At 41.6% G+C, this 71,458-nt stretch overlaps 2 protein-coding genes across 3 annotated transcripts; both read left to right on the top strand.

The window, feature by feature from the left end:
• Positions 1-12,472: 12,472 nt before the first annotated feature.
• NAP1L1 (nucleosome assembly protein 1 like 1) lies at positions 12,473-39,388 on the top strand. 2 transcript variants are annotated; one of them, XM_059473368.1, is made up of 15 exons: positions 12,473-12,490; positions 26,615-26,649; positions 27,330-27,418; positions 28,511-28,613; positions 29,681-29,822; positions 30,282-30,362; positions 30,566-30,694; positions 31,200-31,271; positions 31,893-32,032; positions 33,761-33,906; positions 34,008-34,027; positions 35,170-35,292; positions 36,422-36,454; positions 36,880-36,930; positions 38,671-39,388. In XM_059473368.1, the coding sequence occupies exons 2-15, from the start codon at positions 26,633-26,635 to the stop codon at positions 38,704-38,706; spliced, it is 1,182 nt and encodes a 393-aa protein (XP_059329351.1). In that variant the 5' UTR covers positions 12,473-12,490; positions 26,615-26,632; the 3' UTR covers positions 38,707-39,388. The 2 variants fall into 2 exon arrangements, with proteins under 2 accessions (XP_059329351.1, XP_059329350.1); XM_059473367.1 differs by lacking the exon at positions 12,473-12,490 and adding an exon at positions 12,689-12,831.
• Positions 39,389-46,261: 6,873 nt separating this feature from the next.
• Positions 46,262-50,735, top strand: PHLDA1 (pleckstrin homology like domain family A member 1). Its single transcript, XM_059472708.1, has 2 exons — positions 46,262-46,906; positions 47,004-50,735. The coding sequence occupies exon 1, from the start codon at positions 46,452-46,454 to the stop codon at positions 46,899-46,901; it is 450 nt and encodes a 149-aa protein (XP_059328691.1). The 5' UTR covers positions 46,262-46,451; the 3' UTR covers positions 46,902-46,906; positions 47,004-50,735.
• Positions 50,736-71,458: the final 20,723 nt, after the last annotated feature.

Here is a 71,458-nt window from a genome sequence, read left to right as displayed (position 1 = left end):
AATTTAGGGACCCGAGATTATCTTTGTTCTGTGAATTACTTTATCTGTTAAATATGCAGGCCATCAAAGAGGGGTGGTGACTACACATTCCCTGTACATTTCTGTCTTTACCATTTAGGATGAGCAATCCTACCTGGTTAGGCCCTTTACAGTGCTTGCATGGCCTCTAGTAAGATCCACCAGAAAGAGAGGAAAATCTTAATCTCTAAATTCATCTGCCAACTTTGATGTAAAATCAGCTTGAGCTGTAATCCAGGAAATCCTTGCTAGATGCTCAGGCTGATGCTCTTAATGGTTTTGCTCTGCTGAAAGCTCTGGGCTGGATGGTGTCTCAATGAAATGACTGTGCTGCATAGGGGAGCTGCTGCCTCTCAGATTGACTCTGTGGGGAACAGAAAAGACCTGCCCTTGGGGTCACCTCTTGTTGGTTAACTGCGGGATAAGGAATGATAGGGCAAAGGAGAAGCAAGAACAAGTAAGTAGTCTCATTTTCATAGCTGCCTCATCTCTTCCCTTTGCAAAATCATTTCAAAATTACATTCTTCCTACATAAAATGTCTTGGGGGCTTTATCAGGGATAATTTAAATTAGAATTTGCATTTTTTTTTGTTATTGCAACTCTACGTTTCATTTATGGCACCTGAACAATGCCACCTGTGCTTGCCAGGGATTATTCTGAATGCATCACATAGATCAAATGGAACCTCTAGAGCCCTGAAAAGTGTTCTAAACATATGCCATAACCATGAAGTTAAGAAAGGGATATGCAGCCTGCAAACCTAAAATTACACAGTGGCCATTAGCAGCCATGTGCCTGCTGGAGGAACCTGAAGTGCTCTGGGCTCCTGTGAAGGGATGAGGGAACAGAAAGAGGAGCATCAAGCTGCAGTTTGTGGGGCTGCACGCAGAAATTTCTGTTTCCAGGAGGAAGAAACTAATTTGAAGAGATAAGAAACAGTACAGAATAATGTCTCTCTGTTCTCAGGAGCACTGGAACAGAGTAGTAAGTGCTCTGTCATACCCACGAGGGCAAAGGCAGCAAAGCAGCATGTGGGAGGGAGCTGGGAAGGACTGTGTGTGGTTGATGGCATGCCATCCAGCTCCAAGTGACCCACTTAATGGCTGCACATTCCCAGCAAACATGACTAATGCAGATGAGGCAGATGGAATGCACACGCTCATACTAAGGAAGAAAAGAAATTTAATTATACTGTTCCAGTGCAATAATTCCATTAAACAAAAGTTGCACACCAAGAGGATGAGAAATCAAAGCAAGGAGCAATTGTAGGTATGGCTGAAAGATGCTGAGCTGTTCAGGTTGGGATCTATGAGGAGTTCTCTTAAGGACCAAGCAAAGATGTGTAGCTCTCTCCTTTGCTGATGCATGCCCTGCCTGCTGCTTAATCCTGGGGGACTTTTAATTCTTTTCCAATGGCTATGCAGGACTTTCAATACTTGCTTTTTTCCACAGATTTCCTGCAGTGTACAGACTCTTATCCAAACACTTCAACCAGTCTTGACAATATCCATCTAAGTCCAAAGCAACAAGTGAGTATTTTACAGACTATAAACCAACTTCATTATAATTTTCTGCTGAGTAATGCATGAAGAAGATTAGGCCTGCAATCACCTATTGCTGCATCTGCTTCAATTCTTTTTCCAGAACATTCTGACAGCAAAAAAAAAAAACAAAAAACCAAACCCCACAACAAAAACGACAAACAAAAACCCAAAAGTGGTAAGTAAATTAGTGAGAGCAAAGATCATATTTTTACATACAGACAGTGCAAATAGTTAATTAGCTGAAGCAAATGAATTAAAATTCAAGAGGCCACACATTCTTATTTCCTTTGAAGCTGTTCTTTCATTTTAGCTATGTCAAAAGTGCCTTCTATTAAGGTACCAAAGTTCAAACAGAAAATAGTTGTTGTTTTAATGGTTGGAAAAACTTGTACATCTTTCATTACAGAACCCTCAGGTCCATGCAGCTGCACTTTGCTGTACCTGCTTTCCCAGCCACCACCTAGGAGATGTTTTCAGTTCCTTGGTAGGAGTACAGAAACAAATAGGTGTAACGCTAATGAGACCTTAGATGACAATTATCAGCCACAGTTATTGATTACAGGAACTGAAGGCTAAAGCTGGAGCCAGGAGCCGGGGGTAGGAGCCCCACTGAGCTGCAGAACAGCACCAAGGGGAACCACACAGGAGGGAGGCTTGAGCTGCTGCAGCCACACACACCAGAATGGAGTTCAGAGGGCAGCACAGCAATGCTGCCCATTTTGGCACAGGACAAGGAGTCACTGGCACTGGGATTAGGCTGATTGCTCGGCAGCAGGAAGGAGGGCAGCAGGAGCAGAAGAATGGCTGGAATACTCAGCATCTAATGAGATCCTGAGAGACTGAAAAGCATTGGGGTGGCTGCTGCTGCCGTCAGCCTCATAAGATTTGGGAGGAAGAGCTGTAGATGGAGATATTTTTGGAGTAAGCAATCAATTTAATGAAGCAGGATTCCTCCAGTTCATTGACTGTTGAGAGCATATATTTGCAAAGCAGTATTTCATCAATTCATATTTTGCCATTAAAAAAACCTAGAGCTTTGAGCATGCTAGACATCATAAATATTTGGAGCACTGCTTGCCTATGAATTTATATCCCCTGTACAAATGACTTAATTATTGTATTCCTATTCCTCTAATACAAGTAATTCCACTTTAATGTTATAAAATGCCAGGTAACATGTAAGGTATTTTAAATACCATGACATTTTAATGAATATATTCACGTCTGAATATCTAATAGGAAACAATATTATAAAAAAATGCTTTACTGATGGACTGCACAATAAAATGTACTAGTTTATAGTAGTAAATATTTATATTAGTATTTTATAGTACATGATATATTGATATGTGAAATGCCACTACTTGGGTAGCTATGGAGAATTTAAAACCAATATGTTACCCTAAATGTAAAACTGGTTTGGTAGAGAAATCCCAAGAGCTGCAAGGTAAAATTTATTTTGTGAACAGACAAATCTTCCCTAGAAATTTCTGAATTCTAGAATTTATTGAAGACATCTTGTCACTGTTGTCATAACATTTAATTGCGTACTGTTGAATTTACATAGAACACCTGATTTTTACAGAACAAATGTAATTATGCTGATCCAATCCTAAATAAAAGGTGGGAATCTTTTTTAAGATTCTTTTTTTCTAAGTCTGTATTTCCCGTGATGGCTAATCCTTATAAATTACTTACATTGTAATCATATTATTTTTCATTGTGCATTAGCAGTGAATTAATGACTAGATGAACAGCTATTAAGAAGAAATTAAAGAATCTGGCCTTTGACATGTGGGGAAACTTTTTTTCAGAATCCCTTAAAGAATTTTGCAGAAAGGCTCTTTTTATCATGTCTTCTGAGTTCTTTGTTATTTTATCTACCATTTATTATTCCTTTTGAGCTGAAAAAAAATAGCTATTCCACAGTGATGTTTTTTCAAGAAGTTGTTTACATAAGAGATGTACTTTTGGATTAACAAGTTTGCTTTCTGTCTTTTCTCTCTGCATAGCTTCTCTGTTGCATCAATTTGCCTCTTTACCTGTATGGTGCCTTGTTTGGATGAATTCCCCAGGCTTAAAAGCTGCTTCATAACCAGGTATTTCTATCTCAATGCAGATTTGTTCACCCAAGGGACAAATACACATAGCAGTTCTAGGCTATCATCTAGACCTTCCAGGAATCTTGACCATCTTTAGTGTCCTTCTGGCATCAGCAACAATACTAAGATACGTTGCTTCCTGGAGTAGCAAATTAATAAGAAAAGGTATCTTGAGGACAAACACCTCATCTGCCCCAAAACAACAAAGCTGTGCTAAGGGAAAGGAGAAACACATCATATAATATTTGCACATCTGCCCACACCTGGAATTTTTCAGCCATCATAAAGTAGAATAATTCTGGAGCACCTGAGGAAAAGGGACTTAGGGAGCCAGGTGAAATTGGGCAGAGATGTGATGCTTACAGATGCAAACACAAGCCAAACAACCTACTGACTGTATGTATACTCTCTGCATTTCAGACCCAGACACCACTGTGCAAAACAGAAAGGAAAAACAATACTAATCTTGCAAAATAAATATCCTGGGTAATTTGTGTTCCAGGTGTTCTAGGGCACTGCATTTTGGCAATACAAGCTGCCCAGACTGCTTCTAATGTTCAGCTTTCTGTTCTTCACTTTCGGTGTGGAAAATAGTGCTAGAGAATTTATGTGGATTCATTAAATGAACACACATATTTTTGATCATCCTTCAGACCTTGTATTGTCAACAGACAAAAAAAAGGCACTTCTAGAGCATAAGTCCTCCCACCTTCCAACAATTAAAACAGCCCAGGTGAGTTATACTGTATGAAGGCTTATCTTTCTCCATTATTAATGCAACACAGGAAAGTGGAGATATTCAAGTTGAGAACACCTGAAGCAGGTGGAATTAATTCCACCTTATTTTTAAAGGCTTTGGTTACTTCACTCACCAAACTTCCTCTCCTTTGCTCTTCTCTCATAGTTTGCAACTTCCCTTTATTTTTCTGCCTAGTTTCTGCCTTGCATCCTTTTTCAGCTGATGCAGCAATACCACAGAGTTCTTAAGAATCCCAAGTCTGCTCATTGCAGTGGGAGATAGAGAAAGATGAAAAGCAATAGCATCAAAATAAAGCAACAAAACAGAATGACAAGCAAAAAAGTCAAAGCAGTTTTAGCAGTACCATCAGCTTTTAAATACTAGTATATTTTATAAGAAAACAGCCTAAATTAGGCTACAGATATGATTTGAAATGAATAGAGATTATAAGGCCAAATTATGCAGAAGCATTCTGCTCTCCTGCAGAACAATAAAATGTTGTATTTATAACTGGGACTCAGGGTGGCTTTCTAGAAAGTGACCTAATAAATAAGAGAATACAGCCAACTTCCACTTCCCCAAGTATGAATGCTTTCTTTCCCTAGGCAAATCTGTCATGCAAGCCATAGTGAACAATTTTGATTTGCCTTCTTCATGGACATTTTGGAATGAATCAGATGACATGTGAGCTCTGAGTATGTCAGGCATGCTGTGCTACTGTTCTGGTGGTTTTGAACTAAAGGTATTACACTGCATTTTTCATAATGAAAACTTCAGCTGAGAGTGTTTTTCCAGCTTTTCCCTCTAACATCCTTGAACATCAAATGTCAACAAGGCTTTTACGTAAATATCATAGAAAAACAGAACAGTCATCCAGTCTAAATTCCTGCTCAAAGCAGGAACAGCTAGAGCAGGTTGCTGAGGGCTGTACTCAATTGGGGTTTGAGTATCTCCAAGGATTCAAACTGGTGTCCTGTGCCATTCACTTTCAGAGTGAACAAGTTTTCTCATATGTTTAAATGAAATTTACCATATTTCAATTTGTGTCTGTTGCCTGTTGTCTTTTCACTGGGCATCACTGAGAAGAGTTTGGCTCTTTTATTACCCCCAGGCAGGTGTGCATAAATATTGATAAAATTGCTCTCAGCCTGCTCAAGACTAACAGTCTCAGCTCTCTCAGCCTTTTCTCATAGGAGAGATGCCCCAGTCTCCTAATCAGAACAGCTCTTTTCCAGAGCTGCCTTACTGAAGAACAGGACTCAGCACTGCAGATACATCCCACTAGGGCAGACCAGAGGTGAAGGAACACCTCCCAGGACCTGATGAAACCCAGGAGGTTGTTGTGTCCAGACTTTCACCCTGTCTTCAGGGACCTGGACCTCCTGAAGGCAAATCTTATCTGTGCAAATTGAGGCAAAGGCAGCATTGTGCATCTTGGCCATTTTTGTGTCATTTGTCCTGTTCAACACAGGGCCCTTCCTGCTGAGACACATGTAGAAGCCATTCTGGTGGCCTTTCATGTCCCTTAACAGAATCAAGTCCTGGTAGACTTTGCCTTTTCTAATGGTATTCTTGCATGCTCAGACAGCATCTCTGTATTCCTCACAGGTTACCTATCCCTACTCCCACCTCTTGTAATGCTTCCTCTATATGACAGTGTTTTTTGAGGAACTCATTGTCCATGAAGATCTCCTGCCACCTTTGGCTCTCTGCAAGTTAGGATGGACTGATCTTAAGCTTCAAGGAGGGAGTCCTTGAAAAATTAGTAAACTCACTTGGACCTCTCTTCTCTGCAGGCCCATCTTCTATGGGATTCATCTCAGTAGGTCCCTGAGCAGGCCTTTTACCACGAAAAGTGTGAGAATTTCCCTCATAATGTTGTTATCTTAGCACTTTCTTGTTTGGGTGCATATGCTCAAGGTTCCCTTCAGTCCTGCACTGCTGGTTCCAGTCAAAAGTGTGCTTTGGCTATTTCAGCCAACAGGATTTAAGCATCTGAGAACCCCATTGGTACAAACTCTTCCAGACACCCTCTGGACAGAACTGGTGTCAGCCCCTGACAGATTGTCCTAAGAATCCGTATGCAAGATACTGCAGCCATTGACCCAGGCTCAAAGATCTTCAGCACAATATCCTCACCTTTCCTTTCCTTTTGACTCCTCTCAGCTCTAGCCCCAAGGCAAAGCTACAGAGGAAGCAGTACGGGAGCAAAGAGAGAAAATGAGCCTTATACAAAAGTTTTAAATATGCACAATTTCTTACAAATTTACTTAATAAAGCTTGTTCATATCCCTAAGTTGACATGCTTCAGGTGGCTTTTTGGCAGCTGATCAGCCTTTGAATGTCATCTACTTGAAGTGCTGTGTTTTGAACTGTAATTTGGAGGCACCCTTAATTTTTTTGCTGCCTGGAGTAGGTACAATTTTTCCACATGTATTCTCTACTGCTATGTGGTGCCAAGACACCTGTTTTGCTCATGTTGCTGAAGAAAACAAAGATTTAGAAAAATGCATTGAGCAAAGCAAGTAGTGTCTGTATCTGTGCTCGCTGAAGGTTCATCATCTTCTGAGAAACCAGGCTACAAGAGGGGAAGGAAGTAGCTCTCCTGTGCCAGGTCATGCTCTAACTAGAGCTGCTGAGAATTTTTATTGTAAAGGTCAGGGTCATAGATTAAATTTGTAATTGTCAATTCATTGAAAATAAAGGACAAAGCAAATTGTCAAAAAGGACAAGCAAATTGTCTAAGCAAATGTTTCAACTTGATGTGTGTGTGGGACAAAAGTGCTAAAATTGTCAAAGTTTTATTTTGATATTTTTAAATAATAAATTGTGAGACTTAGCTTTATTATGATTTTTAATTGCAAACATTGGAATTAACGCCAATAAAGAGATAGTGAAATAGTAAGAATAAAACTAAACAATTGAAGATGATCTGAATGGAATGTTTGTAATTGCTCTATCTGTGATTTTTTTTAAAGGGGGGGAAAGCAGGGAGGGAATTCTGCCCACAAGAACAGGTCATTGTTTTTTCCCCCTTATTTGGGATGCTATTTTTTTTTTTTCATATGGCTCCAAACCATTTTCTCCTTCACTGTGAGGCTGAATATATATCCAGGGGTGCTACAGTGGGCACTTCAATAACAACAGAGAGTTCTGGCATGGCTAGTATACTCTCTTACTGTGAAAAAACCAAACCAAATCAATCCCAACTCCGAACAATTAAACCTGGGAAGGTCAAAGAACCAGAGTAGTTTAAGGGAGTGAGCTCCCTCCTTTTATGTATAAGGTATTGGACACCCTTTAAGCAATATATTACTGACATCCTTATGAGACCAAAGCAAGCCCCTGGACTATAACTATCCATTTCATGGCATTTATCTTATCAAGTGAAGTGACCAATAATACTAGAAACAAAACCCCCTATGGACATAGTTTTACTGTTAGTGTTACATACATTAGATACTGTCTTAGTTTTAGATACATTAGCACCAATCAGAGACACTCCAAGAGATACAGCTTTTTTCCTCTTATTATTTAACTAATTTACATATATTATAAAAAGATTTTTTTCTAATGAAATGATTTAATAATTCATCAGTTTTCACATACAGCTTCTTTAAAAAGTCTGTTCTACGGTGACATTTCAGTTAGCACTGATTTTTTCACAATAAAATTATTTCACAGTAAGTACAATATTTAGAAGAACCCAAACCTGCAGAAAGTGCTAGCCCCCAGAAATAACCCTAAAAACATCAAGTGTACTGTACTTGAGATTTTAACTTCTGTGCTACCTCTAAAGTAATTGTACATACATTTCTTCATTGTTTTCAATACATCTGAACAATTTTGGTTTTTTGCTCCATTTTATCACTACACACCACATCCCTATTTTCTCTATCTCTCCTCTAGGTCTGGATTGGTGGAGTTTTTTTCATTCTGTTAGTTTTAATTTATACCTTCTGTATCTATGAGCAATCCCTCTAATGTAAGGAAAGGTCATAATTTAGTCCCTGGACAGTAAAAAATATTGAAAAATGAAAGATGTTAAAGGTTTATTGTATAAAAAAGTATATAGTCTTCTTTCAGCATTTCACTTTTTTTCAAACCATGTAATTTTTATTTGTCTTTTATTACAATATGTCAAAGGTTACACACACTGTATTTCTTTAGTTTGCTGCTACCCCTGTGTTCCCTGAGGGAAAATTTGCACTCATTTCACAAAAGCAGAAGTAAATACAAACCAGAAACCTATGAGAGCTGTTCACTCAGCTCTATGGGGGGATTTGCATGATTTGCCATGTGTTAGCTCAGCAGAACTTTCTATGCTGCCTGTGGCACTGTTTCTAAACTATGACTTGCTTGCTGGGATGATGTGTTTTCCTTTATAAAACAAATAGCTCCTCAAAAAGTAAACAATACATGGAAAAACTAACCAGCTCTGTGGTGTGTCATTCATTGTCTGGCCATGTAATTTGGAATAATCATCCAGTGAGAGTTGAAAGAATTGCTTTTAGCCACACAAAAGCAATCTCATCTTGTTAAAGGAATACTCTGGACTCTCTGGTTTCACTGTGTACTGATAAACCTAGTAGGTCCACACAGGTTTGAGATTACTGAGGAAAAGGCATCTCTTTGTGACACTTGCAGTTTTTGCTCTGTAAATAGTTCAGTGAGTGTTCTCATTTCCAGTGACTGATGATAACTTCCATGGTGATTGCAGTTCAGCCAGCTACCAGAGACACAAGCACACAAGGAGCACTCATATCATCCATTCCTGTGACTCAGTGCCCACATCTGCCAACAGATTTCAGGAGAGGGTAACCTTGGACAATTGGTCCTTTGGAAAACACTCAGAGTTGTTCTGAAATCTGCCATGACCAGAAGAGAATGTGTAGTTGTAGTTTTTCATATATTGCAGGTCTGCAGTGCTGAGCAGGACATGAATCCTGTAAAACTGAGCCTTTGTTAGGTGCCAAGCCTGTGCCTACTAGTCTGAAGGGGTGTCTAGGTGTTCAGGTAATCACATCCAGGTTCATACTAAGGACCTTCTGCATTTTTCAAGTAGTACAAAAGAGAATGAAAGAAGTTTTAATGGTCAATGAATCACCCGCCACAGTGGAGTTCTTGATTTGAAGTAAGCATACTAAGCTCCATGACCAACACGTTTTTCTAAGCTAAGGCAGTGCTGCTTTAGCTTGGCTGCAGCCTGAATGAGCACAAGCACGCTGAATGCTGTGCTTAGCAGGACCGAGCCTGGATCCCAGTGTCAAACCCATCTGTTGCAACAGGCTGTTACAGAAATACTGGTTTAACCTCCTGCAATAGAATCAGTGCTTGACCTTCTTTAGGGCCCTCCATGTACCAGCCCAGAGCTGTGCTCTGTCCCTGGGTGCCCTCCAGGCTCCTGGAGACAGCCTCTGCTGGAGCCCCCCTCCACAGGCAAGGACTGAGTCAGTGATGCAAGCTCTCGGGGGCAGGATGCAAAGGGAGCATTCCTGATCAGTGCTAGGCACTGAGGCAGAGCTCAGATTCCTGCTGTTGTGTAGCTCCATGTGTAAGACACTCAACTGGCACGTGAGGGACCTCATTCAAACTCTTCTGCTGATTTGGAGCAGCAATTTGACCTCAAGTCACTGTCCCCAGAAGACATATCCCAGCTTCTATGCCATAGGGTAGTTCTCCTAGTGTCTCTGTCAAGGCTCTTTGTGCCAGCTGGGAGAAAACAATGGCTCTCTGTGCACCCAGTGACCACACCTGAATGTTTCTTACACACATGTTCTCAGTCTTTTAAAAAAGCTTAAAGATGTAATATTAAAAAAAAAAAAAAAAAAAAAAAAACAACAAAAAACCAAAAAACCAAGAACACATTTACAAGGAAAATGTTTCTATGTCAATATCTAAGGTATTCTCTGGTGATTTTATTCCCATTCTGCAAAAAATGGCTTTAGTTTGATGTTCTGTGCAATTCCAAGGCAGTACTTCAACTATCCAGACAGACTGAAACCACAAGTTACAGAGCATGCTCATGGAAAACACACAAAAAGCAAAGAAAAATATATCAGCCATTAAAACTCAAGTTTTACTAAAGTTTTTGTAATTTTCATGACTGTACAAATGTTAGGATGAGTTGAACCATTTGACAGCAAAACAACTGAAACAATAAAGTTTGAGTGTGCATACAATTCAGGTAAGAAGTAAGTTTGTTTTCTCCTCTTACCACACATCTGTGATGGCAGGTGCCATGTGGAAGCAAGAGCTGTGTCCTTATATTCTGTTTTTTGTCCCTTTCTAGCTGTTCACAGAAACTGCTTCTTATTGAAAAATGTTTCCATACCCGTTGTTCTTCAAAAACTGCTAAAAAGCCCTTGGTTAAGGACTTTGGTTTTATTTTGTCTTATGAGAAGGGGCTGACTTGACTAATTCAAACCCCCAAAAGACATTTCTGAATTCTGGTTGGAAAGCATTTCCCTCCAATCTAGAGGTATGTTTCCAGCTTAGACATGCTTACACTTGTGCCCAGTCTTTACCTGTGGCTGTTGACTACCTTATACTCTCTACTCCACACTGCTGGCTTCTGCATGTCTCATTTCTCCTGTGCCCCTTCACAGGGGTCACTGGGTGTCACCTCAGGGTTCAGCATGTCACCAGGTGGCAGATGTCAGAATGACAAGCAAGGCGAGCCACTGCCTTGTGACTCACTTATTTACAGCGGATTGCCACTTTAGCTGATTGAATAAAGGGAACGCCTGCAATGGCACGTAATTGTTGTTGCAATAATAGCAATCGACTGCTCATTTTTACCGCATGCCTGCTGTACTTCTCTGCCCTCTTCATATTCCCAAGCACCAAACACCTCGGATAAATAAGACATTAGTATCCAGTTTTAAAAGGGTTGCAAGTGGGGGTACAGGTATTTTAATTTTAGAGTCATGTGGCATCCCCACCTCTGTTTCTCCCTAATTCCTGTCACTCAGACTATGCTGTGCAGTCCTTGTCCTGGATCCTTCTTTTTCTTCCTTACAGCTTTGTGGTTTCAAACTATTTAAAATTGAATGATATAAAGAAGCCCACCTTCAAAAAGTCAGTGTGCTGGGTAATAGGAGGACATCCTTAAGTTCTCTCCATAAACTTCTGTCTTGCAGATGGGATTTATTTGCCACAAAGACATCTGCTTTTTGGGGCTGAGATTTTACTGCCAAACACCGGAACAAAGCTGGTGTGGGACCATACGGAATAGAATCCTTTATAGTTTCCTTGTTCTTAATATAGAAAGTGTTGCAGATACTTGGCAGATCCACTACTTTTTTTTTTTCTTTCTGTTGTCATTTTCATTATTTAAATAGATACATTCAGGCTGCAGATTGCTTTGACAAGTAGATGGAAGAATTTGGTAAATTCCAAAGAACACACATTAGGTATTTGGCAGTATATCCTCAGCAAACAGCTCTAATGCCATCACACCCTGTGTCTGGCCATCCCACCTGATTGTATTTGGAATCACTGGCTCCTTCCAGCCAAGGGGAGCTGAAAGTCTCAAAGACATTTACATTTAGTGTAGATCACAGATGTCTTCTCCAAGCGTGCTCCATGCTATTACTCAAGACCATGGGCATGGGAGTGAAACTCTAGAAAGGAATCCGTTTTAGGAATGGCATTGTTTGGAGCTCAAAGTCAGGCATGACAGGCACTTGCAGGAAACCAAGTCTCTGGCAAGGCAAAATAGGAGGGTTGGAGCTGTTGCTGCCTTTGGCCGTTCATCCCAGCCAAGGCAAAAACGGTCGAAACTGCTGAACCACCGCGGTGCCCAGCTTGGTTTTTCAAGGTAAGCTAGCACTGACTGTGGTTTTGTGGCACCTGCGGCCTCTGTGAATGCAGTTTACCTGCCCGACTAACTTCTATTTATGCTCAGGTGCCTTCAGGAGCCCCCCGAGTCCAGGCTTAGGGCAGCACCGAAGCACTGGGGGTACGTCGCACCCTGACCGGCGGGCGGCTCCGCCCTCGCCCCGCTCCTGCCGGGGCAGCACCGGGCGGCTTGGCCGGCGGCGAGGGGCCCGTTCCCCCATTCCCCCGGGCCCGCGGGCGGCCGGTACGTGAGCGGGCGCGCGTCCGGGGGGTGGCACGGGCGCGTGCCCGGGGGAGGTGGCACGGGCGCGTGCCCGGGGGTGCCAGCGCGGGCGGCTCCGCGCGCGCCGCCGCTCGGGCCCAACGGCCCTGGGCCAACGGCCGGCGCGCGCTCCCGGGGCGGGCGGGCGGCGCGAGGGCGCGCGCACGCGTTGCCATGAGACGCGGGCGGCGGGGGAGGGGGGTTACGTGGTGACGTTAATTCTATATGAGCGCGAGCGGCGGGAGCGCGGGTCCTTTCACCGCCGGCCGCGCGGCGCCTCCGCCTCGCTGCTCCTGAGTCACCGCCGCCCGCCGGCCGCGCAGGTACCGCCGGAGCGCGGCTGCCGCCGCCGCCCCGGGCTGGGGGGCACGGGGGGCGCCCGGGGGGCGCTGGGCCCCCCGCTCTCTCGCGGGGAGGCCGTGGATGCCGGCCCGGCCTAGCGGGGCCCCTGGGCTGGCGGGACGCGGGGGGCCGGCGGTGCCCGTGCCACACCGGGTACCGGCCCGCGGGGCGGCCACGCCGCTGCTCGCCCCCCGGGCCCGCAGCGAGCAGCGCTGCCCGCCGCCTCCCGCGCGTCCCTCCGCTGCGCCCCGCGGAGCGCCCGGGCCGCGCTAGGCCGGGGCCCGTGGCGTGGCCGGCGCTGGGGGGAGGCGGGTCGGCCCCGCAACACGTGGGCGCCCGAGCGGGGCCGCGCCCGGCGCGGCCGGGGACCGGGAGGGCGGCGGGGCCGGAAAGCGGCGCGGGGAGGAGCGGGTGAGCGTCCGGCCGGGCGCGGGGAGGGCGCGGGAGGGGCTCGGTGCCGGAGCGGCGCGGGGCCCCGCGCGGTGAGTGCGCACATGGCGGAGCGGAGCGGCGATGGCAGCGCGCCGTGGCCTTGTGCCGCCTCCCGCGCCTCGTTCCCGCTCCGAGCGGAGCCGCGGCGGGGTGTGCTGTGCTCTGCTGCTGGCAGGGGGACCCAGAGATTCAGCCAGCGGACGGGCTGCTCCCTGCCTCGGGGTACTGTGGTGTCCGGGAGCTCAACATGTCGCTTCTCCGGGCGCCTGTTAGCTGGTATCACCCTGAATAGTGTCCCCAAGGAAGGCTGAGACACTACCTGGAGGATTTAGTAATTACAAGTGGATCTACTATCTTGTGTTCAGCATTCATTTAGATGTATAAAACATACTGTATTCCATATTGAATGTTTAGGGGCCTTACACTATCAATACTTGTGAGACTTTCATATTGGCTGAAAAACCGACATCGTCTGCTTGCAGAAAAAAACGCAAATCCTTTTTGAAGCAACTGAGATAGTAATAACGCAGCAGCACCTTCCACATTTTATCTCCAAGCTCTGCAGTTAGGTATATGTTTGAAGTCTTGTTGAGATACACTTTGAGTGTATCTCACTCTAGTGAGAGCATTTCATGTTCTACCTCACTTGTGGAGGGTAAGAGAAGTGGGCACAGTGTCTGCAAGGTATGACAAATACTCTCCTTTGCTCAGCACGTCTTGGGATTTTAACATCTGCTGGTAGATGCTACATTAATCAGGCAGGAGATAGTGCCTGATAATTTTAATTACAGTCATGAAATGAAACTTGAGGGAAGAGTTAAGGCCTAAGGCTGTGAACTGCTGAAGGTAGTTTTTGACAAACATTTTGGTAGCTTTTTAGCAGCCTTCCTGCTGAGCCCATTTTACAGTGATACTCTTTAAAGAATGAGAGAATCACTGTACTTTGATTGAAGCAACCTGAGTGGTTTCCAGTCTCTTGCAAATCCAGAAACTATACTAATCCTTAGAGGAACATAGCATTTAAAATATACATACATGGAAATCTAAGTGACTTGGATGCTTCTGTACCAGACAAAAGTTAAGGCCGCTCAGGCTTTGAGTACCTGAAACATTGATAGAAGGGCTTAGAACAGGCCACTGACACCTGAGCTTGTGTGTGTCCCGTGAGAGTGATACATGTTAGCAGTGTTACTGCCCTCCACTTTTTCTGTGCTTTGTGACAAGTCTTGGATGTCGTGTACTCTTGGTTTCTGAGGCTGGAATGTTCGTCCTGTGCACAGGTGGTAGATTGGTGCTTTTCAGAGCTCCTGGTCTTTCTCTGCCTTGGACAGACTAGGGAGTGAATGTTGGGAGCATGCAGAAGTTCTGTGCTGCATCTGTGCTGCCAGCCCAGTGTTTCAAAGTGCCCGATCTGCTGCAGCTCTGCCTGTTTACATCTACACAGCAGTGCTCCCACCATCCTGGTGCATCATCTATCCCCTGCCTCACTCAGAAACTATTCCTGGAAGCAGCTGGGGGACTTGTTATGCTTACTAAACACCCTGGAAAGGGGTGGTGTGGTTTTTTCCTTAGCTTTGAGCATGTGTGCACAAGCGAAACTGAAACCAAGGTGGTGTGGGCATGGTGTTATAAACCTCGGTTAACAGGGTTTTCACAACCCTGAGTGAGACCTGGATCTTCCAGGCTGAGGCCGTGTCCTCTAATAGAGAACTCCACATCTATGAGGAAACTTTGGCTTACCCTGTACATTTGATAAAAACCTCTTTATTCACTAGGCTCCTAAAAGTTAAAACAATGGTAACAAGAAGAGCTTGAGTCATCATGGCAGAAATTGTATTCCTTCAGGGAGTAAAATAACTTGAGGATATTAATTTCAATAGTGAAAAATTTTAGGGCGGGAAATAAGACAAGAATCTTCTATTTTGAATTTTTGTTCTATCCTTTGGTGGAAGCCAGTTTATTCCAGTAGAACATCAGGTATTATGAACATGTCTCTTCACCTTTTTGCTAATGTAGTTGTAATGCAGTTCATATTGAGGTTCTTGTGAAACAGCTGCAAACATGGCACATCTCTAACTAAGGATCTGATTCTAAAGGAAACTGCAGGAATTGGACAGGTTACAGAAAATGGAGATGCAGGTGTTCTTTCAATGCCTGTTTGTTTTTCTGCATCCCTATACATTCAGTGCAACTTAAGCTCTGGGATTTTCCATGAGCTGGGAGTGCTTTGGTATTTGTGAGGTACAAATAGCCATTTACACAGAAGTCAGAACTTTGCAAACAGAAGCAAGGCTTTTTAATCTGGTTTTATTTTAGTACAGCTGAGGAGTCTTCTCAACTGCTCTGGGCAACTGCATTGCTTTGAGCTTCTCCTTAGGGAGGTGGCTAGTAAATAACAGAGTGGAACTTCTTAGTACGTGTTTAATCCAAGGAGGGGTTGTGATGAGGGGTTTAATACTTATAGGTCAGTTTTCATTTGTAAATTACTTGGCATTCAGAAGTGATTATAATTAGAGCTAATTCAATCTAGCTGATTCTCACTCAGCTCAGAGGTTAGTGCATTTCCTCATCACCCAACATTGTTAATCTGGAGAGTAGGTCTGGTGTCATAATGTATTTGTCTAGAAAACCAGACATGCCTGGAAGGCATCACAGAAGTTGCTTGGGGATTCATTTGATGACCTTCTGAAAAATTAAACTATTTAGAAGCAACGTGTGAGGGCTTTGAGGGCTTCCTACACTAAATTATTATATTATTTTCTGAATCAGCAAAGTTAATGTAGAAGTAAAAATCCTAATTATTGATATACTTGTGTATTTAGCCATAACTTTTGACCTTAAGTTTTCAGGAAGACTTGACATATTGCAGATTAAATCTTCAGTTGCAGTCAATTAAAAAAGTTTTCTGATTTACCTTTGATACTCCAGAATTACTTAAAAATATAAATATTTAAAGATATGAACTTCCTGAAAGATTAATATTTTAAATGAATTTGCATCATCTGCTTAAATGAAGACATTATCTGCATCCTAACTACTTGTCAAAGGTTAAGCTGCAGGTCTTTCCTAGATAGAAAGCTGTTTAAATTTTTAGTACTGGAAAATATGATGCATTTGGGGGCTATGTGCTTAAATGTACATCTGCACAGACATGACTTGCAATGGTGATGTCTCAGTTTAAATCTTAACTTGCCACAATGAATAGACAGTTTGCACATCTACTGTTTCACCTTGTCATTGACAACTATAGAAGAAAGTACTACCAGTTGCTCCTTGGTAGATTTTTATGTTCAATGAAAGCCAATTTTAGATACAAAAGCTGGGTTTTGGATGTACCTATATCTTTGAAGCATTCAATTGATGGGTTTATGTTTATTCTTTTAAAAACTGCCACTACCAAATAACAAACAAGCAATGAGGAAACCTTCACCCAAAACATGAGAGATACTAGAATTAACTGAGTGTTGGAGATTGTGGTTATGAGGTTTGGCAAAGTGGGTGCTTGAAATCTGGAATGGACAAATCCCTAGACTTTTAAGACCCAGGATAGAAACATAAATGTTATCTTTTCTGACCATCTGCACTACAATTGGTTCAATCCACTACTTTATTTAGTTATTGTTTAATATGCAGTGTTTCAAAGAAGAGAGAAGCAGTTCTTTCAGATTTGTTGTGGGATGACTTGCCCACGAGGGAAAGTTTTGGTTTAGTTCAGGCCCTTGTTAAACCTGATAGACATTGAAAAGTCAAGTTGAGGAACACAGGGAGGGTACATGAAAAAAAGTTGTTCATAATGAAACCAAGTTTGAATCAGTTCTTTTTGAACTTCTTGTTAATGTACGTATTTTTGTCATTTCTTGTTGCTCTTCACTCAAATGCTATTAATACAAAATGTGAACAGCTTCTGTTGCTCAGGTATTTATGTTGCTAGGCCCTTAACTGAGCTAGTTCCTCTCTTCCGTGTTGAGCAGTGGATACAGTATTTTCATTAAGGATACATTACTGAAGTGCAGGGTGATCATATTTTGTAATTGTGTGTTTTAGTCACCATGGATTCATTTCAGATCTTGCCACTTTTGCATGTTGAGAAGAAGTCTTCAGTGGACTGCATGTCATTATATATGTCTTTACATAGTAGGTTTTTGATCTTTTGAATTCTAAAGCAGTTGGAATTGCATCTTTTTATTTGTTCTTTTAGATTTAAATACTATTTATTTTGCCTCACTTGACTCACCCTTTTAAGCAGTAGTTAAATCATGATACTACAGTTTTGGAAAGAACTCATCTTTGAATGCAAGTATCAACTGGTATAGTGCTTTATGCTGTTTCTTGTGTGTGCAGGGTGGCTTTATCAGATGCATGCTTGCTATGTTTGAGCTGGGGAGATATTCATGACACAGCCTCTTGATTCTTTAACCACCATCTTCAGTGTTTTGGAGGTACCACATACCTCCGTATTGCTGCTGAAGGCAAGATTGAGTGAAATTCACAAGAGAGTATTTCTGAAGATAACTTTGTAAACAGCGCTCAAGTTCCATGATTCAAGTTTTCCGTAGCCCTACCACATGTTTGCAATTGCTTTTTAAATGGCACCTGTATTCATTTGAAAGTGACTGGCTGAAACCATAACCATGGGCATTCCTCTGTTGAGTCTCTACTGCCAATTGTAACATCTCATCCCAATAGCCTCCAAAATGTGTTAAAGTTCTGATTGTGTTCTTTTTTAGTGCACACTAACTTGTTAGTTGAAAACTGTGTACTTTGAAGTTGGTAGTCTAGTAGTGGCCTGGCTTCCATAGGAAAAATACTAAACAGAAGCTAACAAAGAAGTTGCTAAATACATTTAGGAATTTCAGTGGCTTCTTGATTAGTGAATGAATTTAAAATTGCATTCATCAGATGTTCTAGCAAAAAGCACACTTCTGAAGCGTGTACATTTTTTTCAGTATTTTATAACTTTCTTTTCACAGAAGGATGCTTAGATGTTTTTGAAGTCAAATTGGATAAAAACTTGAATGCTGCAGCGTGTGAGTTTTGCAGATAGCAATGTAATTGCCAATATGGTTGTGTTTGATTATGTGGCCATCTAGGCAGCCAATTAATGCTCTTTCCCATTGTTTGATGTTGTGGCACGCACAAGTTTGATTTTCATTAAGCTATTACAGTGCACCCTGCTACCTGAAGAACTTTGTTTAAAGACAATTTTTTTTTATTACTTTGCCACTTTTTAACAAACTGAATACCTGAAAACATGAACTGTGTTGGGAAATACTGTCATAGGAAATTTCAAATATTTCTTTATACACAAAGACTTTGATTTCAACCCTCTAGGATGGCTGCAGTTCTTCCCATTATCCGTGATGGAAAGTAAAACCATAAAAACCTATAGTAAGTAGTTTGTTTTAAAAAAAAGTAAAGATCCTTGTTAATTTTTCCAGGTTTGTATTTAAACTTGTTACTTACCTAATAATGAAAGATTGTTCTAAGTAGAAACAATTTGTTAGGTTTTCTGCTGCAGAATCTTGGCATTCAGAACAAAGGCAACATTGTGTACTAATTACCCTATTTTTAGAACATGATCACGGAGCTCAGGTCAGTAGCATAGACAAGCATGCAGATGTAGTTTAGTTCTGATTTTAATTTGTAATTTGGTAGTCCATCTCCTTCTTGGTATGGAGGCTCTTTTCTGCTGAAAGAGTAAACAGGCACTATCTAAAATGCAGTAAAAATACTACAGAGAGAGGAGTTCAGTATTTGTTGATTGAATCCTCATTTCCTGATAGAAAAATTAGTTCAGGGGAAAGCTTACAGTGGGGTTCTACATGAATGAAAACAAATCCTGAGGTTACTAATAGCTGAGTAATATTATTACTTTTGTATATGATCCCTTTGCTTTGTTTTGCAGAATTTGACTTTTTTCCCATCAACTGGCATTCTCATACAAGTGTAGAGCACTTCTCAGTTGAAATGTGGAAAATGTGTTTTCATGCTGTAACATGCATACATGTATTGTGCAGAGGCCTGCAAGGACTAATGAAATAGTTGCATTGGCAAATGAAGTTGATGCCTTTACCTCAGGAGTTACTAGGGAGTGCAAAATAATACCACTTGAAGGGGAAAGAGCAGTTTCAGTTGTGTTGTGTTACTTGGTTCAGCATTCTAATGTTTTTAGCATGTTTATTTGTTCTCTACAGTCAGAATCTGGATTTTTCCACATTATCATAAGCCAGATGTATCAGTACAGTGTCACAGTAACTTCAAACTTGCCTAACCCTTTTCATGAGTTATAAAAGGTACTTGCCTGTGACAGCCTCTGTCTCTTGACCCTGCTGATACTCGGTAACTGAAGGTCTAACACAGTACAAAGAAATGCTTTCAACAGTTTTTAACTTTACTGTCATTCAGACATTGATGGAAGGAAGGGAGTATGCATAGCTGAGGAAGAACTACAATACACTTTTCCAGCAGGGTTTACTTTCTCTGACTTGAAGATCATTCAGAAGAGAAACTGGCTGTTCCCTTTATGAAAGGAATGTATCTCTCACACGATGATATGAGTGCTTCCCATCTCGGATATTTAAGCTCACGGGCATAGCTACAAGTTGTTCTTGTAGCTATGTGAGACGCCGCTTCTTGTCTGAATTTCTTGGGCTTTTCCGCTTTGTCAGGACTACATACTTCAGCTTCTGCTAAAGATTCCTATACATCTCCATGCCAGTTAGCATGTCTGCTGTTAACTGTATATGGCACATAGTTTTTGGCACGTAGTTTTTGGCACATAGTGGATGAGTTGGTGCTAGCACAATAAGTTGTGTCAAAATGATGGGATTTGCATTACTGCAAGAGTCCAGTGTCACCTTCTTGTTACTATATTGAGGCACCTGGGTTCCTTGCTTCCACTGACCTTTAACTCCTTAGTCTCTTTATGCAGAACTTTATAGCTTTTATATTAGTATTGTGTTCTTTATTAGATCATACTCCCTTGTTCTGTGCTTATATTTGGGCAGAAAATTTTAATTATCTATTCTAGATTTGCAAATTTAAATAAATTTGGTTAATTTTTGTTCCTACATTAACAGTTAGAAATCTTTTGTTAACAGAATAACTTTGTGGCACTAATAAAGGAATTGTCTCTGGAGAGTTCAGTGGCTGATAAAGTCTTTCATTACACAGATGTGATATGTTGATGTTCTAGCACTGCACTACCCTGCTCATTTGATTGAGATTGATTTTCTTTTGGACCTTCAGCTTTCCTAAGAAGCCATATTTTTTCCTTGAGATGAATGATAATGTGTTTATCTGTTTAACATGTTTCCTTAAGATGAATGATAATGTGTTTATCTGTTTAACATGTTTATCTGCTGTGTTAATCATAGAAACATGGAATTGTTTAGGTTGAAAAAGGCCTCTCCTCTAAGACTGAGTCCAGCTGTTAACCCAACCCTGCTGTGTTCACTGATTAGCTGTGTCCCCAAGTGCCACATCAACACATCTTTTGAGCGCTTCCAGGGATGGTGATTGCACCACTTCCCTAGGCTGCTTGTTGCAGTGCCTGACAACCTTTTCAGTGAAGAAAGTTTTCCTAATATCTCATCTAAACAAGCCCTGGCATAACTTGAGGCCATTTCCTCTCATCCTGTTTGTTAACATTGGGGAAGAGACTACTCCCCACCCAGCTACACCCTGCTTTTGGGTTGTAGCAGGGAGTGATAGGTCTCCCCTCAGGATAGTAACAGGTACAATATCCCTTAGTTTCATGACCAGTTTTCATGCTAGTGGTAATGGATGCATGAATTTGATCTCATAGGTATAAAGGAAACACCCGGTCTTCTGCTTTATTCCCTTTTAAAATGACATTTTTAACCTGATACATTATTCCATTGCTTCTTTGTGTAGAAGAGCTAAATTTTCTCCTAGTTACTATTGAACTGTATGATCTTCTCTCATAATGATTTCCCTATCCCATGATTGCTACCATAGCTTCTACTAACAGTTTTGGAATGAGTGATGCATTTTTTGGGTTGTAGTCCCAAGGCATTTGAAGTGTGAAACTCTATACCATGTACTGTGCACTTTTTAAACAGTCACTCAGTTCTCACAGAATTGTTTAGGTTGGAAAAGACCTTTAAGATCACTATGCAGAGCATCTGAGCTCTTTAAAGTTACAAACTTGTGTTAGAGATTTTGAGCAAAATACCCCAGACAATTGTTTTGGCCATGTGCAGTCAAAGAGTGTTTTCTAATTGATCTCTACAATATTTTAATTTTTGTTTCCTGTATTTATTGATGATGATGTAAGGAGAAATCTTACAAGCTAAGAATTCCAAGTCCTGGAATTCTAGGCAAGAGCATCAGTTAGAAGTAACTTCTAGTGGATATATTGCTCTTGAGTTTCCCAGTCTTTAGTGAGAGTTGAACTTGGCTGGTATGATGTCATTTGTCTGGCACCTTTGGTTTCTGCACACATTGCAAATAGTTTACCAGACTTAATCCTGATGATTTTTTTTAATACAACTAGCTGTCCTCCTGTGTGAGCAGTTTGTCTGGAGAAGGGGAAGATGTGTTTGCTGAAAGGGGAGGCTGTGGGTTCTGTTTGTGGTGTGGTATGCTCAGAGCTGCTGAACAGCTGAGATGTGTTGTCAGCCTGGCAGCCCTGGGGCTTGTGCAGAAATGCCGATGTTTTGCTGGAGGAGCTGTGTCTCAGGAATGTCTTGCTGCCTCAGCTGACTTGTAGTTCACCTCGCTGTGACCTGCCTTCCTGAGGGCGGGCGGATGTCCGGGTAATCTAATAGCCTGTGCTTACTTGGGACATGTAAAGCTGATCTGAACTAGGAAAGGCTTCTCACCAAAGCCTCTGTCCTAGCTGTAACATGGCTGGTGCCTCTGCAAACTTAGGCTAGTTTCTGTGTGGATAAAGGAAAGATTAGGAAGCACTGAACACTTGGAGTTTGTATTTCTGTCTTCACTTATGCAAAATCACTCAGTGAAGAAACGAAAACCCTTGAAAACTGAAAGCTCACTAATGACTTACTTGAGGATGAACATGTGAACATTCTGCTTGTATCAAACTCCATTTTGTAAAAAAAAATGGCAGTTTAACAAGACTGTGTCCTTTAAGCCTAATGAAAATAACAAATTGTCACACAGTTTTGATAAGTTTTAAATTTTAGGGGAGTTTTGCTAATTTTTAGTAGTTCTGGAGGATACACTCAAAACAGTGGATAAGCTAGTGCTGGATTAAGTCTTCCAACCTTTTGATTTTGATAAAGAATGTGCTTTCTTGTGATGGCAGGCAAGCTTAAGGTACCTGTATGAAAGAGATTTTTAATTTAAACCTATAGGAAATTTGCACTGTACCTTGCTTTTCTGTACTTTTGCTTTCTTTTTGTAGCATGAACTTCCTACGCATTCTCTTTCAAGCCCTGAAAAGATAACTGTTGCTTTTCTTCTGCATATTTTTACAATGAGCAGCAAAACATTGTAAGTAAAGCCAGTGGGTGCCTCTGTATTTGATGCTAATGCATCTACTGCATTCAAACAGTTAGTGGCTGTAGCTGTTCAAGTAAGAGGGAAGTAAAATATTTTACTAAGGTGTATATTTATATTTTTAAGGTTTTTTGCATGCTGGCTTTATGCAGGGGTGTAGACTACTCTTTACCTGTGCTCATAAGCCTCTTCATGCAGTCAGGACTCCTATATTCCAAGCAGTATCTTAGTCCAAAACAGTTACCTAGACACTGAGGCTTGAAGTAACACACCAGGTGTATCCAGGTTTGTTATAATCCTGCAGTGACAACTGGTGAGCTGATATCTCCCTGGCACTACTTCAGGGAGTGATGTTAGTGGTTATGTTGCTCACATGCCAAGGTGTAGCTGCTGTTTATGAAAGTAAATACACCTATGAATGAACTGTGTCTTATGGCAAGTGGATTGATAGGAGTTCTATATTTCAATATTTATTGCTGGGGAGATCCTGCAAAATAAATACTGCAGTGATCTATTAAAATTTTATTGATTGTGGTATGTAGTGTATTTGGAACTCTGAAGACTAGACCAGGACCTTGAGCTGGGCGCTGCTCAGAGATAGTGGAGGTTGTTTGCTCTCAAGGAATGTGTTTTCTCAGTGCTTTTTTGCAGTGTTTTTGTTTCTGTTTGGGTTTTTTTAGCCAGTTGAGCTGTGTTTGCAGAGAAACTTATGGTTAAGTAAATGACAGTAAACAAAATGTGGTGCAACTACATCTCTTCCATGCTAGTGGGTTGCACAGATTAGCCTAAATGTCTGCCAGCATAGTTTTCTTGGCAGTGCCTTGTAGTCTCCTTACTCAAGAACAGTTGTCTAGAGCTGGCAGATAATTGTCATGACAGACACTAGTATCTCCTCAGTTTGCAGAAGAACTCTTCCAACTGTGTACATTCTGATACTGAGTTGTGTAAAAACTGGAGGGAAGATTAAAGGATGGGACATGAAAAAGACTGCTGCAAGGAGAATAGGAAAAATTGGATGAGAGAGAGAAATGCACTGGAGGGAGGCTCTGAAGCTGACAGCTGCTTGATACAGTCTATTTTAATTTCAAAAAAGTCTTTGAAGAATGTTATTCAAACTCTCTGAGTAAACTGGGCCATAATTTGAAACCATACAGTGCTTGCAGGGATTGTTTTAAGAGTCAGGAAGCAGAGGGTGATAACTGCCCATTGCAATGAGGAGAGAGGCACATGCTGGAGTCCCACAGGGTGCTGTAGCAAGATGAATGCCTTTAGCACGGTCAGAAATGATCTTGGAAAGAGGATGAACAGTGAGAGGATGGAGGAAAGTTTGTGATGACAAGTAGCTGTTCAGAGGTTGAAAATAAGGGCCCAGTGAGGAATTCAGTAACAGGAGACTGCTGGTGAAACTTTCTCTGCTACACAGTTGCATAGTGTAGAAAAATCATTGAACTGGTCTCTGAGCTGAATATTGCACCTGAGAAACTTGAGTGATATCTTCAGCTTACCTGCTGGTTCTAGGGAAAATGAGGACTAGTTTCTGAAATAAAAATTTGTTATGACGTTGTCAAATACCTGCACTTCTGATCCAGTGTGTTTTTGCTGAACGTAATTGAAAGCTACAAGTGTTTCTGGGAGAATTCTTACCATGAATTTTTTCCAATGTATTGGCTTTTTTCCAATGTATTGGCTAATGGCCCTTGTTGGAGGTGGGATGGATGCTTCTTAAAGTTTTTAGGCATCATTTGTTTATAGCCACTCTTGTATTCATTTGGGAAAAAATGTTTAAATGAACTGTGGAAGTTGGTCTCTTTCAGAAAACCTCTGAGGTGTTTCAGCTGCTGTTTGATCTAGCCCATTGACTTGGAGAGACCACAGGGTTTGTGCTGCCACTGGTCTCTTGTTTGTTAAAAGAACTACCTCCTGTGTTATGGAAATTAAAGTGTTTTTTGATAGGGAGAACAGAGAAAGGAATTGCTGGTCTCTGCAAGGAGCATCACTATGTTGGATTTGCAGAAAAATGTATGAGAGGCAGGTGAGCTGTGCATCTTGTGCTCTTTTGCACAGCAATACTATCAGTCTTCTTGAAATGCATTAAAAACAAGTTAAGAGGAAGTGTGTAAGGAAAAAGTAGTATATTTTTCATGGATGCAATATTGTGTACATCAAAAATAATGCTAATTGCTACATTGCTCAAGTAAAACAGGGCCCTGTATATGAGAGTTGTAATTGTAGTATGTTGTTTCTGTAGGTCTTCAGTGTATGCTATCTTTGAGAATGATATTCAAAGGAGAGTCTTTTGAATTGTTGCAGGGAATTGTTACATGGGTAAAACTGAAATCGCAAGACAAGCAAATGTGATCTGAATAAAATGAGTCAAGAATATTGCTGTAATTCTTCTTACTGAATTGTTAGATTTTCTTTGATTTATTGCAGTGCTCCCATCCTATTTATTAGCAAATACTGTATTATTTTTTTGAAATAGATGGCTTTGGTTCTCTAGTTTTTCTGGATATTAAGGAATTGAATCTTTATTATTACATTCTAGATCTTTATTTGGTGCTATGAAATTGTGGTCCTAAATGAGGTGGACATCAGATGCCTTATTTCCATGTAATTCTTGGGAAGTATTTATGGCACCAGAAAAACTATATTTAGATTATATTTACATAAAATGTGGGAGTTTATTTCTGAAGATTCTAAGATGTTTCTTCATATTGACTGTTAATTACTGGGATTGTGTTTTTGTGTTACACTTCAGTAGATCAAATGCAGTTTTCTCTTTTTCTGGAACACATCCGTGCAACACTTTGCTAAAATTCCCATTTGAATGCATTGTAAGGAGTTGAAATTTCTGAAGGAAATTTCAATTTGTTTAGCTTACAGGAGAGCAGGTAAAATGGAGACTCCAAAGCATTCGTTTCCTTGCTTTCTGGGCCAGCAAATTATTCCTGGTAGTTGGAGCCTCCTGAATTACTGGCAGTTGGTAATAACAGGACAGTGTTTTCTTGTGCATAGTATTGTGTTAGACTTCAAGTTACCTGAAAGATCTTTTTGGAGAATATACTCCCAAGTACTGTTTTGCTGGTAGAAAATGTTACTCATTTTATAATATATTTGAGAACATGGGTTCTTCATGGTATGCAAGATTTGCAATAGTCTCAATATTAAATGCTTCTAGTTACTGTGTATGGAATATGTTTATGATTTCACTAAGATATTTAAAAAAATTGTGATCATTCTGAGCATGGGAATTGGTCATGTTAAAAAATTTTATCCTGGCACCTGGCATAATTTTTTTTGTAAAATGTTGCAATATTGTGGCTATTCTGAGGAATGACTTGGATTGGTTTTGTAAAGTTAGGATTAAAAGTAAAGCCACGAAAAGGCGTCTTCATTCTCCAATTGGTTTAGCTGTAAGTATGTTCTGTCTGCAATCAGATGCTGGAAATGATTAAACAGTTACCAGCACCCTTTTTGCTTCAGTTTTTCTCAGGTTATATTCCAATTTTATACTTAGGACTAATTTTCAGTCAGTGATATTAGAACAGTCCTACAATCCGAAACTCAACATGGTGTTTTGCTGGTACTTGGTACTTCAGTTTATGTGAGTAGATCTATAGGTTCTAAACCAGAATGAAGTTTTTCAAAATCTCTGTATGTTTTAAAGACTGACAGCTCAAAATGTGCAAGGGAGATGTGCCACGCTTCAGACTAATATATATTTGTCACGTTTCATAAAGCTGACATGATTTTGTTTCTTTTAGTATTATGGCATGCGGCCATAGAGTTTATAACTGAAATCTAGTGCTCCTGTTCTAATATGTTTTTTTTCTTTATTTTCCCTAGTGTTTGAAGTCTTGCAGAATGGCAGACGTAGACAAGTAAGTAAAATCTGTCCATGATTTTACTGCAGCTCTGAGTGTGTCCTGTGCTGTACTTGACATGGCTGGGCTCTCCAGATAGTGGATAGGCAGGGTCTGCACACTGACCTTGAGCACTGTGGCAAGACCTGAGGAGAAAAGCTTATGTTGCTCATGATAAATGGGTTTGTGATCTTAATTGTAAGTAAATAAGAAAGTGGAAGAAGGCATGAGTCAACTTCCTATATTAGTTGGAATTCTGGAGGGGAAAACCAGATAATATTGCCCATTCCTATTGTTTCACTCCATGTAGGGTTCTTTCTATACTTTGAGTGCTCTTATTTTGTGGCATTCAAAGTATAATGTAGGTGATCCTACCCACTCTTAAGGAAGATATGTGGAGCAGAAGGAGGCTTTGACTGGTTAATAAGAGCAGGAGATGGAGTTTTTTATAGAAAGAAACTTTGTAATTCTGGAAAGTTGCTAATTCTGTAAACTGTTCTGGGATTGTCAAGTGTGAAACTTCTGTGAAGACAAAATTGGTTTTGTTTGTCTATTAAGACTCGCTTGTCAAAGGTCAAAAGATGCAACAGTTTGTTTCTACCAACATAACCTCTAGTTTGAGCTTTTTAAGCTCCTTAGAGTATATTATAAAATTAACTACTTGATTGAATGAACTTGTTACTGAATATTTCTAATAGCAAAGAACAGTCAGAACTTGATCAGCAGGATATGGAGGATGTTGAAGAAGTAGAAGAAGAAGAAACTGGTGAAGATGCCAACAGCAAAGGTAATGTTGAAATGAAGAGTTTCTAAACTTCTAAGCGTATGTGCTTTCTAGTTAGTGTGTTAAAAAGTTTTTACTGCAAAAAAAATAGGAAGTGGTAAAACAATTTCAGATGGACAATTGTGTTTAAGTTCTGAAGCAAGGACTTTTTCTTTCAAATTGAGTGATTTTTATTAGTTGCAGTTACTCATTGTAGTCATGTTTAATACCAGGTTCATGCAGTGCCAGCCACCTGTATAATTGGAAAAGACAGGATTATTGTGGATATGTAACAGGATTATTTAAAAACTTAAAACATGAAGTTTTGAGTATAAAAAATTAATGTGTGCATATGTGTGTATGTGTATCTCTTACTTTTGATTAGTTGCTAATAATTTCCTGTTGAGTTGACAGTGAACAGAACAAATCATGCTTAGTGTTACCACTCTTGAAATTAATAAATTCTTTTTTATTCCCCCCTCAACAAATAACGTAAGCACGTATCAGAATACTTGTTTTGTCAGTGCTGAACAGTCTTAATCATGCTTTGTATTTGAAGTGTGGGGGCACAGATGGAATCTAAAGAGCAATTAGCCAAAAGAGAAATAACTAATAATCTCTGCAATAAAATTACTTGGACTGCTGATAGTGCCATGTTTCAAGTTTGCCCAAGCAGAATAATAACATTGAAATAGAACATTTTGCTCAAGATGGTATACTTCGCTAATCTATCGAAAGAAGTGTTTTCAAAACTGGATTGCAAAATTTTGGGGAGCGCTAATTAGCTGAAGTAATTAAATGGCCTACAGTAATTAAATGGTAAGTATTCAGGTGTCCCACAGGAGCCTAGAGATGAATAATGTGTATTTTCAGTGATTTCCCAGTTATTTTAGATGAGAATCAGAGTGGAAATTATACTCTAGAAATCCTATACATAAATCAGATTTTATAAATCAGAAACGTATTTTGGTATTAGGGAGGCTTCACACAGTTTTAAACAGTTCTTCTGCATCTGTAATTCTTGCTTGTCTAATTTTCTTTATGCACAATTCTTTCTTTCAAGATTGGTGCCAGAAGATGCACTTTGTGCTTACTTAATCTTCTTTTTTAATTCAGCTCGGCAGTTGACTGTGCAGATGATGCAAAATCCTCAGATTCTTGCAGCCCTTCAGGAAAGACTTGATGGTCTGGTAGGAACATCTGCAGGATATGTAGAAAGGTACAACATTGGTTTAGTATGAGCAGAGTGTTAAAATGGTTCTTTTAAAATGTTTTCTGAACAGTGTTATCTATGGTTTATGGTCATAAACCACTGTTTATGTAGTTTTATCTGCTCAGATAGCAGAAAAACTGATATAGTCTGTTTGCAGTGCATCTCAGAATTGAAGAGATTTTATTTGAAGTTTCATGAAGAATGCTAATATTTAGCATTTAGTAGCTGATGTTTTCCTCTGCAGTTACAGTATGGCACACTTGTTAGCATACTTTCCTGATCCTTGGAATCTCTTTTGTAGCTTTGCCTTGGTCATGAAACATCAGTTATTTAAACTGGACAGAAGCTTGGAGGCCTGGTGTCTCTAGCATAGTAATTTTATGCTTAGACTGTAAGCATTAGCTGATACAGCAATGTTATTAGCAGTACTTCATGTGGTTTTCTCAGTATCAAAACTTGCTCTAAATTCTTGCCAAAATTTTCTGTAGTTGATCTGCATTTATGAGGCATGCAGTAATTGCTTTCCTTTTGCACATTTGTAGTGCAGTGTCTCATTTAGCAAACCAGTTCTGGCTCACTTTGGGTCAGACAGTGTGTTTAAAGACAGTGCTATTAGCTGCTGCAGTCAGTGAAACAAAGCAGCAAATTTTGAAGAGTAAATATCTAAGCGAAAAATAACTGTCTTGAACTTTTTCATGAAACCAAACAAATTAATGGTGAGACCTTTCTTAGTTGTACTCAATACTGTGATTTTACTTTGTAACTCATTAATAATGTAGAACTTGTTTTTAGAAGGAAGATTTATTGCACAAATTTCTCTCATGATTTACCCAGGTGTCTGGAATACTCTGGTTTTAACTGTGGTTGAGCCTCAGTTCAAGAGTTTGTGCTAAGGATTTCAATGTCATTGGTGAAAGTGGTTGCAGCTTTGATTTAAACTTTCTAAATCTTAAAACAGAGTGTAAAATGTGTTGTGGTACAAGTTGGTTAACTTGCAAGGGGTCTGGCTAAGGAGAGATCAATATGTCCTTAAAATGCAGTGTTGGTAACAGTTCTGTCACTGAATTTTTCAGCTTGCCTAAAGTTGTTAAAAGACGTGTGAATGCTCTCAAGAATCTTCAAGTTCAGTGTGCACAGATAGAAGCAAAGTTCTATGAGGAAGTTCATGAGCTGGAAAGAAAGTATGCTGCACTCTATCAGCCCTTATTTGACAAGGTATTTTAGTGCTACTCTGATTTGTACTTTAAAGCTTCATCTAAAATACAGCAAGGGATTATAAAAACCAGAACACTTACTCATGTTCCAAATTACTTTGGTCTCATATGTGTGCCTTCAATTCAATTGATACAATTTTGCCATTGAAGTGAATATAACTAAGATTGAGAGAGTGAAAAGTTAAGTCTGTTCCATAGTTACCAAAATGACTTCAGTATATCAAACCTCATTTTAATTGAGCAAATGTCAGATGATACTGTAACTTTTCTGGGACTTTGGTGTTTATTTTAGTGTGTTGTAAACCTCCTAACTGCTGAATCAATCTTCTAGAGCCATAAGAAAAGGTAGATAGTTAATGTATTACTAATTGTGTAATTTAGGATTAGGAATTTATTGGTTAGGGCATTGCTGATTGCAATGACTAGGAAATGAAAAACTATTCTTGGTTTAATCTTCCAGCGAAGTGAAATCATCAATGCCATTTATGAACCTACAGAAGAGGAATGTGAATGGAAAGCAGATGCTGACGAAGAAATTTCAGTGAGTATCTTAATTAGTTCTCATCAATGTCTCAAGCTTTAGCATGAAACAAGAGGTTTGTAATGATTATTTGCTATTAGTAATGATGCTAATTCTTAATGGTTGCTTAAACATCCACATGACACTGATATCAACAAAGAACTGATGAACCTTATGATGAACCTCTTAAAATTAAGGAAACCAAATATTTTTATTTTATCAAGGATGAGATGAAAGAGAAAGCTAAGCTTGAAGAAGAAAAAAAAGATGAAGAAAAAGAAGACCCTAAAGGAATCCCTGAGTTTTGGCTGACAGTATTCAAGAATGTGGACTTACTCAGTGATATGGTTCAGGTAGGCAGTGGTCTAGCTTTGTTTAAAGTTGCATTGGTAATTAATCCAAGTGTCTTTAAGAAAGCAGTGGAAACACTTTGATACTCTATATGTCTGTTGGAGAGCTATTGCTATGGAACTGTTACTTGGATGTCATCTCTGTTAACTTTTCAAGTGAGAGTACAGAGTACTGAAATACCTCCCTGCTGTTTTATTTCTTGAACCTATTCTACGATACTAAGGAATTTTTGGTGTTTATAGAAGTGTGTGTGACAAGTGTGTTAGACAGGACTAAAAATTGTATGTGGTGTTAGCGTGGGTTTTGGTTGTGTACTGTACTGGGGACTCTGTAACAGCCATTGTTGCCATCTGCTGGTCATGTTCATGGAAGTATTTCAGTGTTGTTACAAGGTTTTTTTTTTTTAAGTCAAACTTGTTCTAAACATGGCTTTTTATCTCTGTGAGGCCTTAAATCTGTGTGTAATTGAATGTTATGAAAATTAAATACACTGTGTTTTCTCTACAGGAACATGATGAACCTATCCTGAAATACTTAAAAGATATAAAAGTGAAATTTTCAGAAGTTGGACAACCTATGGTTAGTTTGACTTATTAAACAAGATTACTTTTATGTTATCTTAAGAATTATTTGTATTTTAGCAACATGGTCTGTGATAGCCAATTGTCTTGTGGAAATCATGAGAAAATATACAGCTGCTGCTTCTGAGAAAGCAGTACAAGGTCTAGTGCTAATCTTGCATCACCCTGTGAATGAGTGTATACTGAATTTAGCCTTCAGCTTCTGATGAGATTTGCCTTAACAGCTGATAATTTAGGTTTCACCATTGCATTTTGATACCTTTGGGTACTTTTTGTGTAACTGCTGTAATTTCATATATTTCCCTGGCAGAAATCAGACCATTTTCTAAGTTAAAATATTTTTAAATTTGGAAATTCTCCCTATACGTTAGTAGCAGGAAATCTGTGTGCTGGGAGATCTGTCATTACTGCCAGCAGTACAATAACTAGAAAGTGCAAGATCAAGTAAATGAAAAGATTTTAAGATCTTTGTACAACTTGGGTGGCAAATTCTAGAATAAGTTATGCGTGTATTGGAGAAAGGTGTATTCTGTTGCATGTGTACTGCTTGGATTTAGGTGTTAAGAATTTAAAGGTGTTTGTAAATAATTAAAGTTACTGTTCTGCAATTCTTTTTAAGAGTTTCACATTAGAATTTCACTTTGAACCAAACGACTACTTCACAAATGAAGTGTTGACAAAGACGTATAGAATGAGGTCAGAGCCAGATGATTCTGATCCCTTTTCCTTTGACGGACCAGAAATCATGGGTTGTACAGGGTAAGTGCTAATAGATACTATTAAGGCAAGCAATATAGCAGCTTTGTCCTTAGCATTATCCAGCTGTAGAGTTTTACAGCATCTTGGGGAGATGCTGGAAAAGATACTTCCCCTAGTAACTTGGGAACAGCTAGGTTTGATATGAGGTTTTTTGTTGTTACCAATAACTTCAATACAATATAGAAAAACATTATTTGTATTGCGTAATTTATAAGCATATATATTATATAAGCATATAAATAAAAATATAGTCAATATTTGTTTAGAACTACTGTTCTGCAGTCGCTAAAGGGGAATTGAAATCTTTTAGTATCTTTTAGTAGGCCTGTATACCTTTTGCTAGAATTTGATTGCTTTTATAAATACTTTTGTATTTCTGACATGCTGCATTTTGGGGAATTTATATCAGATTTATTTTTTATATTGCAGTTATCCATTTTGTTTTATAAGCGTTGAATGTTTGCCTTTGAATTTCTGTCTATTTGAGAAATGGAGAATAGTCCTCATAATTCCAGGTTACTCTTTTTAAAAAGCTGTCACACTGCTTTCTTAGTGAAATCTCCTGTTTTAAATTAGTTAAGTAATTTTTTCTGCTACGTTTCCCTTTTTTGTGAACAGAGGGATGAGAGAAAACTATGTTGTACATAACTATTCTTATGAGTACACTTGGGCCTGTTCAGTAACTTTTGTGTTCATGTCTCCACAGTGTTCTGACTGTTCTTCTGAGTGATAACAACTGAGTTACAGACTATCACTGCATAGTCAGTGTTGGTTTTGCTCTAAAATTAATCTCCAGTTGCTCATACTGACTTTTTGCCTCTTTATTTCCCAGTCACTTAACATATTTTCCTAAGTCCTGTAAGATTTAATTTTAAATGCTTGGGTAGCTTTGATTAAACTGTTTTGTCTTCCCCAGTTTGGACTGATTGGCAAATCATGAATCTTGACAGGGTTTGGTGTGAGTTGCCACTGCTTCTATAAAAATTATTAACTCCTAGTCCTTGTTTTCTCTTGTAGCTAGGATGGCCCCTTCTTGTCCCAAAGCAACTCACTGAATTCCTTTGAGTCTGTAAAAGAATCTAATCCAGAAACTTCTGCAAATGCAGTTACTTTCACTGATGTGACTTTTCATTTACTTGTCACCAGAATGCTTTGACTGTTAGGGAAGCCTGTAGGCATGATTTTGCTCTGTAAGCAGAATAGAGTTAAAAAAACCAAAACCCAAACAAATGAATATAACACAAGATGACAAAACCCCCACAAACAACTCAAAATCAGCCAAAACCTACATGCTTGTTTGATGCATTGTTTTAGGGACTTACTGGTTATAATGATGGATGTGGTGAACTTTGGCATATTACTAATATGCCCAAATATGACATTGCTTTACAATGGATGGGAGGCTCTAAAATTGGTGCAGTACTAGCTGTTGATAGAAAACTAGGCACTATTTGGTAGCTAATGAAAATTAGCATTTCAGAGATTGAGTGGAGAAGGAAAAAATTCTGGATGGAAATAATCCTAAAATATTAGCCTGTTACTCTCGTTCTCAACCGATAAACTAATGAAAAGATAGGACTAAATAAATACTAACTTAATATTCTTTCTTCCCTCTATCTCTTGCAGTTGTGATAGTCTCAGTAGATACTCGTAACAAGGGGAATGGTATTAAGCTGCAGGTGGTTGTGGGTTTTTTCCCTGTAATTTGGCTTTTTTTTTACTCTTTAGTTGCCAAATAGACTGGAAAAAAGGAAAGAATGTTACTTTGAAAACCATTAAGAAGAAGCAAAAACATAAGGGCCGTGGAACAGTCAGGACAGTTACAAAAACTGTTTCCAATGACTCTTTCTTCAACTTCTTCAGTCCTCCTGAAGGTAAACTAAACACTAGTAATATAACACTAGTTAATGCTACATGTATTAACTTTAGATGTAGAATGTATCTCACTCACTTCTGCTTTTTTTTTTTCCTACAGTTCCTGAAAGTGGAGATCTGGTAAGTTGGCTTATTTAAAAAAATAATGATGGCGTGTTTATGGAATTTTAAAATTTGTTAAACAGCCTCAGCTTTAACTGCTTCTGTCTTTAACTGAGACTATTTATGAAGACTAGTATGTATTTCAGTTTTCTTTTTCAGGAGGAATGTTTGAGTTGGATGGTAGAGTTTAGTTTAGTCAACTTTAATAGCTTATGTTTCCTGAAAGCTACCTTGTGGATTGTTAACAGTTGTAGAAATGTAGTGATCTACGTTATTAGTCTTTGATCTAATGGGTGGTGTAAGTTTCTCCCTTTAGGTGTTCTTTGGATGATTTTATCTAATGGCTGAATGTATCCAGTTTGTGTTTTATTCTGTTAATAATTTCTCAAGCTGTTAACTCTTGAAAGTAATAAAACAGGAACAGAAAACTGCAAGAGCCTGCTTTTCTGTGTGCTCACTGTGGTAATAACCCATCATTTTTGTAACGAGAAAAACTACCAAAAATACTTAACAGTAGGGAATATATTATGCAGTTTGAGTGAGAAATACGAAATTAAAGCTTCCAGAGGCATGCTGTTAGAACTCTAGTTGGCATGGACACCAAAACTGTATGTTCATAACATTTAGAAAAACAAAAAGTAATTGCTCAGATGGGAGACAGCAGAACACTTGGTATGAAAACAAGAGGAGTGAAAGCTTCAGATTGGATCAGAGAGCGTTTTTAAGTGTTCAAGTGCTTCAGTAGTGGCTTTGTCTAATGGGAATCAAGGGGATACACTGTAGGAATCAGAAGTAGGTTGTAAAATCTTTATTGTGATAGGCTTACCTGGCTATTGTTCACTTATTTAAGAGTATTGTGCATATGAACTGAAAGTCTATGGGAGATATTAAATAATCTTTATACTTGGAATAAAAGAAACTCCAGAATGGTATATAATTAGGCTTTCTGAAGCAGCAGCTCCTCCCTGTATAATGTAGGTGGGCTGTTCAGAGTGTCGAGCTTGGCTCCTCAGGTTTAGTTCTCTAAAGCAGCTCCTGGAACAAAAAAATCAGTAATGGGATCTGTGTAAATCTGACCACATCAAAACCATGTAACTTGTGTGTATGTATCAAAAGTAGTTACCATCTTATAGTTTAGAAAATAATACTGTTTTCTGCAGGATGATGATTCCGAGGCAATCCTTGCTGCAGACTTTGAAATAGGTCACTTCTTGCGTGAACGTATAGTGCCCCGGTCAGTACTGTACTTCACTGGAGAAGCTATTGAAGATGATGATGATGATGTAAGTATAATATTCATGCAGAACACTAAAAATCTTCAAATAATGCTGTTTCATGCTTGGGTAATTTCTTACATTGGTATCTTTAGAATGGGATGTTAGTTGCAGCAGACCTTCCTAGATTGTTGAGGAAGAGCAGTATAAAAATAATTCTTCTTTGAAGTAGTGACTGCAGAGTTTTTTGGCAAAAGCAGTGGTAGAAGCTGATCATCTAGAGGATGTCATAGTAGCATTTTGTATTTAAGGCATTCCTAGAGAAGTGTACCCAATACTTTGTGGAACTGTAATGAACTGCCAGAGAACAAATGAGACTTTTTCTAGAGGCTAAGCCTGTTCTTTGTGCTTACAGTGACATTGGGCTATGAAGTTTTCAAGTCTCGTCCTTTCAAAAGTACTCTCTTACTTTAAGAAAAAAAGCTGGATAAGCACATTCAAAGCATGCCAAAATAATCAAAGCAAATTCTGCAAAAGCTTAAGTGTTTTAAAAGAGCTAAGCTTGAAATGGTCAAAACGTGAGACCTCAGAACTTTATACAGGTATAAAAGATTTTTTCTGTTGCTGCCTTGGCTAAACAAGGACGGTTTGACTGTTAAGATGGCTTAGATATATGCCATCTTAAAAATAAATGTTTAGAATCTAAACTGTTGTCCCTCGTTGCAAAGGCTTGGCTCGGGCTGTGGAGGAGGGAGGTACTGACATACTGACAGGACGGGCTGCTTTGGGCTCCGCTGTCCCCTGCTGTCCCCCAGTGGTACCGCAGGGTAATCAGCTCCTCCCGGGCTGCATGGAACGGGGACAGTCTGCTCTGCCGGAGCTCACCGGGGGAAGTCGAACATTGCTCATGCTGATGCAAAAAGTGTTTTTAAATCTGACAGACACAGGAGCTTCTTGGTTCAAATTAAAAGAGACTAGATTAAGATTAGGTTGGATGAGACTCTGAGCAACCTGGTCTAGTGGAAGGTTTCCCTGCCCATGGCAGGGTGGTTAGAGCTGATGACCCTCAAGGCCCCGTCCACCCCAAACCATTGTATGATTCTCTTAAGATCACAATATGGAGTGGTCTCTGGCATCTACTTGAGCTATAGATAGCTGCATTTATGGTATTATCAAAACTATTTATTTTCTTTTCTAGTATGATGAAGAAGGTGAAGAGGCAGATGATGAGGTAAGATGACAGATGCCCCTGATTCAAATAGTTTACGTGTTGTAGTTTGTTATCTAGAATAAGACTTCCTTTAGTTTTTGAGTGCTGTGGACGCTAAGAATTACTTCTGAAATAAGATAGAGCATACTGTTTGGTGGCTCTCAGATGAATAATTTAAAAAAACCCAAAAAACAAAACAGACAACCAGCAAGACAACAGCAACAAAAAACACAAACCAAGCTAAGACAACGTTCAAGGTATCTTAAAAATTAAGCTGCCACTGATTTCAAAAGATACACATTATTGGAGGATAAACTAATACAATATGTATAACATAAAGTGGTAATGGATGTATTTCTGAGTACAGTTTAATCTTAATTTTCATGAAAATGGCTCCAGAAGCTGAATGTGGTTAAGCTAGAGAAATATTAAGTGTTTTTTTTCAGGAGGGAGAAGAAGAAGCAGATGAAGAAAATGATCCTGATTATGAACCAAAAGTAAGGAATTAAAATGAATGTTTAAAGTTTGTGTACGCATAGAGACATTTAAAATTTTATGTATGTTGAATCTTGATTTTAGATTAAGTATTTAACCAATAGTTCCTATGGGTGAGCATGTTTTGTTTTGAGGCTGTTTCGGGCCTAATTCTGACAGAATAGAATTGGTAGAGAAACCAAAAGTTCTTTCTCCAGGAGTCATTTTGTAAAAGTAACTTTTGGCTTTGAGCATTGAGGTTAGTCAGGCTTGGTTTTCTATAAACTTGTCTTGCACCAATTTGCTGCCTAATGAACATTGCAAAATGGTTGTAAGGACATGGAGAGAATTGTGTCATCCGGCTTCAGTTTTTGGGGACTTGCTACAAGCTGGCTCTGGCACAGGTTTTCCCAGCAGAATACAAAATACGCACTTTCATGTTAGGTCAATGGCAAATCTTTCATTGTTTGAGGTAGCAGAAGTCAAGGTTCAGCAATGCATCTACAGCCAAGTCCTAAAATGTGAACAGCCAAGAGCAACTGGAAGCTTTCTGATTCCATGAGAAGGGAAAAATCATTAATCAGGCTGGAAAAACAATTGTGAGCCACTCAATTTATAGCTTTTTGATAGCTGAGAGAAAGGAGCCTCTGGCCACATGAAAGCATCTGATGTGGCAGGTGAAAGTTGCAGTCATGAAGTCTGAAGTGCTCCAAAATGCCTGCTGTTAAAAGGGCTTGTCATTTCAAATTAGTGTTTTTCAGTAGGAATGGCTTGAGCTGCTATCAAAGTATTGTTGAGAAAATTACAGTAATCTTATTAGCTTTGTACATAGAAAGGCAGGGTACAAACTTGTGATCAAAATGTGCAGCCATCTTGGTGATGTTTGATCTGCTATAGTGTATTCAGATTGGTTCCTAGTCAAGAAAGTTTTGAAATCCAAATGAAACAGCTGCAAGTTGGACTTATTTCCACCATTTCAGATTGCTTTTCTCCATGAAACAAAACTGAGAAAGGGCTAGACTAGGCTCAGAGAGCTGCTCAAAGGCTGGAGATAGGAGTAGTGTTATAGTGGTGTACCAGCTGATCTCAGGCTGTAAGCCAGCTGAATTTATTGAAGCACTGTGCTCCTAGAATAGCTATCCAGACCAAGGAAGGTGATGGAGTAAAAACTGCAACTGAACTCTGCCCCTCCCAAAAACTTTCTTGAATTCCCATATTACTGTGACATATTAATGGCTGCCTGTTTCACGAACAGAAGTTTTCCATGTTAGAATTTTTAAACTGGAATTTATTGCAAAAGATGCTTCCAGGGCATTAGGAACTGTGATTTGGCATTTCATTGCATTGCTGTACAGTGTCTTCTGGCATAAGGCCGTGCTCTTGTTACCACCCATAGGAAATTTCTTTTGTCTCAAACTGTGAAGAGGGTCTGCATGCTTCTTCTGAGCTTGGTTGTTTGTTACTGCACCTCACTCTTCTCCTTTTTCCAGTTACAGTGTCTTTTAGAGTACTTCACCACACTTAGTTCTGAACAGGTTTTTATTCTGGATTGTATCCTGATGTGCCAACAAAGCCAGAATAAATGCAGTGTGGATATTGCTGCATCCAATGACAGTAGTGTTGCAAATGCTAGACAATTAGTGCAAGGAATAAGATGGAAGAACTTTAGAAGAATATTGCAGCTTGAGAAAGCATGCTTAGCAATATTGATAGTTCTTCTTAAATACTGTTTCTCTAAACTGTATTTCCTTTTTTTTCAACAGAAGGATCAAAACCCAGCAGAATGCAAGCAGCAGTGAAGCAGTGTGTCTGTGGCCTTGAGGATTACCTGCACTGTAATAGCCTAAACACAACTATTAGTTACTTACAGCCTTATGTTTTGTATCTTGGTAGAATTAAGTAACCAATTTGTTAAAAAAAGAAATCAAACACTTAAGAACCAGTTTAAAATGTAGGTTCAATCTACCTAGCATTTTAACAGTATAATTTTCTGCCAATATGTAGAATGCAGTAAATGCCCTAAAGCATGAATGTTAATTCATTGCTACATAGTTTGGTTCTTGTGAAGTCTTTGTCATGTAGCTATTAGACTGCAGCTGTGAAGATGATCAGAACTGTTAACTGAGACCAATATTTGTTTAGAGAAAACTCTCTCCTGAAGAACCAACCAAAGTATTTTTTCAGCCCAGTAGTCTGAATGGGTTTAAGTCTGCTTGCACTAGCTGTGCCTTCATTACTTTGTTATAGAAATGGCAGTGACTTGTACTAACGGAGATGATGATGCATTTTGAATTTGACTACTTGAGAAGACTAGTATAACTTGTTTTAATTTCCTGATGAGATCACATTCATAACTGTCAGCTTGTTTATGCTATGGGTTTTGTATTTTATGTGACATAGTGATCTACAAAAGAAACCTAGTCATCATATTAGGGTTATTGTTTACCACAGGGGTGTGAATAAAACCTTGTATTTTAAGAAGCTAGTCTTGTTTTATTACTTGTGTATCTGCATGTGTAAACTGGTAATGCATATCTTACATGCTGCAGTTCATGTTTTACTAGAAAAAAAAGCTGATAATTACTGAAAAGTAAATTATATAGCATTTGAAAAACAAACACAATCGTTTGGAAAATTTGATCCATACTTTGCACTTGCAGTGTGATACTTGTGAATCTGAGCTCAGTGTTTCAGTGATTGGTCCACACTGCCATTTTAGAGAAGACAAGTTCTTAGAAGTGGGGCTAGATCTGATAAAGGACTTCGGTGCTGCTGTGCCTGACCCTAAGGCATTGCCTATTAGTATGAAATCTGGAGTGAAGTGCCTTGGATTTTCAGTCTGTGTAGATGGAGCTAGGTGGTCCTGAGCAAAGCATGCCCTGCAGTCAAAGGGAGTGCTGGCAACACATGGCTGTATTCTAGTTTGTCCTCACTGTATCAAACATCTATGAGGAAACCAACCCAAAGAAATTCTGCTTTCTTCACCTAATGTTCTGTTCACTGTGCTTGTGTTTGCACATTCTGGTTCATACTTTGTCCATATTGGATATTTTTGTCAGTTGAAACACATGGGCTAGAAGATCTTTCTCGTCTCATTCTTACCTTGCCTGTAGCCTAGCAGTGGAAGTGCTTGGTGAGATGTGTACTTAAACATACTGAGATGAAAGAGGCTATGAACTGATGTATTCTGAGTTTTGCTGGTCAATAGCATGCTAGTATAGTCCATGCTGTCTTGTCCTTTACACAACTAAATATATATTCTAATCTTCTAAGCAAGTAGATAGCTTTTTCAGGGATGGAATAGTCCTTGTAGTGTTGGAAATTGATCTATTTCTGCAGTAGCTACTGGTTTTTGTGCCACTTACACACTTAGCCATAAAGGTTTTAAAAGAGCAGGACAAGGAGGAGGCAATGACCACATGAGGATAGGGCTGATGGAAGAGTTTCTGTAGCATGTCTCTTTGCTGGAGGGTAAGTAATACAGAGTGAAGCTTATCCCAAGTGCCGTTCTAAATCCTCAGCCCCCCTCAAGAAGATGTGGGTCTAGTGTCCTCTGACTAAAATGTTTTAGTTTTTTTATTGATTTTGCTTTTTAATTCCTTGAAGGCGTAAATACCACACTGCTTCATTTCAGAATCCCTGTCAGGCTTCTCTTCAGGTATCTGTGGATTTGGGAGAAGGAGCTCATTATCTATAGCTGTATGTAAAGCAGGACCATTGAAGCTGTGATCTTAGGTGGTTTTTAGGTAACAGATTATAGCATAGAAAAAAGCAGTTATGAAAGGTTAACAAATACTCTCAGTAGCTATGTGTTAAAGTAGATATGGTTGTGTTTTTTGTGCTATCAGAATATGCTTATGCTTATCCTTTATCCTTGACCCTGCCAGGTGTTTGGGTTTCACATGATCTCTTCTCTAAACATCTCCCAAGATTAGGTTTCAGCTTGAGCACATGTAGAGACCAAACTGTGATGGTATGTTCTGAGCGTGAGAAATCATTAGGATGGGGCTTTGGAGTTCATACATCTGGATATGGGAAGTCTCTGAAGTCCTTACTTAGATCTAGCCCAGTTTTGCTAACAGCATCTGGTAACTGTATTTTTAAAAGAAAATGAACTGTTAAAAGTAAGTTTCAAAATTCACTACTTAACAAATTTGGCTTGCTTTTTGATTACTTTCTCATTTAACACCTTCATAACATGCAATGGGATACAATATTTGAAAAGGGGAGTTGTTAGATGCACACCTGCAGCCTGCAAGATCCGGGGTCATGAATACATCCTATTGACAGATTTTGGTAAGCTTCACTCCAGATTGACATGCTAGTTCTAAATCAGCAGTTCTTGTGCTCTCCAGACTGCAGCAAAAAGAAGAATATAAATGAGGTGCCAGTTCTTATGGCATTGGTTAAATTAAAACTGTTCTGGTGCTTACTGTAGTTTTGTTATTAATGACACTCTTGTTTAGCAGTTCTGAAAGGCAGTATGTAGCAGGAACATTAAACTTTCAACATTGATTGGAGTGTCGTGACTCATTCTTTTCACTTTTCATTTATACCAGGTGTAGAGAATCTCCTCCTTTAATATTTGAGGAGGGTAATTTACCTTGTTAACAGGCTCTGACTGGGAAAATGTGTCACTGAAATAGGAACTGCTGTCTTTGGCAGCAGTTGCAGAAATGTACCATAATTTAACAGCTGTGTAAATAGTGTCTTCTGTCCAGTTTTATTTGCTGTATGAGAGGGAGAGTTATTTGGGGGGGGAAAGTGGGAGGTGGGTGAGGAAAGAGGAGAGAATTAAGTGAGACTTTGGATGACAGGGAAGGGGTTTTTGGGGCTTATGCTTGATGGAGATGGAGGCTTCTTTGCAATTCTTTCATAATTGCTCTTTGCAATCTAGATTAGATTAGAACTGAGGAGTTTGCCTGTCTGAAACAACTTTGTTCATGTTAAAAAAAGTAAAAAAATACAGCATCCTGAAATAAAGGAGCCCAGATTTAAGCTTAGCATTCCAAAGTTTTAATTTTTGGAGTTAGAAGTGTTAGAAGTTTACTTTTTGGTGCAGTTACAAGTGTTACCTTGGATTATTTGAACACTGGGCATAGCAACACTTCTTACTAGTGTCTCCTAGCTTCATAAGCTTGGATGCTCTTCTGGGTTATTGAGATTGATGTTCCTGAAACTAATAGCTGATACTGTAATTTTGCAATGTTTTGCTTTTTAAGTGGAAAAAGCCAGCAGAATATAGAAAACTGGAGAGAATTAATGTGTTCACCTTCAAGCTGATACTCAAAACTTTCCCTGTGTTTCAGGGCCCATTGTTAACGTGATGTGGAAATTGATAGGAAACATATATGCAGATGAATGATTAACCCTTCTGCTAAAGGTTTCCTATTTCCAAAGGTGTTTATGCAGCAGTTGTTTCCCAAATGCCTTCATTTGGGCAGAGGATTGTGCTGTGACACTCTCAGCAGCTTAAGGAAGCAAAATACGACACCCTTCAGTACAAAAGGGACAGCCTGATAATGAAAGCATAAATAGCCTTGATGGTCTGCTAGGTTGGGTCCAGAGCCACATGGATGTTGGAGTAGGTAGACTCAGCTTTTCAGCGCTTTCTCTTTTTTTCTGTACAGATTTGGTCTTCTCTAATCCAAGATTTTTACAGGTCAGAGAAGTTGCAACCACATCTCCATTTTCATTTCTTAATAGTTGCTCAGTAACCTGTTCGAGGTTCCCCACAACATCAAGAGGATGTTGAAAGAATTTACTTTTAATTGGTAATGCTTGCCTAAATTGAGCATAAATTATCTACTGAAAATAATACAGTCTTCTATACACTAACAAGAAGAGGTAGAAATTTGTCTATGTGGCATTTGTCTCATTGCTCTTAAAAATCCCCTTGTCAGACCTTTGCTCAGGCCTGGTAGTGTTTCACATGTGCTCTGCATCTCAACTTTTGTAGGAAAGTCAGTCAGAGTGAGTAAAGCAGACAAGATAGGGTACACCAGGCACAGATAAGCTGTTTATTCCATATTTTTCTGTGCCTGTGTACACCAGGGACAGGCACACAAGGTTTGAGAGGCTATGGCAGAAGGGCTCTTGTGTTCACAGGTGTCTGACTAAAGCTTGTGAATTGTCAACACAAGTTGGTTCTGCAGCTGCAGGAGGGGCTGAGTCCTGAACTTTCTCTTATGGGCTTTGCTTCTGTGTGCCCGAGTGTTGGCAAGTAATTGCTCAAATTTACATTTGCCCTGTAGTGGAGAAACTGTTCTGAACTCATAGCATATTTTACTGCAGTGGTCAAATTTGAGAACCTTAAAAGCTCGTTTACAGCCTAGTTTGTCTCTACAATGTGTGAGCTTAAGTTGGAGTATTTTTGGAAAACCACTGCCTTGGAAGTGCTGCAAAGGACTTTGAAAAAGCCAGGCTGGAGAAGCTGCTATGCCAGTAGCTGGTGAATTGCCTACAGTTTATTTATTTGGTACTTCCAGGGGTTTTAGGGAATGCTAAGACCTGGCACAGTGTGGTTGTTAGTTATGGTAAATGTTTCATTTATGCTTCATTTACTCAGGGGTATATACAGGTATCTGTGAGATGGAGTTGCTGACAGGAAAGGTCTACACCCAAGGTCACATTTTCAGACTGTAGTGTTTTAGGTTTGACAGTAGGAGGCATCTTCACATCAGCTATTTCTGGAATAGCTGCAGAACCTGCCTAGTATTTACTGAAACTTCAATAATGGTAGCGGATGTGAAGCATTTTATATAAATGCAATGGTTTAAATATGTATTTCAAGAGAAGTAATGTAAAATCTCAGTGTGATATTGTAGTGTGCCTAGCTGTTGAATGTGGTTTCTCAAAATAGTAATGCAAGAAACATTTGCAGAAGTTCAGTTGTGACTTGCAGCTAGGAAAACAAAGTTTGTTATTCTTTACTGGCAAATTCTGCACAGTATTTTATTTTATGGAACTGTCAGTATTTCATCTGCACTAGTCTTGTAGCTTTTGACTGATCTGGATTTTTTGGTCAAACATAGTGTGTTTTAAATGGCTGTTGATATTTGTTGGCTTATAGAGTACAAATTTAAATGGATGTTTTGTGTGTTTGCTTCTGACCACATGCTTAGGTGAATTTCACCAGGAATAAAGAATGCTGTGAGTCTGTATATTAGAGTATGTCCATCAGTGTTTGGAGTTGGGTTCAAAATCTGACATTCAGTGCTTTGTCATGGAAAGGTGAAATAGAATGAATTGTCTCTTTCTCCTGTATGTTTGATGAAAATACTGGCCTTCCACACTAGTCTCCATTTTTTCATATGATTAATTGCAGTTTACTGTCAGTTACTGAGAATGAGAAAAAGCTCACTTTAAATTATACAGATAGAGGTTGTGTATTCATGTCCTTAGTGTTACAGTGCAGTGTTGTGGGGTGGGGGCAGAGTTTTTTGAGTGCTGTTACAGTGTAACATGGCACTCTCAAATCAAATGTGAGTTTCCTCACTACTGGTTAGTGCATTTACCTGGAATCAAATGGCTGCTCGCTTGCAGCAGTGGAGCAGCAACCAAAACTGAACAGGTGAATTGTTAGAAATTGGTCTTCTGTAGGTTTAGCCTAGTGTCCTATGCCTTACATAAACTCAGTATTTTATTAAGCTGCTCTATATAGGTGAATGCATTTTAACCAGTTTGCTTTAGTAGGAGAGTTTCAAGATAGTGTGTCACATGAGCAGAGATCTCATCAGGAGCAAATTAACTCAAACTATTTTTGAGACACCTTGTATTTAGACACAGATATTTGTGCAAGGAATTTAGGTTCAAATGGCTGTGAACTGCTGGTGGAGGCAATTGGTGAATGGTATTCAGATCTTTTGAAAATTAGCATTTGCCTCTGTTAAAATAGGCATAAAATGGTTGTGAGAATGAACTGTATCTTACAGTTTATCCATTCAGCTCTAAGGAGAAGGGACTATTCTTTATATAAATGGATGGTTTAGGATATTGATTTCCTTTTCTGCCTAATTTATGGCTAGTCAAGTTGCCTTTGTTCCTGAGTGTTTTCCAGTTACCTTGAAAATGGTAAACCAGCTAAATTTTAATTGCTTTTATTGCCTTAAACTGTTTACCCCTCAGCAATTTATCAAAATTACCTTTGAACTTCAAGAGGAAAAGATTATAAGAGGAAACCCTTTTAAAAATGTTATCAGAGATAAACTCCATTGATGCTATCATCATTCTTGATTTTTTTTTCTCTAATCTGTTAGAACACAGGACATGCTGCAGCATGATCTGCTTCCTAGCTGACAAGATTGATGTGAGGAGTGTTTTTTTATGGCCATGATAAATGTATGTTTAAAAACAGTGCTCTCAGACATAGTATGAAACTTCTAGCATTCAGTTTACATTGGCTTTGTCAGCCAAATTCAGCTATGTGGGATTTTGATTTACATCTAATACATCAGAGGATTAAGAATGAAATAGTTTCATATTAACCTTAGGTCACTTTACTTTTTTACTCATTTATTCAAAAGCTAACCTCGGGGGATAATCCAAACAATAAGCAAATGTGTGGCAAAAAAGCAGAGTGATAAAAAGCTCTTAGCTGCTTGCCAGTTTGATTTTGTTTGGTTGGTTTATTTTTTCCCCAAGTTTGTTTTTGCAATTTCCATGCATTGAGGTCCTGCTGTTTCCTTAGGGCAGTGGTACAGATATCTTTCTTTAGACATTATTCAAACTGCTGCAGAAGGTAAAGATTTATTTTATATGTACAGTTGAAGCTGCTTCTCCCCAGGCCAGGGTAGGAATCAAGCTCTTGTATCGGTTATTGCTTTCTTTTGTTTAATGGGGCGATGATCGCTTAAATATCAGGGTTCCGCTGGAAACTGGCAGTCTTTTACTGGGCTTGAATCGAAAACATGCAGAAGAGGACCCTTTACTGCTCTTGCCCAAGGAGGCAGGATGAGGAACTACATTTCAACTAAATAGTGCGGGAACACCCCGAGGAAGGCAAAGGAGCACTTTGGGGCATTTGCCGTGTCCTGGTAATCTCCGTGTATCATTCTAGCGCTGGTTAATACAGCGGGGATCCCCTTCCCTCCGCAGCCGTGCGGTGCCGTAGCCCCGGGCGGGGAGCCGGGCCGGGCTCGCTGCCGGGGAGCGCAGTCCCCGCCCCGTCCCGCCCCGTCCCGCCCCGCCCGGCGGGCGGCCCCGCCGCTCCTCCGGCTCCGCCGCTCGCTCCGCGCTGGGCTTCCCCGCGGCCGGCGGGCGGGAGGAGCCGCTCTTTCCGCTGGGTGTCACTCTGGGGTGGGAGAGGCGCATTCAAAAGCGGGAGGGGAGGGAAAAGCCCGCCGACAACCCCGGCCGCCCGCACCGGCAGCGCCCGCCGCTCGCCACGCCGCGGCACGGGCGGCAGCCGCTCCGCTTCCTGCGGGCCGGGGCGCTCCCGGCCCTCCGCCTCGGAGCCGGCGCCCGGCGGAGAGTGCTCGGCTGGTGCCGCCTGCACCCCGAGCCCAGCCCCTGCGGGCGGAGGCCGTCGAACCCTTCCAGAAGGATGCTGGAGAGCGGCTGTAAGGCGGTGAAGGAGGGCATGCTGGAGAAGAGGAGCGACGGGCTGCTGCAGCTCTGGAAGAAGAAGCGCTGTATCCTCACCGAGGAGGGGGTGCTCCTCATCCCCCCGAAGCACCCCCCGCCGCCGCAGCAGCAGCAGCAGCCGGCCGAGCCGGCGGCCAAAATCAAGGAGCTTCACTTCTCCAACATGAAGACGGTGGACTGTGTGGAGCGGAAGGGCAAGTACGTGTACTTCACGGTGGTGATGGCCGAGGGGAAAGAGATCGACTTTCGGTGCGCACAGGAGCAGGGCTGGAACGCGGCGATCACGCTGCAGATGGTGCAGTACAAGAACCGCCAGGCCATCCTGGCCGTGCGCTCCACCCGGCAGAAGCAGCAGCACCTGGCGGCGCCCCACGGGTCGCGGCTCCGCGGCGCCTCCAACTCCGCCTAGCGCAGGTACGGACTCGGCTCCGCCGCTCCGGCTCCGCGGGGCTGCCCGCCCCGGCCGCCTCTTCGCCTGACGGGTGCCCTGTGTGCTCTCTTCTCGCTGCAGGTCACGGTCAAGGAGCGCTGCCGAGAAGAGGGACAGAGCGCGTTCGTGGCGGACCTGCCCCAGGGGCTCAGAAACTGGGCGGACGCCGGAGGTGCGGGTAGAGCGGAGAGAAGCGGCTCAAGAGCCCGAGCCTCAGCCTGCTGCTGGCGCTTTGCCGCCCTCGGTGCCGACAAGCATTTCAAATCCATTATTTATGAACCTTGGAAAGGATCCTTTGGTGCGATGGGACTTCTAGGAGACATGATGTACTGTAACTTTATTTTAATGTATTTTATTTTATTTATTAGGGTTGTTTTCTTTTGGTTTTGTTTTCCTTTTTTTTTTTTTTTTTTTAAGGCTTATTTGCAAGACATTTCTGAATGTAGGCAGTATCAAAAAAGTAAAGAAAAAAAACAATATGCATGTAAGCTCCCTGAAAGAAGGGAGAAGTTCTGGGTACTTTGACTGTGTGCAATTTGACAAAAAGTTATTCATCTTTTACCCAAAATACACTGTATTCCACCAGCATGGAAAATGTCATGTGTGTTTCAAAATTTGGCTGAAACCTGTACTGCATATGAAACCTATTTTCTCTAATGAGAACGACACTTATAGTCTGGGGCTTAATTGATTTTTTTTTTAATATTAGACGTGGTGGAAGATGATAAAAAGTTATTCATGTTTGGCTATTCAAAAAAGCAATGTTGCTTGTCATTCTGGGATTGAAACCAACCTGTTTAGTGTATGAGCGGAAGGAATCTGACCAACTTCTTTTGTGCTACAGGAATCTGAGCTGGATTCCAGCTGTCTGTGTGGTGTGCTTGCTCCTATCCTAGGCTGGTGGGCCAGGACTGGGAAGTGTTCATGAATGTTTCTTAGCTTCCAAGTTCAGGGCTCCCTCTGCACGCTCAGTTTTCAGAGTGATCTGGATTCTCAACTCATGTTGCATTTTCATGGCGGTTTTTTAATGTCTTGCATTAAAGCAGTCTGTAGTTTATAATTTTATGTATGTTTTAGCGTGCAAATGGATTATTTTGGTCACAGTTTTTATAAGCTGAAAGTTGCTCTCTAGCTGAGATGAACTAGATTAATTTTGGTGTTTAGCACTGTCAGATGTTGAGAGAGGCGTGCCATCTTGCCTCTAAAAATGTTGATGAAGCCATGAAGTTGGAAAACAAAGGGCTAATTGCACAGCTGGTGTGTGTTTCTCTGCCTCTTAGAAGTCAGTGGGATTGGGCTGCCGATGCTGGTTGGAGTTCCTTGCCCAGTGCAGAGGAGGCAGTCGGGCACGGGCAGTGACATTTCCAGGACAGGGCCCTTCTGACGGTGGCTGCCTCACCTCGGGTGCTGCTGCTGCCCAGGTTCTCGGGTTTAAATGAAAGGGGGAGGTTGCAAGTAGGACAGAGCGATGTGGCCCATTATCTCTGGTTCAAGGTAAAATGTCAATGCCATGGAGATATTTATTTCAGTTAGTGTGGTGAGGAAAATGGCTTTTGGCCCCTTTACAATTTACATTAATATAAACAAAATCTTTTAAAGCTACACATCCAACGCTTTTTGTGTAAATGAGCAAGAGCCTTACATTCTTGGTGCAAGCTTGTTTCTGTCAGTGTTTAAAGCAAAAAGCTGATGTGATGCTCAAAGGGAGAAGTTAGCATTCACTATGGTGTCCATCGGTCCCTTCCTCTGCACTCTAAGATTAAGTTCAGTCCTGTAAGGGAGTAAGTTGAGGTCTGTGCTAGCCCTTGTCTTTTGTTCCCTCCTCCAGGTGTCAGGGTCACAGATCTGGACAAGTAAAGCATGGTATGGTGCAGATCAAAGCCCTGACAATGCTCTGTAGATACTCCCGAGCGCTTCTTTTCAACCTGGCCCTCGCCAGGGCTGCGTGGTGAACTTGGGGTGGTGGATTGCAGCTGTCCTAACTAAGTCACTGTTTGGCCATTAATTGAAATTGAAGGTGCCCCTCATCTTCTAGGATTAGGTTCGCTGGCTTGGCAATCATAACACTCAATTTCTACTTCTCTGTACATCTGCCATTATCATTCTGCTAACGCTTGGATGTTAGAGCTGCAAGGGGATTCTCTAATGAGCTAGTCAGAGACTCACAAAATAGACTGTAATCTGGCTCCTCTCTTTACAGTGATTAACTACAGTTTACTGAGAAACTAATCCATCTTTTCAGGTATACAGGTGTATTGCTGATCTCACCTACTAAAATGCATTTTAGCCTACTGAAGGATAAATGTAACTGATGAGAATTAATTCCTATTTGATCAGAGACACATGTATTTCTCTGAGAGAGGCAGTTATTCTTGTCCTCGGTGGATGCAAGCCTCTATATGCCACAAAAGTCTGTGGATGTAGTCTAAAGCTGAAATTTTACTGTTCTTCTGGAACTACTTGTATCATTTTAGTGAGAAAATTAACATGAAGGTATGAGGAACCTATGTTAATTTCAAATTTGCTATTCTTTTTCACTGGTTAAAGTCAATACCCCGCTGTCATGTTTCTTGTTTCAAGTTGGTCTAAAGGAGGATCCGAAAACCTTTTGGACTGATGTAGTTCAACAAACTTTTGTTCCTTGTCATTGCCTGCTGTGTTGCCTGTTTGGAAACTTTGGTGTCAGCCAGCCTCCTAGTGTGAGAGGTGGTCACATCACAAAATCTACCTTGATACCTCCAGCTTGAGTGGGTGGGATGGGTGTAAGGATCAAACTTTTCCCTTGTGTCTCCAAACTGTCTCCTGGAAACTGAATGGGAACAAATTGGCTGGGGTTCCCTGGGGACAGTTGGACCATGTGGCTCATGCCCTGTCAGTGTAATAAGGCTAAATTGTCTGATGGGGACAGTCTGACAGCTTTCTCACACTCTGAATTCCATGGTGTGTGGGGACTTTAGGGCTTTGGGGTTTTTTTTTTTTGGTTGTGTGTTTTTTTTTTTTTTTTTTTTTTTTTTTTTTTTTTTTTTTTTTTTGTTTTGTTTTTGTTTTGTTTTTTTTCTTTGACTGATAGTAATTTTAGACCAAGAAATTGTTTGATGTTATAAGAGGTACTTCTGGGTTTTTTTTTCATCTTGCCCCTCTATTACTACATAGTCTTCATTTGAACATCTGGATTTAATACTGTCTGTTACTGCATTGTAAGCAATGGCTATGAAAATAGGTTCAGCACAGCATGCTCCATCTTATTGGAGCTTTGCAGATAAATAAATTAAGTTGTCCTTTCTCTTCCAAAAAAAAAAAGAAAAAACCCGGAAAGCAATCTGACAGCACGTGGCTGAAGTAAATTAATTACAGAATAAACAAAAATGCTGGTAAAACACACACAGGCAAATGCTTGATATAGATAGCAAAAGTGGGAACAGCATTCATAAAAAGGTTAAAATTACTTGTAATAAAAAAGAAAAAAGTAATCAAGGGGTGGATTTAGCAAGAAAATCCAAGCTGTGGTGACCAAGACAATTTAGGAACTGGGGGAAAAGGAAGATCAAATGGATGCTGTTTCTGTGACATCCTGAAGTAATTCCTCTTTTTTAAGGTTCATGGTATTCAGATGCCAGCTTCTGAATTATAGCTGCAGTGATGTACGAAATGTTTTCTAGCATATCCTCTTGTGAGCAGAAATACCAGTGTCGTCAAAAAAAAATTTGTGTGTAAATATGACTCATAAATGATTTCTGAAAGATTTATTTTTCATATTTTTCAAGATACATTCCATTTCAAATAAAGAGGTATCTATTGAAAGAGCTCTCAATATGTTGGAAGAATGGTTGTTTGGTGGGCTATTTGTGATCATTAAAGCCTGGTATAAGCTTTTCCAATGTCTTAAGCTCAGTCTAAGAGCCTAAGAGGAACATTTTGAACCTGGGTAGGTACTCTGTGAAGACCCACTCAGATGCTCCAATTAATCTTTATATATATAGCACCATGATAAGATTCAGAGTCCTCAGTTTTGCTTCTTGCAGTGTGTGATGTGTGAGCACCCACACCAAGTGTAGCTGATTTCTGTAACACTCAGTGTCACAGTTCATGTACAGCAGGTCTTTGGGGCACAGAATTCAGGCTCATCACTGTCACCTGTAAATGCCTTGCTCTGTGTGACATTAGGAGGCCTTAAATGTGCCTTGTTTCTCTTTTTCTCAGATCTTAAGCACTATGATTGAATTGCAAGTAACCTGAAATTAATCCAGAAAAAAACCACTTCCACCATCTGGCATAAACCCTGACCTGTTCTCTTCATGGGAAAAGAAATTAGGTGTAACAAGAAACATGTGCTGTTCTGGGCTCTCTGTAGTGATGCAGCTGCTCAGATGTCTTGGACTCCCCTGATATGTATTTGTATGGTAGCAGGTCCTCATTTCCAAGCATCTGCTGAAGGTGTATTACTTTCAGGGACACAGGGTGCATTGACCTAGACATGTTGGTGCTGTTTGCCTTCACTGGGGAGATGTCAGTAACCTCTTCCATAAGAAGGCTTTTATTGTAAAAAGTACAAGTTCTCTTTTCAATAGCAAACACCCTAAAATATAGGCATTTGAACTTAATATTGATATGCAAATTATAGCTTCAAGATCTGACCTCTCACAAGTGCTGGTGCTCAGCAGCTTTGAAAAGTCAGTTAAGCATCTCTAAATTTATTATCTATTCAAGGACCCACTGTTCCTTACAGCTGTTGGAGGTATCCCTTATAAGCTTTTAATAGCAGTGGTAAGTGTCTTTGTAAGGACATAAATATAGAACAAGAGTTTTATAATTGGTGGTTGTTTCTGCTCCAGCACCAATGGTGATATCTTCACAAAGGTACATCAATACATGCTTCTCTGCTTTAACTTTTAATTAAGAGGATGTGAAATAAGACTGCTTATGTATTTGTGGTCCATATGAAATGGTCCTAGAAAATAGGTCGTTATTTTCCTAACAGGGGATGTTGTCTTATTAGCATTTTCTCTTAAGTTTTTCTCATCTGAAGTACAATATGGGGTACAGAGAGATTATCTGGATCTGATTCAAAGTTCATTGAAATCAACCAGAATTTTTCCAGACTGGGACAGATGTTGGCCTTTTTCACAAATGGTGGCTGCTTCTCTTTTGTTTTAAAACCCCAGAAGCAAGACCTTTGCCCATGATCTGTGTCAGTATCGATGGTGTGTGATTAGGGTAACACTGACATTCTGCCCTTTCATATTTCCCAATTAAATGACGGGGAGAGGAAGATGAAATAGAGCCTATGCTTTTTGAGCGAAACAAAATACAAAGGAAGGCCAATCTAAATGTGTGTGTGTCCTCCTTCCCCCAGATGAAATCTAGACCAGAATACAATTTCACTGAATTCACAGCACACCTCAAACTGAACTATTTTCTTTGTAATTGAACCCAAACCAGAATTCAATGAAAGCCTTTACTCCTCTGAGTGCTTGTTTCTATCAGGAACAACTCAGTCCTTTTTAGAAAGTGCCAAATTACTTCCACACCTATCCACATTTTTAAAAAAATTAAATTAACCATCATAAAAATTTTTAGCTTAAGTCTTTTATATATTTGAAATAAGCGTTAAAAAAATAAAAGTCATGAACAGTACCATGGGTGTTTGTTCTGGTTTTTTCTGCCTTTCCAGTGTGGGATTTTTGATGTGTTAAGTAAGGACCCTGGTACACGCTTCTCACAGTGTTGCTTTGTGCCTTCTGTGCTGAAGATGAGCAGAGGTGCCTTTGGGCCTACTGAGAGCTGAACATCCTCAGGGTGTCCTGGCACCCAAAGGAGCTGGGAGCTGCTTGGGACCTCAGCATGAGGCTCAGTTACTTGTGGAGTCTTGGCCCAATGGTGCACAGTGAATCTACAAGGAAAGGGACATCAGCTCCTCTATGAAGCACTGGGAAGTGAGGCTGTACTGCCAGCTGGAGTCTGCATGGATCTTGTGCCTGGTTCCATTGCAGTACCTACAAGTTTTCCTCAGGAGACTTGTAGAAAAAGCCAGGGGTGAGGTTTCTGTGCTTAAGTGCTTGGGGTTTTTTTGGTTTTGTTTAGGCTTTTAGAAAAACATCAAAGCAGAGATGTGTATCCCAGTAGAGGCTCATCACAGGAAATTTAAATTAGCCACTCTTGCAGCCTTTCCTGGTCTTCTCTTAGATGTCTCTGGCTATGCCAGCCACCAGGGCAGGGGAAATGATTGTTTGAATGGGGGTTAGATTTACCTTTTTTGTTGTATTGTGCTATGACTACAGTGGATTTCTGATAAACAAAATTTCTAATGACCCTGCTTCCTAATCTTTGCCTTGCAATAGTTTGTGAGCAACCATAGTAGATTAACTAAACCAGAAAATATGTATAGAATGACTAACCATTACAATGAAGCGTACAGCCCTCTGTGGTCAGCAGAATATTTCAATTGAGACAATTTACTCCATGTTTTGTAAGGCTTCCAGCGAGATGAAGAAATCACTGCTTTTGTTTTTAAGATCTTGTCTGTGTTTTGTAAATATTTCTGATATTTATGACTGTACATATGGCTTCAATTGTAACTTAGGCTCAAGAGCTGGGCTGCATACCATCTAGGAGGAGATTATTTCATTATTGTTCATTTTTGTCAGGTTTTGAGGATCAGCCTTTAGGAACTTTTGTACCTACAAAGGTAAAAGTATAGCAGTGAACCTGCAGCTCAGAGAGCACATGCAACCTGTGCTTGGGTTGGGTGCCAGAGCCAGGGTCCTTTGAGGGAATAGCTCTCCATGTTGCTGTGTGCTTTGGAGCTGGGCCTGGGATGATAATTCTCTGTGCCAGCAATAGCACCTCTCTGCAAGGCCCTCAGCCCACTTGTATATCATATCTCTGTTTTGGAGAAGAGGAAACTCGGGACCGGAGAGCTGCTGCTGCCTGCCCAAGGTCATGCCTTGGGAGCCAGAGAGCAGTGTTCCATCCATACCAGGCTCCCTGTCCCTGTGTGAGAAGGGCTGCCTCTCACAGCACAGCCTGCTTCATTTCCTGGGCTTGGTAGACACCTTCCAGTGTCCAATCCCCCTGCCAGTGCCACGGCTCCTTGGATGGAGCCCTCAATGGGTGACTGCCTTGCCATCTAAGTTCCAGCCCGTAAGATTCATTGTATTGCAGTTACTTGCTCCTCGGAGACAAGAGCAAGGCAGAAACACTTGGGCTTCACTTGGGATTTAGCAGAATCTTGGATGACTTCAGATTATTAAATCAGCTTCTGGCTATTCCCAGCACTAGGCATTGTGCAAACGGCGTACTAGGGATCTGTGAGTTGTTCCCTATTTCCTGAGCAATTAAGCTCCTCTCTTTACTGTGGATTACAAGGACAAAGAGAGGTTATCAGTCCCATAATAACTTGAAAGGACTCTGTAGATATTAATCCAGTGTTAACGCAGCTTTTCCAGCCTGATACCTGCTTTGACTAAAACACAGAAAATAAAGGGGGGGAGAAATAATTTTCTTTCTCTACTATTCTCTGTCATTTAACCACTTCACTCAGAAAGAGGGAGCTTTGAGAGAAGTCCCTTTAGTCAGAGACACTCATCCCAATCTTGTTTTTCTAGCAGGAAAAACCTAAACTGACTAGTGGACAAAATTGTAGGAACCAACCCACTTATCCTAGCTTGCTGCTGGATGGTGATGGGGCTGTGTGAGTGGATCTTTGTGGGCTTTCACAACAGCTCCTTCAGCCATCTGTGGACCTGAAAACTCCTTGACTTTTCCTGTGCCAGCAGCTACTGCAATATGCAGATGACTTTGCATAGGGGCTTTTCTTGTATGCAGATGAACACATGAAAAATTACTGTTCTTTTTTAAAAGAAAAAAAGTCAGCCTTGAACTGGAAAAGCTATTCTTTATTGTTTGCTTCGGAGGCTGCTGCTACTCTCAGCCAGTCAGAGAGCTGTGCCTCCAGCTGAGTTAAATGTGTACTGGCTGCTTTTTTCATTTTTATCACAGATTGTTAATATTTCCTGTTCCACTAAGCCACGTTTCCCTGGTACTCTTTCCTAGTGCTTGGCTCCTAAACAAAGTCACAGCTCTTGTCACAAGGCAGCGGGCTGCATACTTATCCTTTATGTGAGTGTTGACTGAGGGCTCAGCAGTAGGGAAGTAATGCTGACAGCTCTGCTCCAGGACAGCAGATTGTCAGCATTCCTCACCAGGGCACCCAGCTGGCCTGGGAAAAGGCTGCTGTTTTGGGGGTGGGGGCTGGGCCTTTAAAATAAACTGCCTGTCCTTCCAGAACTGAGGAAGATGGAGAGGGATGGTCAGTTGGCCTCTTTCTGGTCAGAGGGAGGGTCAGACCTATGCATCTGCAGAACCCATAGTGAACACTGCGATTCTGCAGGCACGAGCTGAGTTGTTGGGTGCAAAGAGAGAGGGGTATCTGATGGCTGAGATGGCAGTAAGACACCACAACACAATGCTCATGTATTTATGGTCCATATTAAATGGTCCTAGAAATAGGCCATTATTTTCTTATAATTGTTCCTAATTATGAACAATTAGCCATTTTCCCCCTCCACCCCCCTCCTCATTAAGAGAAAAGTGTAGCTTGCATTAGTGGAGAGGATGACAGGTGGGCCTGTTCCTGTGCTGAAGATTAGCCCAGGCAGTTGGGAGCAGCAGCTGCAAAGGAGAACTCAGCTTCTGCTGCCCCAGGGAAGCTGCTACAGTCACTCCCAAGCAATTTGGAAAGTGTTCCCGTGTGTTTTCCTGAGGGCTTAAGAAGCTTGCAGTCCTGGCCCACAGATGGCTGGAGTTGTGAAACTGCAGCCATGGGGCAATCAGCTGCCTGCCACCCTGCCTTCATCCTTAGTCATCTGGGAAGAAGGCTGAGGAGGGGCTCCCCAGACAGGAGCTGCCTCCCAGAGGGACTTGGGGCAGCCAGATGGGTGGGCTCTGGACCCACCTCTGTCCTTCTGCTAGGTACATCTGACCAGAGGAGCCTTCCTGGGCCACACTTGCTCCAAAGGCCTCTGCCCCACAGAACAAGCTTTGTCATGGATGCATTGAAGGCACTTGCCAGCCCCCTGGGCTGTGTCATGCCACTGGCTTGCTGGCAGCTTCACCTGTGCTGCCATTCCTCACCAGGGCGCTGTGAGCTCTAACACTGCAATGAGCAGCTGGGTGAGGTCTGAAAGCTTCACAGGGCTCTGCAGAACACCTTTTACCTGCAGTTCTGGTGCTGATAAGCTCAGAAACAGCTGCAATGACATGTTCTTGAATTGGGCTGCGGGAAGTTGGTGCTCTGAGCTGAAGGTGCAAGGTAAACATACCTTGAGGACAGAGCTCCCCAGGGCTGGGTGCTAGTCATCCCAGGGGTGGGACGATAGCATCCACGCTTGGTGGCACTTGCAGGGTTGGGGTTTTCCTAGTTTTTCCCTAATTCTGCTGGTTTCAGCCACAGAGCCACCTACCAAAGGGTATTTTCTTCTCAAAAGAAATTCTAAATAACTTAATCAATTTTCCTGACTGTAGAAAATCCTCAGCAATGTCTTTTGCTGCTGAAACATGGTGCAAAAGGGTGAATGCTTATGCAAGTAACCTTAATATAATATTTCATTTTTGTCTGGGCAATGGCAGAGATCTAACACCATGCAAAGCTTGCATAAAAGTAAAGGTTATATGTATTTGCAAATCTGTCATGCCTACAAACATCATTTTGCTGCCTTTGATTTCCTAATATTTTAATTTAACTGAATCTAAGCAGATTTAATGGTTAATTTTCAGAATATTCTCTTAAGGATTTTTTTCACTCAAAGTTGAAACTTTAAATCAAGCTGAATTTGGGAGAAGTAATTTACTTTTGCTCAGCTCTGGATATGCTTTGTCTTTCTTCAGCCTCCTTTTTCTTTTCCTCATCCTTGAGCGTGCAGCGTTTTGTGGGACCTGCGATGAGAGCAGCTGCTCCCATACCCACTCTGTGCCCCTTGCTGATGCGTCTCCTAAAGCTATGGTAGCCCTGGAGCAGCAACAGCTGTGTCCTCTGCTCAGTCTCTATGCAGCCATCCTCCACTAGATTTGCCCTTGTAAAATGAAATTCTGGCGTAGCTGGAGCTTGCTCTGAATTCAGCTGTCACCGTCTGCACTGAACTGGCCCAGGGGTACTTGGAGGCAAAGCCCTACAGCAGCACTCTGCACCAGTGTCCTTCAGGAAGGTCTTTTAATGCCACACCTCTGCTGCAGTCACTGGAAAGCATTCACAGACATTAAGGGGATGGGATGGGTCTCCCCCTCTCCCAGCTGCCAGCATTGCTTTCCACATGTGATTGATTAAGGTGAGAGCTGGTTTGCCTTTGCCGCCATCACCACTGCCCTTGTGCTGCAGGCAGGAGTTACGGGGCACTGAAAAGCAGGAATGGTCTGAGAGCACAGGGTATTTTTGTGATACTCCTAATGGGTCTGCCAGTACTCTGTGTGTGGCCTTTCTCCAGTCCAGACCTCACAGAGCTGCTGTAAAATCCAGTACCTCACTGACCTGTAGCCTGGGAGAGGTCAGGGTGGCAAGGTTTGTATGTACCACTTGGAAAAGAAAAATGCTTTTATAACACAGAATTCCCAGTTTGTGAGGCAATGCAAGCCAGGTCTTGTTTAGTATGATTCTTATGCAGGTGCCTGACTTCTGATTGCACTGATAGCATTCTCTGGAGCCGGCAGGGTTAGCCCAGATTTAGGGCCACTCATGAGGGCCACCCCTCTTCCTGTGCACAAAGGGGAGGATATATACCAGGATACAGCTGTTTTCAGCTCCCAGATGTTGACTACATGGCATTGCAAAGCTGTATCTTAAATTTACTACTGCTGGTCTATTTAGCAGTGTTGCTATAGATGCTACAATGCCAGTGGGCTAAATAGCTCAGAACTGCAGCAAACTGTATTAATTGCTGTCCACTCTCAACCCATGAAATCCTCAGCTTTTATAAATCCTGTCTCTTTTTCTCCAGCCCTCTACATCCTTTACTAGCTTTCTGAAGAGGAAAGCTCAGTTTTTGTATACTTCGCCTCCCTTCTCCAAGAAACCTTGCTCTTAATTTTGTCAGCAGCTTCAAAGAGATCTCCAGCCCCCAGGTTTGCACATAACCTACTCAGGGATGTTCAGTTCCTTCATGTTCACAGAACACATGCAAGTGTGCTGCTAGGAATGAGGAAAAATTAGTCTATTCAGCAGCCAGAGATGCTCAGTAGCTGCCCACCCTTGACAAGCTGTCACATCTTGCAGCTCAGGACAAAGGAAAGGTTTGAATTTTTCATATTGGATGATTTCAAAACCCTTGGGTCTGTTCCGTTGGAGAAATTAACCCCTGTGTTTCAGCGTGCATGGAAGTGTGCACAGCAGTGGAAATCCTGCACCCCATGGGTGTGATGGAGCACAGAGGGCTCACAGCAGGTGCCAGAGCCCAGCTGCCCACAGAGGAGGTGAGTCCCTGACAGACACATCAGGATTCCTCCTCTCTGGTGACCTGGCACCCTGCAAGGCTATTCTGCAGAGGTTGGGTTTGTTGCTGGCACGTTGATGGAAAGTGGATGGTGCAGGGGCTGCATAACTCACCCTCCTTCCTCTGACTTACAGCCTGGCCTCCTTGGCAATCTGATCTCAGGCTGGCCCAGGGGAAGGACACACCGTACTTTAACATTTGCTCTTCAGCCTGAGCATTACCCAGGGGCACAGGGAGGGCCCCGGGCCTTTGGTGGGAGCGACATATTAGTGAAATGGCTTGAGACACAGTGCCCTCAAACACAGCCGCTCCATGAAAGGTCTGCAGGATATGGGACACCAAGGCCTCTCCCTGCCCCTCCCTGGCCTCGTAACCAGATAGAGCCCATTTCTGAGGGAGTCTTTCTAGGAGACTTCAAAACACCCTGGTGGAAGCTTTAGTGGAGACCAGACCTGGCTTTCCTCAGGTGGGCACCACCCACGGAGATCCCTTCAGCCCCAGGTGAACATGTTTCTGCTGCAGCCACCTTTGCCATGCTAACAGCAGTGATTAAACTGTTCCAAAAATTTAGAACAGCTAAAGTGAATGGGGCATTCAGGAAAATAAAGAATAAAGCTCCAGAGATGTAATTATGGCACTGTTGAAATCTGTGTCAGAATGTCACTGACTTCACTGAAGGACTTGCCTCTTCAGGAAATATGTGATCAAAATGGGAAGCTTGAGATTTTTTAATATCAAAAGCTTCTTGGGAATATGTTGATATGAAAAATATGTTTAAAAAAAAATCAGTTACATTTGTCATAGTTTGCCATAGGTACTCAGGTATTGGGAGGAGACTTAGGAACCCAAAGAGAAAGGTACCAGATATTTGAGTATTCACCCTCTGATAAGATGATTTCTGAGAAATGAGTCCTGTTGGTCCCAGAAGGAACTCCAGCGCTTGTTTAGATAATGAAGAAAGAGCTTCACTGGCACATGGTACCCAGTTATGCACCCATGAAGGGACAACTGGCCTAGGTCCCAGTCTTCACCAGCCATTTCAACACAGTTCCAGTTTCCCAATTGTCTCTGGGAATTCAACATTTGTCAGTGGCAACAAAACAGGTATTGTTCAATAATGATGAAAGTTTGCTATCTTTCTCTTTACTTACATTTCTCTGCAGGATGCTGCAGTTGAGAATGTGCTTTGAGAACATCAGAGAGGAAGGTAAACCTCTGTCATACTGGCAGAGATGGGTCTACATGGCACCAAGAGGCTGGAATGCTGCTCTTGGTCACTGGCTCCCCAGAACTCTTAAACCACGAAGCCTGGCTTATCTCGGTACCTCTGCCTGCTTGCCAACCGCTGCCTAAGAATTCTTTTCACTGTGCAGCATAAATAATTACTGAGCTGTCTTCTCCTCTGCTGCTCCCCCTGCCTCTGAGCCAGCCCTTGCCACGAGAGTTGTATTTATGCTGTTGCTGAGTCTGCCTGCAAGCCCTGACAAGCTGTCCCACGCAGCCTGCAGGAAAGCTGTGCAGGGGGGTGCTTGCCACCAGGAACACCAGGGAGGAGGAGGTGGCACTGTCCCACCCACATGGCTGCCTGGGGATGCTCTGCCAGGCAGCTGCTGCTCCTGGGCAGCCAGCACCCTGTGCCCCCTGCACTTGGGGTGGATTCACAGCTGCTGCCTCCTATGCAAAAACATTGCCACTGCTGGGGGAAAAACGTGGAAGTCCAAATTTGTCACAGGGCACGGGGAGCAGGAGAAGGTCCTTAACGTGCCTTTGCATGGTCCTACATGCCCCACCCTACCTGCAAGTCTGTGCCCTTGTGCTGTCACATGTAGGATTGGGTGGTCAGGAGCTGGCTGCCTGGGGGAAAGCCAGGGCAATGCTGGCGCGCTGCCACCCCAAACTCCAGCACAGCACTGCCCATGCAGCCTGCCACACTGGGGACTGGCTGCCAGCCCCACTGCAGGCTGGCCAGAGCTATGTGCTGCAGCTGGGGCCACCCCAACGCTTCAACTTGAAGAGAAGTCCCACCTGTAAAGCCTGCAGCTTTCCCTGTGGGTGCACATTGGCTGTTATCCCATCTGTCCACTCCCTGTGTCCCAAGGTGGAGGTCCTGTTATATCTGGTACCTGAAGAGCAGCTTGTACCTAGATGCCATATCATTAGAGGCAGCTCTCACTAAAGGACAGTGAGCACTTTGCCATTATTCTCTTCCTCCGTGGCAACTCCTCACAGAAGTGGACTTAAAACCAAGGAGCAAGTCTCTTTTCCCAGGTCTGGGTGATATTCCTACTAGTTTAATTAGACATTTCTGGTGATAGCTGCATGAGGCATGCTGCAGGACCTGGAATAATGCTCTGCTGAACAGAGTTGGAGCCCAAGATGGTGTGATAAAGAAGTAAAAAGTCTTGATCCTTTTGCCCATCTTTTATTTGGAGTGAAATAAATTCTGGGATGCTTAAACTGGGAAGTTTCAATGAGAGGTCTGCCTAGAAGTGGGGAGGACCTCCTTGTTGTAGTGTGTTCTGTTAGTTTGTTTAATTGCTCCCCTATTTTCTGTATTGCTCCCCCATTTTCTGTAATGGTTCTGCCCTCACCAGTTTTTCCCGCCATTGTGTTGTCAATTATTCGGTTGCCCTAGTAACTCCTGCCACTGTCACTGTCAGTCCCTTGAGTTATATAATTTCCCCTCCCCTCATTCCCTTTTAAGTAGACTTGTTTCTCCTCCCTGGGCCCAGTCAATCACCCCCCACTCCACCTAGTTTACCAGAATCTTCTCCTCTTGGGGAGGCATGATTGGCTAGGGCTCCGGGGCCCCTCCCTTACATTGTATCTACTGGTTTTCCCTTAATGTCTATTATCTTAGGTTCACTCCCTTATCTTCCCATATTGGTCCTCTGTAAACCCCTCCCTTGCATACCTCCCCCCTTTATAACCCTGTTGCACCCCTTGTTCGGGATCATTCTCTGGTTGACACGTTGGGTTCTACAATAAATCTGACAGTCCCCAGCGAGTGTCCAGACTCCTCTATCTCGTTGGCATAGCAGCGAATCCGTCCGCAGTGAGCACAGCCCGAGGCCATTGACGCCAAGGGGTGCTCGTCCAGTTGCAGTGGGCTGTTGGTCACCCCTCCTGCTAGTCGGACTCTCAACCTAAGACCACCGCCTCGCTGCACCTCCTGGGTCATGAGGATGGTTCTGAAGGGAGACAAAGAGGTATCCATCCTTCCCTTTTGCATTTGCCTCCCATCTGCTGCACCCACTCCTGAGACAGGAGCTTGAGCTTTGAGTGCTTTGGGTCCCAGCCCCTCATCACTTTATGATTATGCAACAGGTCGATGACAGGCTGCAAACCCAAGGCTGGGCATCCTGTGTCCTGAGGAAGTTGCAAATAAAAAAGCAATATTATTCTTTAATGACTGCTGACTTGGCACTGTGAATCCCATAGACTGGGTGTGGCATGAAGGATATCAGTTTTGTTAAGTATGTCTATTTTTCTATGAGACATTGACTTCATGTATCTGCAAAGAGGATACTGAGGGATTTCATCCAGCTCTGACCCTTCTTTTTCAACCTCCCCTGTTCTGAGTCACCTTCTCCTTGCCTAATTTGTCTGTTTTGCCCCAGTTATGTTCTCCTGTGAGTGTGCCTGGCTCACAGCAAACATCTCCACCATTAGCAGAGGCAAGGAAGTCGTTGCGTTATGTTGCCGTCAGTGGATGGTTTATCTAGTTGCAATTCCCATGGCTCCAGCTCTGGGAGTGCTTATACACAGACCTCATTTTGCAGGGGTGGCAAGGGGAAAGGTCAGTATTCATGAATCATTTCCTCCTGGCTGTGGCAACAAGGTTGGTTTGTCGAGTGAGTCATGGAAGAGCAGCCTGGAGAGGCAACGATCTCCAAGCAAAAGACCTTCAGATCCTTAGTGACCCTTGAACACTGCAGCCAAGTTACCATCATCATTTCACATCCCCAGCCACAAATACCTTTAGTTACTTAAAATGCTCTGAAGGTATCATCTACCATGTCTGTGAGAAATCTTGTTCTTTCCAGAAGTATGGCAAGGACTCAAGTATATGACTGCCCGATGGCTAATCAATTATCATAGGGCAAAAAGACAGAAGGAAGCCTATCACTCATTCCTTTGTTATAAAGGTGGACTTGTGTTTGTGTGCATGTCTCCATGCCTTTGTTATGGAGAGGGAGAGGTTTCCCAAAGGGAAGTGACCTGATGAAACAGAGTAGTTAGGGCTGGATTGATTACCACTTGGAACGAGGTTACCATGTTAGTGCAGAAGTGATTCTGCTGCAGGGTTTTATCTTTGTATTAACACTGAGAAGCCAGTGTAGTACTGCTGTGTTATGAGCTACAAAAACTTGGAACAAGCCCATCCCCACAATGCAAAGCATAAAAAATGGAATGATTGAGATGCTGAGAGAAGTTGTACATGAACCACCTCAACACTTTTGAAATAGCATCAGCAAATTACTGCCCAAAAAATGCATCGTCTCACTCAAGAGATCCAGTTTTAGTGCAGACTTCCAGGGAAAACATTTAGTTGCCTGTATTAAAACATTTTCCAGAAGAGCTGCCCAGCTGCAAGCTCTAAAATGTTCAGAACTTCCTCCAGAGTAGAGCTATTTATTTTTGCTGCCCTGTTTCCCCCGTGCTCTCTATTGCTGCCATTAGGACTGTTTGGAGCTTCAGTGGTGAGTCAGGCTCCTTCTTCACCAGCTCCTTTAGAGGTTTCCAGCCTGCCCTTTTGTCTAGGCACGTGGGGGGCTGGCAGTGCCAGGACAGGTGCAGAGAGCAGGGCTGAGTTTTCTCCAGTGTTTGTCGGAGTCCAGACACATTTGGTGGAACAGAGCCTGGCCAGTCCTAGAACTGTCCCTGCTGCAGGTGCCTGGTCCCTTTTGGCTGTCAGACATCTGAGAGGGAAGCATGTCCTTTCCATCCCCACGCTGGTGTGGGAGTGTTCCTGCAGAAGCTGGAGCCAATATCTCCCTGCTTGTCCAGTCAGAGGGCACAGGTCTGAGGGGCTAAGGGTAGAGGGGGAGCATGTCAGCTGGTGGTGGCTCCTGGGTGAGCCACTTGCAAATAATATTGCCAGCTGTTTCTCTGACAGGGCATCCATCTGAACATCATCCTGGAGCCACACAGGACCTTCTGCTCGGCCTTTCTCACTGCCACCACAAGGCCATGGCCCTACAGCAATAATTGTTGTCTGAAGACAGGAGATGTAATTAAAAGGGAGATGAGCTACCAGGGGATAACGCATGGTGTGCTCCCTCTCTGAAGGCAGAGAAGGCAGTGAGGAGAGGGCTTGGGCTGGGCTGTGCAAGGGCTGGGAGACTCAGGACCCTGCCAAGCTGCTTCCAAGCATGGTGCTTGCTGCACTGAGCATAGGGGAACGTCTGGCACCTCTGGTTGCCCTTGCACTACATACATTCCTTGCAGGAATATCTCATCTTTGGCCAAAGAGCTTCCATTTACCATGACCTTGAGGGCTCTCAGCAGGAGAAGGACCCTGGCAGCTGAGGGTTTGCACTGTTACTGATGGGATGACACAAGCTGAACCTGCCTGGGGATCCTGCCTGCCTTGTCAGCTGGTGGTGCTTGAGACTGCTAGGAAACAATTGTGCTTGTGCATTATGGCTTTCCCACTGCAGCAGGGCTTGGCTGGGCATCTTCTGCAGCACATCCCTGTGCAGGGATGGTGTCCACCGAGCCAGCGTGGCCACAGGAACAGCGTGGCTGCTGGCAGTCTCGGCTGCGTGATGAGCTATGAGCTGTTGGCACTGCAACCCTGACTGAGGCAGCCTCCAGAGTCTGACCATGTAGTGGGAAAGGAGGCTTTATTTAGGAATGGAAAGCATAAAATGAGGTACCCACCTCTGGCCTCCTGCAAATGATGCCATTGTGACTTGAGCAGCTGAGCTGGTCTTGCTGCCACCATGCTGGCTGTGACTGACACTGGCAGCATGAGGTCTCAGCATTTCATGCATCTGAAGGCCCAATCATTTTTTCTGAAAGCAGTCCATAGCCACCTCTGACCACCACAGAAACACAATAGTTGTCTTAATATTGCAATGAAACAAATAAACGGATTATTTTTCTCTCCAAGATAGCATTGGCCAGTTAAGTCAAAGAAAACACCTCACAGATACATTAGAAACCAAAGACAGTCTTAAAATTAAGCATTAAATTAGCTGTCATTGTAAGAAAGTAGAGATAACAGTGAGAAAGACTCTAACATTGATAAATTGTCCTTAAGATATTTACAGACAATCTTCAACAGCAAAAAAGTCTCCTTGGTTCTGCAAAAATGTTAACTGTATTTGTATACTTCCTGCCTCCAACCCAATCAACATTACCACCTGTGATTTTTCTGTAGGGGGGTAAACTCAGCCCAAAGGTTCAATTTTCTTTGTTGTGGGGTTCTGTTCTGTTTTTAAAGAGTTTTCAGCTGGTTGTAAAAGGGTTTTTGGTTGGAGTGAGAGAGTGGGTTTTAGGGGTGTTGGTTATCAAATACCATTGCCAGCACAATAGTTTTTTTAGTATTTACACGTATCATTAAGGACATATACATATTTAATCACTTATGTCATTTTCCCTCCAATATGCAGAAAATTGCTTCCTCTCAAAGGTCTGCTACTCATTGATGTGAGTTCCGCATGGTAAAATAACTCTTAGGTCAAAGCTTAATTCAGCAATGTAAAACAAATTAAAAAAATAAGAACTGCAGTCTTTCCAAGTGAATGAGTAACAAGAGTAATGGTGAATGCTTTTAGTGCTGGTGGCTGCACCATGATTAGCAAAGAGGCACAGTAATGGTCAATTGTCAATCCCAAATCACAACAGGAATTGTCACATATGCAGGCAGGTATTGTTCATCCTCAGGGATTCAGGGCAGTGTGGAACAGTATTAACAAATATAATCCCTCCATTCAGTTTAGTACTTGAAGTCTTTCTCATGTATCTTCAGTACCTTCAGAACAGCTAGCTAATTCACAGGAAAGGCCTGAATGTGAAACACATGTTTCAGCAGAGTTTTAAATCCTCACAGTCAACATTTGGCTGGCTTTTTTTATTTCCCTCAGGAACTTATTGATACTGTTGTTCAGTACACAGTAACCCTTGGAGGGTTTTGCTTCCTTTGTGCCTGCTGAAAGGGTTTGCCTTACTGACTGATCAGCTGTAATCGAGCAAGGGATATGAGATAATTTTGAAGTTGCACAGAACTTTTCCAGGTTGGATTCTGCTCAGTTGCTGGGCACTACAGTCTTCCACTGGGTGTCCACACTGTCCACAAGACAGTAGCATGAAGTGCCTGGAATTCAAAAATTCTTCCGTCATTTTTGCCCTAGTCACATCTATTTGGCACATTTTTCTTTACATGCCTTGATAGTGAATCCCCTGATTTAAACAAAATATTCAAGACTTTGTACTTCAAATATGTTACTAGCATTGAGGAGATGTGTATGGTCATGATCAGCGCTGTCTTATCTATTCTGTATCATCACTGTTTGGATCACCCATGTGTGTGTAAGTCAATGAGAGGGCTTTTTCCAACTTTCTTTTTTTGGCTTCTTGTCTTTCTTTGCTTGAAGTTTCTTGTCATAAACCTATTTAGGGAAGGCAGGGTGAAATGCTCCACCTGTCCTTAGAACAACTCTCAGGGGTGTGTTGTCTTACTCCTGAGTGTGAATTGAGGCCATTCAAACACTTGGCATTGGCCTTGGGGAGAGGCAGGAGATGGGTACATGTGTCCAGACTGAAAGTCAAAGGGTTCTGAGCTATCAAATCTGTCTTTCTTTTAGGTGTGAAGAGCAGGATCTTACTCCCAGAACTCGAGTGCCATTTTCTGTACTGTATGAAGTACCCACTTACGTGTGTGTTTCCCCTGTGAAATGGTTGCTTTTCTTGCTGTCCCCACCTTCTGCCTCCCAACACATTGTCAGAAGAAAGCCCAGAGATAAGTGCTCAAGCATTTCCTGAGCTTATAACTCTGTCTCCTGAGGGACAGTTGATCTGATCCATTTGAAAGCTTGAGTACCAAGTGTCATTCTGTCTCTTACATACATACTGACTGAAATTTTGAATGTTTTTTACAGCACTGAATAAAACACATAAAGTGCTCCTCTCTCTGCAACTGCCTGGTGGCAGGGGCACTTTTGCTATATATATTGTGTATCTTATATCTAAATATAATGATATTCTACATATATATACATAAACACACAGAGCATATATTTAAAAACCATTAGTAGCTGTTTTCAGCTTTTTGGGGACGTGAGGAGCTTCTGTCATCCATGAGGCTTGTAGGACTCAAGCAATGGTTTAAAACTCATGGTATGTGGATAATTGAAGTATCTTAAATTGGACTACAGGACAAAAGCAAAAGCCACTAGACTTAAAAGTTTCTACACAGGGCTCTACATATCATGGACTGGAAAAATATTATGGGACTGACAGTTGTAAGAGGTTGAAATGCATTGGTCTGTGACCTTGTTTCTGGTGCTTGGTAAGTGTACCCAGACTACTCAAAGAAGAGGCCCTGGGGCAACTGATGCATATATTTAAAAGGAGATTCCTCCCAATTATCCTCCTGCTACTAAGCCTTGTCCCATGGTTGTCAATCCTTTACTTATATTCTACCTGCCTATTTTCACCCATCCACTTATATGGAAGCTATTTAGGTTTCCTGTAAGACAAAAAGAAAAACTCAGCTCTTAAGCTGAAGTTGTGCCAAATCTTATTTCCAGCCAGCAAATCTTTTCTTCTTTTATTTTGATTTTTTTTTTATCCCAGCCCAGTATATTGTTTCATTGCATGAAGAAAATGTTATTACAGTGGGTTCACAGAACACCTGTTGCATAAATCTTGGTGATTTTCAGAATGTGAACTCCTGCTGGCAGAGACAGCTGTGTCTCACATTAAACACAGAGTATAAGGTATCCAAGGAGGAAGGAGAGAAAAAAAGGGCTTAAGATAAGCAAAAAACAGTACATCAGTGGCCAGAATCTGTTGTCAAGATTTATAAGCTAAATGAGTTACAGTTGAAGAGGATATTAAAAGAAAGCCATTCTATTCCTAGAAGACAAAATGTGTTTTCTCAGAGGGATTCCCAGAGGACTTTTCATTTCTGACAGCAGACAGAGCAGACAGCTGGTCCACATAAAAATGTACGTGGTAATTAACCTATCCCTCCCATTAATATTTACCAAGACCCAGAAAATATTTAACAAGCAGAGACATTGCTGAGGAATACTGACAAAATTTGAGGGGCTTCCTTGCACTGTGCCAAATTCTTCTAACTTGCTATTCAAGGCTCTGTCTTGTTGGTTCAGCAACAAGTCCCTGGCACAAGGAAGGAATGTAAGGAGCGCTGCCTTAATCAGCGGAACTTTGCAAATCTTGGGGTATGTTTTTTCTATGCAGTTCAGTCTCCTCCTCCTGTCCAGCACAAATTCTGCAGCCTGGTGACAGGAGCAGGGCCACCAAGTCAGCTGGCTGCTAGCCCTCCAGACTGCCCCATTCTGTGTGAGTTGTCCCCTGAAGGAGGGTGCTCAAGCCCTGGCTGTGGTGGCTTGGAGTGCCAGCATTGGTGTTCTCTGGCAGAAGTGAGATGTAAAGGCTCCCTCCACCCACATTTTGCTTCACACCTTGCAAGGCCATGGGGCTGTCCCTCACCTGGACTCTGGGTTGGAGATAAGGACAGGACTCCCTAGCCCTGCCAAGGAATTGATATTTCCAGCACCTTCCACAGCAGTATGGTGTGAACCCCATGGGACATCTAAAACCTAGGAACCAAATTTAAGTTGAAAGAGTTAACTCAGCACAAGGAGCTGCTGTCAGAAACAAACACATCATAGTAAAAAAACAACTCTCGGAGGCAGCAGTGGAAATTTTGTCTATGCACAAAGGGGAATTAGGTCTTCAGGAAACAGTCTTAGAAGCAAATTAGAATAACTCTCTAGGAAGGAGTGATGGTATGAGAGAGGTCAATGTTTGCAACTAGATCAGAGTGGACTTTTTCCTTCAGTGTTTGATTATTTGTCCTATTACTTAGATCACGTCAAGTTTATTCAAGCATAGTCCTAGTGTTCTCCAAAAGCTTATCCCAAATATTTTAATTCACTTATTTCTCTCATCCGCTTCCCTTTCCTCTTCCACTTCACTATTACAGATGTCAGATCAACAAATAAAGTGTGTGGGCAGAACAATGAAACTATTCTCTTGTAAAAAAAGAAGAGATTATTTCATTCTCCTGCTATTAACTTTAAAAGAAAAGGCCTTTTGTACCTTTTATACAAGTGTGTGCAATGATACGATTGTGTACCTCATCTCCTTAACTTCAGAGGAAATGATTCATGAAGAACAGTATAGGGTTGTAAAGGCTCTGGGTATACCCTGAAATTCCTCTTACCTCATAACTGTTTTCAAGTAAGAAATAATAATTCCTGAGCTTAATGTGACGCAAGTAACCTGGACTGAACTACTTCCACTCTACTCCAGAATCCTGACTGGGCTGAGAAAGGGTCTGAGCAGTTGTCCATCTATTTATATACATTACTTGATTTTCCTTATTCTCCACATTAAATTTTTTATTGTGAGAATAGGGAAATGGGAGGGAAATGGGAGAAGAAAAAACTAGCTAGATTGAGAGAGGAAAAACTGGGATTTTTTTAGAAAAAAGATGTTAATATTTTTCCTGATGTGTATTATCTATCCAGAGAAATTAATAAGAAAATCAATAACTATTTTGATGTAAGCTATCAATTTTTTTTTGGTGCCAGAAATTTTGTTATTGCTACTGTAAACTTTGACAATAAGAACACGTATACTGTGGCACTGAAAACACGAATCATATTTTTCTAATCAGAAGATGCCATGATTTTTTCTCATATCTTGAATTATTGTCTCTCCATTCTTGGCATGGAATGTGGGCTGCTATGAGTATTTCAGCACCACTCTGCCTTTCATGAGGGCATGTTTCATATGGGGCCAGCTGGGTTTGGTGCCAGACCTTTCAGGCAGTTTATCAGTGCAAGGACAACAAAATCCTGCTGAACATGGCAGCCGCTCTTCCAGTCATGGTGCCCCTCTCCACAGGCCTCTGCTCTGTGACCTCTCTCTGCAGCAGCTCGCACTACCTGCTTGGCCATCCTGGCACGTGGAAGAGCTGATGTGTCTCCAGAGGAAGAGGGTTTAGACTGGCCAAGAATGCCCCCTGGCTCTGTGCTGGTACCAGCGGCAGCTGTGCTGTGAGGATTCAGCCCTCTGAGGGGCACAGCTCTGGTGCCGCCATGGAGCAGGCCGGGCACGGCTCCTCTGCTGGCACCGGGCCCTGCGCGGCTCCTGGGCATGAGTCACACGGCCATGTCCCTGATAAGGACGGACATTACTCATCAGAATGCCACGGACCCCATGCAGCAAAAGTGTCACCACAGGCTATTTTGAAAATGTTATCTCATGCTCATTTCCTTGTGCATCAGGCCTTGGTGCATCAGCAATGGGCTGCTAAAATAGGAGGTTATTTGTTTCCAGGAAAGATCTTCTGCTACTCACTGTCTTTCAGTGGGCTTTGTTTGTGCACGACCACCTGTAATAAGGACTGAATTTCATTCAGGGATTCAGTAGGACTGAAGGAAGCTGGTGGTAGCCTGCCTCTGAACGCAGAGCTGCTCACCAAGTCCAGTGGCAAGAGCTCAGCCTGTCCTGCCAACATGCCTGGGCGCTTTCTCCTGCACCCAGCTTTCACTGGGGGTTACCACTTCTGCCCAGGTTTTGTTTAGAGGATTGTTTAATCCACCACAGTTCATTTCTTCTCTTGTTTCAGATTTTGATGCCATTCAGGTCATGACCAGTATTCATATTAGCTCAGTACTGGGGTTTTAATTAAACACTGGCCTGTGTGATTGATTATAGTTTTGCAAACAATCTCAGGAATAAGGGGAAGGAATGAAATCAACTTTATTAGAGGCCAGATTTTGACATCCTTCTGGTGAAAAATAATGAAGTCTTTGAATAGTCCTGTTACTTTCCTTTAATTTATTTCTGTGGATCTTCTTTCAGGGCAAGACTTTGTGCAACATAATCTGGACCTTTATGATTTAATCTCTTCTGCTGACAAGGAACCTTTACTGCTCAAATCCTCCAAGTATTTTGAATATTTCATAGCTTGTCTCAGTTCTGATAGCTCTATCTTCCCTTAAAATGTGACTAGAATTTGCCTGCTCCATCACAAAGTTAGATCTATCGTTCTTTCAAAGCTTTTCCTAAGTTCTTGAAGAGGTCACTGATAGTGTGTTACATCTTCTAGAGAAAACCAGTTGTCTGAAAACTATTTTACACCAATATTTAAGCACATAAATATACAACTACATTGCAGACCAATGACCAGTTTGTGTTTAGCTTAGAGTTATTATAATATTTTAATTTATTCTGGCCTTTTTGCACTCAGGAAAACCCTGCCCACTAAACATCTCTGTCCACTGGAAAATACTGCACAGTTTTCATTGTGTTGAGTATTTGTGGGTCTGATGTAAAAGTGAGTCTGGTATGCCTGAGAATACTCTCCTGGCATGTGTATCCTACAAGTCTTTGTGATGGCACCGTGTGACAAAACCTTTCCTGAGAGGCTCCACCAGGCAGGAAGACACAGGGGAGGTAAATGTAGTGCCTGAGGTCAGGCTGGCAGCTAAAGAGGGAAAGCAGAGGCACATCTGGGTGGGCTGGTGGGATGTGGACAAGACAAAGATGAGATACCCAGAAGGAAGAATTTGGGTGCAAGGAGCTGGAACTGAAGACACAGTGAGCTTGGACACCTGCATAGAAACACAGACATGGAGAGGGGCTTCATGTAGATGAATATTCTCTGCTGGGAGTTTTACCCATGGTTTATCTCACACCTTATGAAGAAGAATTTCCTCAGCTTTTCAAATTCGATTTCTTTGAGAAGAATAGAAAATTCTGAAGTCTTGAAATAAAATGCATTGCCATAAAAGAAAGTTTTGAGCCAAGCCACAGAGGAAACATATTTCTATATTAACATATAAA

This window comes from Ammospiza nelsoni, chromosome 5, assembly GCF_027579445.1.
Source record: "Ammospiza nelsoni isolate bAmmNel1 chromosome 5, bAmmNel1.pri, whole genome shotgun sequence".
NCBI classification, from domain to species: Eukaryota; Metazoa; Chordata; class Aves; order Passeriformes; family Passerellidae; genus Ammospiza; species Ammospiza nelsoni.
The sequence above is the reverse complement of the archived record's forward strand: the minus strand, read 5'-3'. Positions and strand labels throughout refer to the sequence as shown.

What these genes read in the sequence shown, in the direction of transcription:
- NAP1L1 (XM_059473368.1), top strand. An exon ending in ATCAGCCCTTATTTGACAAG is followed by an intron (nt 29,823 to 30,281) that starts GTATTTTAGTGC and finishes TTAATCTTCCAG; the next exon opens with CGAAGTGAAATCATCAATGC. An exon ending in ATGCTGACGAAGAAATTTCA is followed by an intron (nt 30,363 to 30,565) that starts GTGAGTATCTTA and finishes TATTTTATCAAG; the next exon opens with GATGAGATGAAAGAGAAAGC.
- PHLDA1 (XM_059472708.1), top strand. Translation starts at nt 46,452, where the DNA reads ATGCTGGAGAGCGGCTGTAAGGCGGTGAAGGAGGGCATGCTGGAGAAG.